This window comes from Saccopteryx bilineata, chromosome 2 (genome assembly GCF_036850765.1).
Source record: "Saccopteryx bilineata isolate mSacBil1 chromosome 2, mSacBil1_pri_phased_curated, whole genome shotgun sequence".
Classification (NCBI taxonomy): Eukaryota; Metazoa; Chordata; class Mammalia; order Chiroptera; family Emballonuridae; genus Saccopteryx; species Saccopteryx bilineata.
Window position 1 is genome coordinate 5,204,644 of NC_089491.1, and position 57,575 is coordinate 5,262,218.

At 56.6% G+C, this 57,575-nt stretch overlaps 2 protein-coding genes and 1 non-coding gene across 7 annotated transcripts; 1 reads left to right on the top strand and 2 right to left on the bottom strand.

Annotated features, from left to right (window-relative positions):
- Nucleotides 1-4,497: 4,497 nt before the first annotated feature.
- On the bottom strand, nt 4,498-4,573 carry TRNAI-GAU (transfer RNA isoleucine (anticodon GAU)). The gene has a single exon. It is a non-coding gene; the product is annotated as a tRNA-Ile (tRNA).
- A 6,631-nt stretch (nt 4,574-11,204) lies between these two features.
- On the bottom strand, nt 11,205-24,693 carry PLPP7 (phospholipid phosphatase 7 (inactive)). The gene is made up of 2 exons (XM_066255924.1): nt 24,045-24,693; nt 11,205-12,462 (listed from the first exon to the last, which is right to left on the bottom strand). Exons 1-2 carry the CDS (start codon nt 24,496-24,498, stop codon nt 12,098-12,100), a joined length of 819 nt encoding a protein of 272 aa, XP_066112021.1. The 5' UTR covers nt 24,499-24,693; the 3' UTR covers nt 11,205-12,097.
- An 8,488-nt stretch (nt 24,694-33,181) lies between these two features.
- FAM78A (family with sequence similarity 78 member A) lies at nt 33,182-51,554 on the top strand. 5 transcript variants are annotated; one of them, XM_066255925.1, is made up of 3 exons: nt 33,182-33,714; nt 34,323-35,412; nt 49,581-51,554. In XM_066255925.1, the coding sequence occupies exons 2-3, from the start codon at nt 35,090-35,092 to the stop codon at nt 50,107-50,109; spliced, it is 852 nt and encodes a 283-aa protein (XP_066112022.1). In that variant the 5' UTR covers nt 33,182-33,714; nt 34,323-35,089; the 3' UTR covers nt 50,110-51,554. The 5 variants fall into 5 exon arrangements, with proteins under 5 accessions (XP_066112022.1, XP_066112024.1, XP_066112026.1 ...); XM_066255927.1 differs by lacking the exon at nt 33,182-33,714 and adding an exon at nt 33,820-33,992; XM_066255929.1 differs by lacking the exon at nt 33,182-33,714 and adding an exon at nt 33,984-33,996.
- The last annotated feature ends 6,021 nt before the right edge of the window (nt 51,555-57,575 follow it).

Below are 57,575 nucleotides of genomic sequence, written 5' to 3' on the forward strand. Positions count from 1 at the left end.
GACACTTTATCCTCTGAGCCACCACAGCGCAGCTACAGTATCATTTTAATAGATGCTAAAGAAATATTTTTAAAAGTGTGACCTAAGTTTATAATAAAAGCTTCTCAACTTCAAAAATGGAGGGGGACTTCCTTGGTATCCCCTGGAGGTTAGAAACAAGAAATGCTGTGCTTACCGTTACCCCTTCCGTTCAACAGTGAGTACTGAAGATCCCACTGAGCAAGAAGATTAGAAAAAAATAAATTGAAAACATAAGGGTAGAAGAAGAAAAAATAAAACATGTTATTTTCAGATATGATTAACTACACAGAAAACCAAAAAAGAGAGTTTAACTAGATATCTATATATAAAAATAGTATTAAAAAAATTGGGCCTGACCAGGTGGTGGCTCAGTGGATAGAGCGTCGGACTGGGATGTGGAAGACCCAGGTTTGAGACCCCGAGGTCGCCAGCTTGAGCGTGGGCTCATCTGGTTTGAGCAAAAATTCACCAGCTTGGACCCAAGGTCACTGGCTCCAGCAAGGGGTTGCTCGGTCTGCTGAAGGCCCACATGAGAAAGAAATCAATGAATAATTAAGGTGTCGCAATGCACAATGAAAAACTAATGATCGATGCTTCTCATCTCTCCGTTCCTGTCTGTCTGACCCTGTCTATCCTCTCTCTGACTCACTCTCTGTCTCTGTAAAAAAAAAAAAAAAAAAAAAATTTGGGATTTGGGTAGGAGCACATGGAAATAGGTGTGTATTGTCAGTGTTGATTTTACTGGGGGTTTCATGAATGTTCATCACTATTACTTTTCTTTTTCTTTAGTGAGAAAAGAGAGAGGGACAGCTAGGGACGAACAGAGTGAAAGGGAGAGAGATGAGAAGCATCAATTCTTCATTGAGATACCTTAGTTCAGTGGTTCTCAAAGTGTACATCGGGCACACTGGTGCACCCTATGGTATTACAGAGAAATATGTGCCTGTTGGGGACCAAAAAACCAACAGGGTTTTTGGAGTTTAGATTTTTGGGGACAGAGATGTGGGGAATTGGCTGTAAGCTGACAGTCTGCCCAACCCCCCACCTCACTTGCCTGATTAGGTTGCAAAAGGCTGTTAAGCTGTGGTGCTGGGTTGTTTATACTACCCCCATGTTCCCTGGAAAGACTGGAGGCAAGTTTCTTCTATCCTTTGTTTGGTGTCAAGTTAAGATGGTATGTATGGTGGGGGTTTTCTGCACTCAACACAAGAGTAAAAAGAGAGGAATTCTTCAATGTATTAATGAGGAAATGAGAGTTTGCCTTTCAAATATATGCCCAACATTGAAGAAATCTCTAGGACACATCAGGCTCATGTTTCTCATAAACACCAGAATGAAAAAACTGAACACATTTGCACTGGGACCTGCCGAATTTACTGAATCTTTCTAAGAATTTATATATATATATATATATATATATATATATATATATATATATATATAACTTTTTTGTCACTTTTTTATATTTTAACCCCTCTTTTTTATGAATTCTAAAATGCATAACTCAAAAAATGTAACATAAAAATGTAATGTCAGAATAAATTTAATTTTGTCGTATTTATTTCATTTAATTACCGTAAAAGCACGCTTGGACTTTATATTTTTTTCTTTAATATTTGACTTAATTTATTATAACATATTTCTCAGAAATTTGTATATAATGTGCCTACAATTATTTGTAGGATTTTAAATGCGCCCGGACTTCAAAAAGTTTGAGAACCACTGCCTTAGTTGTTTATTGATTGCTTTCTCATATGTGCCTTGACTGGGGGGCTACAGCAGAGTGAGAGACACCTTGCTCAACCCAGTGACCTTGGGCTCAAACCAGTAACCATGGGCTTCAAACCAGCGACCATGGGGTCATGTCTACGATCCCACGCTCAACCTGGTGAGCCCGTGCTCAAGCCAGCAACCTCAGGGTTTTGAACCTGGATCCTCTCCATCCCAGGCCTACACTCTATCCACTGTGCCACCACCAATAGTCAGGCGGGTTTTCATTACTACTAAAGATAAATACAGGCCCTGGCCGGTTGGCTCAGTGGTGGAGCGTTGGCCTGGCGTGCAGTAGTCCCGGGTTTGATTCCCGGCCAGGGCACACAGGAGAAGCGCCCATCTGCTTCTCCACCCCTCCCCCTCTCCTTCCTCTCTGTCTCTCTCTTCCCCTCACATACCCAGGGCTCCATTGGAGCAAAGTTGGCCCGGGCGCTGAGGATGGCTCTATGGCCTCTGCCTCAGGCACTGGAATGGCTCTGGTTGCAACAGAGCAACGTCCCAGATGGGCAGAGCATCGCCCCCTGGTGGACGTGCAGGGTGGATCCCGGTCAGGCGCATGCGGGAGTCTGTCTGACTGCCTCCCCGTTTTCAACTTCAGAAAAATACAAAAAAAAAAAAAAAATTTTTTTTTAAATTAAAAAAAATAAAAATAATAAAAAAATAAAGATAAATACATTTTAAATAAATAAGAGCAAACTCCAAAAGCATCAAGTCTCAATAGTGACAGTTGTATGAGCCAAAGATTACAATTAACCCGATTCTGGGCCTCTGAGGTCCATTAACAAAAACGCAGCTCACCCATTTTCCTTTGTGAACTTAGCAAGTAAGGACAATAGTGGCAGATTTCTTGGTTTGGGTCCCTGTTGGCAGTAGGGTACTTGGTGGGCTCTTATCGATGGAAGCTCTTAGTGTCATGTTTGGCATGGAGTGTCCATGACACTCCAGACTTGGAGGCGAGGGGAGGGGGCACTTGGCTTTCCCCTGAGGGTGGGAGGTGGCATTTGGGGGACAGTCTGGTCTCCTGTGAGTGTGCTCAGCCCCACCCGGGTTACAGAACACGTTTCATCCCAGTGACCATTTTCCAAGAGCCTCCCGTCGGAGCACAGCTATGCCAGTGGCGGATAACACAAACCCAGCTCCACCCACTGCAGACACCGTGGACTCTCCAAACCTCTCCACTCTCCCCATTGCAGGGATGCCACAACTGAGGCTCAGTCAAGAGACTGGTGCAACTTTTTGGAGACCCCGACGGGACGTTGGTGTTGCAGCCCAGTCCTGCTGACTCCCAAAGCCGTCTGTGGGTTCATCGGCGGAAGGAAACACTGCTGAATTAGCAGCCCAGCGACTGCGGTCTTACACGCACAGAATAAACGCAAGCCAGTTTCCAGGGGGCAAGCCTTCCCTCCGCCTCACTCCCGTGGGGACGGTAGAGTTAGGCACTGGACCTTCCCGAACCTACCTGGGCAGCGAACCACAGGGGCTCAGGCCTTACCCCAGACGGATGCCATCGGACTCCCCGGCTGAAGGTCCTGGACGTCAGGGCTGGTGGGTCACAATTTGCCTGCACTGGAATCGCCTGGGAGGTTGGAAAAAAATCACTCCATGGAGACCACAGCCAGACCAATTCTATCCAAACTCTGCAAGTAGGACATGGGCTTCCTTATTTTTTAATAATTGGAAACCCCTGCCCTGCCCTGTTTTGCACGCCCTGAGAGAGGCCACCTGCTTCCGGGGACCTTTGCTTCGGTCCAGCAGCGTGGTCTCACCTGGGACATGCTGGGCTGCTGACCAGCACAGGTGAGCGGCTCTCAGCGCAGCTTCGATTCCTTAACTAGGTAGGGAAGGACAAGAACAGGTGTGGGGCCAGGAAACTCACAAGGAACAATTCAGATGACTACCCAGCTCATGAGAGGATGTTCAGGCTCCGTGTGAGTTTGCCAGGGTTGCATCACCAGATGCCACAGACCAGGCAATTTAAACACCTCAAGTTTTATTTTCTTACAGTTCTGGGGGCTGAAAGTCCAAGATCAAGGTGTTGGCGGGTTTGTTTTCTCCTGAGACCTCTCTGCTGGGTTCGCGCACAGCCGCCTGCTCGCTGTGTCCTCGTATGGCCTTGCCTCTGTGTGTCCAAGTGTTCTCCTCTTATGACACCAGTCATGTTGGGTCAGGGCCAACACTGAAGACCTCATTTTAATCTAACCACATGTTTAAGGGCCCTGTCTTCAAATAATACAGTCCCATTCTGAGGTCCTGGGGGTTAGGGCTCCAACATAAGAATTTTAGGGGAGGGATATGATTCATCCTATAACAGTCTTCTTAGCGTGGTAATGGTAAGAGGCAAAAAGAAGACAAGGGACTATAAAGTTTTAAAGTTAGATCGACAGTGGCTATAAAGTTCAAAAATTGCTGTACTTTTTTTTTTTTGTATTTTTCTGAAGTTGGAAACAGGGAGGCAGTCAGACTCCGCATGCGCCCGACCGGGATCCACCTGGCACGCCCACCAAGGGGCGATGCTCTGCCCATCTGGGGCATTGCTCTGTTGTGACCAGAGCCATTCTAGTGCCTGAGGCAGAGGCCACAGAGCCATCCTTAGTGCCCGGGCCATCTTTGCTCCAAAGGAGCCTCGGCTGCGGGAGGGGAAGAGAGAGACAGAGAGGAAGGAGAGGGGGAAGGGTGGAGAAGCAGATGGGCGCTTCTCCTGGGTGCCCTGGCCGGGGATCAAACCCAGGACTCCCGCATATCAGGCCGACGCTCTACCACTGAGCCAACTGGCCAGGGCAAAAATTGCTGTACTTTTATGGTCATTCGCTTATCCTGCTAGAGAAGGGGTAACTTGGTACAACTTCTGTGATGACCTATTTGATAATACTCATCAAAAACCTTTTTCAGCCCTGGCTGGTTGGCTCAGTGGTAGAGCATTATCCTGGCATGTGAAAGTCCTGGATTTGATTCCCAATCAGGGCACACAGGAGAAGAGACCATCTGCATCTCCCCTCTCCACTCCCCCCCTTCTCCTCCCATAGCCAGGGCTTGAATGGTTCGAACAAGTTGGCCCCATGCATTGAGGATGGTACCAAGGCCTCGCCTCAGGCACTAAAATAGCTCAGTTGCTGAGCAATGGAGCAGCAGTCCCAGATGAGCAGAGTATCGCCCGGTAGGGAGCTTGCTGGGTGGATCCCGGTCAGGGTGCATGTGGGAGTCTGTCCCTGCCTCCTCGCCTCTCACTTAATAAAACAAACACACCAAAAAACCCCCACAAAAACCTTTTTTTAAAAAAAATTTCGCACATACTCACACTCACTCCCGGGTCTAGTAATTTCACTGCCAGGAATAATTTAACAATATAAGGCAGCTGTGCAAAAAAAAAAGAAAAGAAAAGAGGTACAGACAAGGGTTATCGCTGCATTCTTCACATTTACAGAAAAACTGGGGGTCTCACTTCAACACCCTTAGTGTGGCTGTAACTAAAAAGGAGGCAAGTGTGGGCACAGATATAGAGGAACCGGAACCATCCCCGCTGCTGTGGGAGGGTAACCTGCTGTGTGGGAGAGTTTGGTGGTTCCCTGGAAAGTTACCCATAGACCTCCGGGTGACTCAGCAGTTCCACTGCTAGGTATGTACCTGGATGAACTGAAAATAGGTGCTCAACAAATACTGGCACATAAATGCTCACAGCAGCATGATTGACAATGGTCAAAAGGCACAGACAACTCAAATGTCCATCACAGGATGAATGGATAAACAAAATGTGGTCCATCCAGTGGAATATTACTCAGCTATAAAAAAAGAAATAATGTGCTGACACCTGCTACGAACGTGGGTGAATCTAAGAAACAGGATGCCGAGAGAAGCCAGACACAAAATACCACATAGTACACGATTCCACATATGTGAAATGTCCAATAGGCAAATCTATAGAGACAGAAAGCAGATTGACTGGTGGTTGCCCACTCGGCATGCCCACCAGGGGGCAATGCTCTGCCCATCTGGGGCATTGCACTGCTGCAACCAGAGCCATTCTAGCACCTGAGGCGGAAGCCATGGAGCTGTCCTCAGTGCCTGGGCCAACTTTGCTTCAATAGAGCCTTGGCTGTGGGAGGGGAAGAGAGAGACAGAGAGGAAGGAGAGGGGGAGGGGTGGAGAAGCAGATGGGCGCTGCTTCTGCGTGCCCTGGCCTGGAATCAAACCTGGGACCTCCACATGCCGGCCGATGCTCTACTGCTGAGCCAACCGGCCAGGGCCAAGGTTTTATATTTTGATGATAAAAATGTTTTTGAAAAAAAAAAGAAAAGAAAAAAAATGTTTTTGAACTAGATAGAGAAGGGGGTAGCACAAACATGTGAATATACTAAATACCACCGAAGCATACTTTAATTTGGTTACTTTTATGTTATGTGAAATTCATCGTAAAAACAAACTAGTAGCAATCTAATTTTTTTTTAAAGGAAAGATGGTCCTTCCACACAAGGGATCACCGTGAGGTTGTATCAGTCGAGATGCAGATGTTTGGACCCTGATGCAGAAAGATGGCCACAATATGTTAGTAAACAAGAAAACCAGCCTGACCTGTGGTGGCGCAGTGGATAAAGCGTCCACCTGGAACACTGAGGTTGCCGGTTCAAAACCCTGGGCTTGCCTGGTCAAGGCACATATGGGAGTTGATGCTTCCTGCTCCTCCCCCTTCTCTCTCTCTCCCCTCTCTCTAAAAATCAATTAAAAAGTCAATAAAAAAAACAAAAAAAAACAAAACAAAAAACCAGTTCACAAGACTATCGCATAGAACAGCTTTATTTTGTCAAAATGCATCTATATTTTTATGAATGCATAGAAAAATATCTGAAAGGAATAACCAAAATATTTTTACTTTTCCTGTATGCACTAATATTTTTTTTAAAGAAAATGCATTCAGAAAAAAAGAAAAGAAAAGAAAATGCATTGTTGTATAACCAAAACACATAAATCAGGGAAATAAATACTTTCTTTAAAAAATTTCACCCTGTTCTTTGGGAGCTCTCAGGAGGCGCGGCACACATCTGCTGGCCCAGGGATCAGGACAGAATTCCTCTCTGCTGAGGGGGTGAGGGAGGCTGCCCTGGTCACACGGGAGGGGCAGGTCTGCGTCTCTCCCACCCCTGCCTCTGAGCTAAGGTCCTCCCTGAACCCTGCTGGCCGGTGTCCCTCTACAGACCCTCTGGTTGAGGATTTAGGCCGAGCAATCAGGATCTGGGGACACCCTTGTCCCCATGTGTCTCCCCCAGCGGGCAGCACCAGATGGAGAGGAGGCCGGGCTGGGCCTCAGGGCCTCCGGTTGCATCTCTGACCCCAGATGGACATTCCTCCTCGAGGCCGGGCCCCAGCTTGCGGGTGGGGCTCCCAGGCTCAGGCTGCTGCCAGACCTCACAGCCGGCTGCTGGCCCGGGTGCTTTCTCAGGGTCCCAGCCAGCCTGGAGCTCTGAGCCCCGGCTGGAAGCCCTCCCCTTTCCCACCCGCCCTGGGGGGGGCGGGGATTGCAGTTGTGGGCCTACTTACCCGATGGAGGGGGCCGGCCTTGGGAACTCTCATTGGGAGACGGCATGTGCAGGGCTGGCCCAGCGACCCTGGCGGCTACACGAGTGTGTGTGAACGCACGTATATGCATACACGTTGGGGTCCTCAGATAAAATCCAAGACACACAGACATTTGAATTTCAGGGAAATGAACGGTTTTTTTAGTATAAGTATATCCCAAATATTGTGTCCTGTGTTTTTATTTGCTAACTCTGGCAAGCTCGACATATGCCAATATGTGCATGCAAATGTGTGTGTGTGTGCTTGTGGAAGAGCACACACATGTATGTGTGTATAAACGTGTATACACATAGGCCTGGATGTGTGTGTGCATCAGATGCAAGTAGAGAGGTTTACTGTGGGTGTGAGCACCATTTAGGGGACCTTTTTATCTATAGGTGTATGTACAAAGGTGCCCATGTGTGAGTGTGAACCTATGTGCATCTACGTGTGTTTGTACCAAAGCACATCAAGTGTTACATGCAGGTGTGTCTGTGCATGTTCATGTTATAAAATCTTACAGCTGGGGGGGACCTCAGCTCTCCTGTGGGTGAATTCACCTGTGGGAAAACCCAGGCCGGCCAGACAGCGAGGCAGGGCGTGTGTGCGTGTACACGTGTGTGCATGAGCTCTACACTCACGCCAGGCACCGTGGTCCAGCATCATGGCGTCCCCAGGACAGCCCCGTTCCCAGGCGGCCCCTTCTGCACGCAGAGCAGTCAGGCGGAGCGTGGCCAGGGCCGCAGCCCCACCGGCCTGCCCGAGCTGCGTGTGCTCACACGTGGGTTACATAAACGCTCGGTCAGAGCGCAGGCCAGATGTTCATTCTCTTCCTGGAGCCAGATGGCAAATGACCTGGGAGTTAGTGCATTTTTTAGCTCCTGCTGTCCCTTTCCCCTGCCCCTTGGAGTTTTTCCTAGGCAGAGAAGGGGCCGGGGACTCGAGGACTTTGTACCAGACTGGTACAAAGCCACTGGGCTGGGTAGTGGCTTCCCCTGGGCAGGGGCTCTGGCCCGAGATGGTGTCTTCGGAGATGCCAGCACCTCCAGGGAACTGCTTGCACAGTGCTCTCCCCATGCCAGCGTGGTGCCCCCAGATGTGCCCCCAAACTCACCTGGTGTGTGTCCCAGTCTTCCCTGAGCCTAGCTCTGCCTGTGGTGACAGGTGACAGCCAGCTGACCTGTAAAACCACTGTCCCCCAGGGCTTCCAGGACAGAATGCCAGTCCTGTGGATTAAACAACAGAAACTTGTTTCCTCCCGGCCCCAGTGGCTAGATGTCCTTGGCTCGTAGACGGCCGTCTTCTTCCTGCATCTTCCCGGGGCCCTTCCTCTGTGTCTGTGTCCAATTTGCTCTTCTTGTGAGGACACCTACCCTGTTGGCTCAGGGCCCACTCTAGTGACCTCATTTTAACTGAATCGCTCCCTTAAAGGCCCTCGTTGCAAATAGAGTCACATTCTGAGGTCCTGGGCACCAGGTGCTTCAATCTATGACTTTGGGGAGGGAGACCCCATTTACCCATAGCACGCACGATGTTGTATTCTGGGAGAGGGCTTCTCTCTCCCAGAGAAGAAGCCGTTTTCCCACCGTTAACAGAACCCAAACTTCCTGCTCTCAATTTTCACAAGTGAGAGCTTGACTGGAGGCCAAAGGGAGACACGATGAAGATCTAAGTGGCTGGACGCCTTTAGCCCCTGGCAGCAGGGAGGGGACACGTGACAACAGCTCAGGGCATGCAGGACGCAGGACTGGACGGATGCCCCCCGGGGGCCTGGAGCCACGGAGCCTGGGGAGGCCGTTCAGGGAAGGCTCCATAGTGCTGAGGCACTTGGGCGGCCCTGCCACCCTCTCTGGGCCTGTGTCCCCGCTTGTGAAAAGAGGCTGCTGGGCGAGATGGTTCTAGATTCCTCGGCTTGGATCGTTGGCATTTGTTCGGGGTGAGGGGCCACGGGGCTCATGTCCACGACAGAGGGTGGGTGGGACTGCGCGATGCCCCTGTGCCAGGGTTCAATCACCGCTGTCACTAATTGCTACAAGCTGAGTGGCTCAAAACAACACCAGTGCATTGTCTTACCTGCTGTCTGGGCTGGAAGTGCCCACCTGTCTCAGCAGGCTGAGGGCAAGTGCAGCAGCTCTCCTTCCTCCCCAGGTCCCAGAGGTACCTGCAGCTCTCGGTTCATGACTCCTTCCTCCATCTTCCAAGCCAGCCGCGCAGACCAAGCCCTTACACTGTGTCACTCCGACCTCTCTCCCTCCTCCTCTGTGGTGATCCTGGGCCCACCTGCCTCCCCCGGCCTCATCTACCTGGTCTACGGTCAGCTGATCAGCAGCCGAACTCCACTGCTATCTTCACTCACCAGTGCCATCTAATGTAAACGCAGTCACAGGTTCTGGGGATGAGGACGTGGCCAGCTCCGGGGGGGGGGGCATTTTTCTGTTGCCCGTTCGTCATCAGTTCCTTCCCACCTGTGGGCAGTGGGACTGTCGTTGTCACCCCTGACTCGCCTGCAGCTCAGCAAGGTTTATACCCCCCCAGTCCAAGGGCCTGGCTCACAGCCCCCCTCACTCCCCACCCCCACCCTCCCTCCCCAGCTCAGACTTCAGGCCCCCGTGGATTCTGGCACTTGGCCCTGGGGCTGTGCTGAACACACTTTGACCTTGAGACAGGCAGGCTAAGCCCATGATGAGACCCCAGGTTCCAGGTAGGATCAGGCCTCTGTTTTCTGCCTCCTCTCTCCTCCCTCCCTGCGGGTGGGGCAGACCATCCAGGAGGCGGGTCAGGAGGGGCCAGGGAAACATCAGCAGTGTGTGTGTGGGGGAAGGGCCCGCCCCCATCTTAACCAGCACAGTTGGGAGAGGCCGTGGGAAGCCAGCACTAGGCCCAGCATGGCATGAGTAGGTGCCTACCTCTGGGAGGCCAGTGGTCTTTCCTGGGGTGGGGCGGGGCGGGGGCGTGTGTGGCCCAAACAGCTCATTCTTTTTCTCACAATCCTTCTGTGTGCCAGGCCCCGAGCTGAGGACCTGTGTCCCTGCTGGGGATGTGGGCCTCACAGGGCAGCAGCCTGGCTCCAACCAGAACTAGAGCTGGACCCACCGTGGGTGACGGAATCCCAAGGGCGGGGGCAAGGGGAGATGGGGACACCCTCACCCCTTCTGTCAGCGTCCTGGAACCGAGATGCCCAGGAGCATCTGTGGGAATGGGCGGAACGTATTGCAAAGACTCTGGGACCAGCCAAGTTCAAGGTCAACGTTGGGGCTTTTAATCATGGTGGTTTGAGCTCCTTCCGGGCAAGGACAAGGTGACACCTCGTGTACCCCTCACTGGGCTGGCACCCTGGAGGCTCCAGAGAGAAGCTGGGGGCCTTGGGTAGAATGGGCCCAGGGTGAGGGCTTGGGTCCTGCCTGCAGGCACATCGCCCCTCAGGGCACCATGACTGTGGCGGGTGTGGGGTCTCTGCAGCTGGTGGGGTAGGCAGTCAGGCCTGTGTCTGCCTGGTCACTAGTCCATTTCCCCAGGGCGGGGACCAAGTGAGCAGGGAGCCAGGTGAAGTCTGGAGACTGGAGAGAGAGGGTCCCGGCCCCCAGGGCAGATCTCCCTCAGCATGGCAGTGGGGGCTGGGCAGGGTGGCCAGTGCAGGGCCTGGGGGGTGGAGGGACCCGCAAAGAGAAGGGACCAGCCAGCCAGGGGAAGTCCAGGAGCCCATGTCCCCTGACCACCTGACACCATGGCTCCTCTGGGAAGGAAGCAATCGGCCCCCCATGTGGACAGAGACTCCGCCCACAGCCTCCCCTCCCCCACCCGTTAACAGAGACTCTCCTGCCTGGAAACTAACGTCACACAAAGAAGAGCCACACAGGAGAAGGTCCGCTTGCATGTCATCTGTATTGTCACATGAAATGCACATCCATAGAGGTTGACTTGGAAACAACCTATTAGGTCACACAGAGTTCGGCCCCTGGGGGCCAAAGTGGCCCCGATGTCCGCGGGCCACGGGCTTCCCACGGGCTTCGGCACCGGGGGGCGGTGGCGCTGGGAGAGGCCAGCTCACACCTCAGGCCGCTCGGCTCCTGGGCAGCGTCCCCCCAGGTGAGCTCGAGGGAACGGCAGCTCCTTAGGGGCTCAGCTGTCCGTGAGAAAAGGGCTCTGTGGTCAAACCGGCTCAGGAAACATGGGGTCACACAGGTTCCACAGGAAGCTTTCCTGCAGGACTTGTCAGAGCCTTTAAGACACTAGCAACCCTTGTGGCTGTCCGACCTGGGGCAGAGTATGCAGCCTTTTCACGTTTATTTGAGGGCAGGACCCTCTTCCTTCCCAGGCTGGCGTCCCGTGGGGCACCCTCTGGGACGCACCACCCTAAGCCATCGTCGACTGTTACCGGCGCCCGTGTTGGGTGGTAGGTGGGGGTATCTGCCAAGCACTGTACTGTGTCACGTGGGGCACAGCCAAGAACTCGACAGTCACGAGGACGAAACGACAAGACAAGACTTGGCCCCTGTCCTGCCGTCTTGGTTCTCACCTGTTACTTCCAGAGCAGAAGCGAAGCAGGCCTGTCCCCACGCTGGGCCCTGGCCTGCCCAGAGAGAGACTAGAAGCCCAAGCAAAGGAGCCGGGGACTGCCGGTCACCAGGTGGGCCCGCCTGAGGTCGCCAGCCTCCAGCCCAGAGAGAGCAGAGGAGCTGGGGCTGCCCAGTTCGCCCTCCCCGCCGGCCCGCCTCTGCCTGCTGCCTGGCCGGGCCACCCTGCCGGGCAGAGAGGCTCACCAGGCCGAGATGAGCATCTGGCACGTGTTGGAGGACATCCAGACCAGCTCCACCAGGCGGAACTGAAGGTAGCCGATGATGAAGCCCGAGATGACGTCCGTGATGTGGTGACGTCCGATCATCACGCGCGACAGGCCCACGCAGAAGGCCCAGAGCACCAGCAGGATGCGCAGGGGCACCGCCAGCACCAGGTGGCTGAGGAAGAACTTGGACACCATGGCCGCGCGGCTGGCGTGCCCGGCGGGGAAGGCGTAGATGTCCATGGTGAGGTAGTCCAGGAGGCCGGGGCTCGTCTCAAAGGGGCCACGCCGCTTGGTGAGCTTCTGCACGCCGGCCACCGTCATGATGTCCAGGAGCAGGGCTGTGGGCGGGAGAGAAGGCTGTCAGTGCCACCTTCCTCCTCCCCTCTCTCCCTCCCCTTCTCTGTTCCAGCCACGTGGCCTCCAGCGTGGTCCCACCGCGGGGCCCTTGCCGGCTGTTACCTCTGCCCGGAATGCCTTCCCTGGGACAGTCACAGCGGTCACGCCCTCGCCCCTTCCAGTGCAGGACATTCCCTGACAACCTGTTTACAAAAGCCCATCACCCTCTATTACCCCCCCCCTTTATTTTTCTTTACAGCGTTTCTCACGGCCCGCCATGCCAGCCCTTTCCCCACGTGTTCCTCTCATCTCTCTTCCCCCCACAGGGCACGCTCGTGAGGGCCAGGACCCCATCTGCTCATGGGTGGGAGGTGTTCAGTAAAGCTGCTGAATGGGAGAGCGAGTGATCGGGTCTCATGGGCCCCCGAGGGCACCTTGGAGGGTCTGAGTTCTGACAATGGGACGCTGGGCTGGTGATGTTTCTGAAAAGAAACATGGAAGCTCCTGCCAATCCCGAGAACAGGACATAAACATCCCCATTTTTTCGAAGTGGAGGTAAAGCCTGACCAGTTGTGGCACAGTAGGTAGAGCATCGACCTGGAATACTGAGGTTCCTGGTTCGAAACCCTGAGGTCACGGGCTTGAGTGCAGGCTCGGCAATGAATGTGGGATCATGGTCACTGGCTTGACCCCATGGTCGCTGGCTTGAGCCCAAAGGTAACTGATTTTTTTTTTTTTTTTGTATTTTTCTGAAGCTGGAAACGGGGAGAGACAGTCAGACAGACTCCCACATGCGCCCGACTGGGATCCACCCAGCACGCCTACCAGGGGCGATGCTCTGCCCACCAGGGGGTGACACTCTGCCCCTCCGGGGCATCGCTCTGCCGTGACCAGAGCCACTCTAGCACCTGGGGCAGAGGCCAAGGAGCCATCCCCAGCACCCGGACCATCTTTGCTCCAATGGAGCCTTGGCTGCGGGAGGGGAAGAGAGAGACAGAGAGGAAGGGGGGGGGGTAGAGAAGCAAATGGGCGTTTCTCCTGTGTGCCCTGGTCGGGAATCGAACCCGGGTCCCCCGCACGCCAGGCCGATGCTCTACCGCTGAGCCAACCGGCCAGGGCCCCAAAGGTAACTGATTTGAAGCCCAAGGTTGCTGACTTGAGCCCAAAGGTCGCTGGCTTATTGAGCAAGGGGTCACTGGCTGTCTGGAGCCCCCCCCCATCAAGGCACATATGAGAAGCAATCAATGAACAATTAAAGTGAAGCAACTACAAGTTGATGCTTCTCATCTCCCGTTCTCTCTCTCTCCTTTCCTCTCTCTAAAATCAATTAAAAAAAAAATAAAGTAGAGGCATGTAACATACAATGAACCATTTTTTAAAAGATTTTATTTATTTATTTATTTATTTATTTATTTATTTATTTAGAGACAGAGAGGGATAGATAGGGACAGACAGGAACGCAGAGAGATGAGAAGCATCAATCATCAGTTTTTCGTTGTGGCACCTTAGTAGTTCATTGATTGCTTTCTCATATGTGCCTTGACCACGGGCCTTCAGCAGACCGAGTAACCCGTTTCTTGAGCCAGCGACCTTGGGTCCAAGCTGGTGAGCTTTGCTCAAACCAGATGAGCCCACGCTCAAGCTGGCGACCTCGGGGTCTCGAACCTGGGTCTTCTGCATCCCAGTTCGACGCTCTATCCACTGCGCCACCGCCTGGTCAGGCTACAATGAACCATTTTTAAGTGCACATGTCAGTGGCATTTAGCACAGGGACAAGGTACAACTGCCACCTCTATCTAGCTCCAAAATACTTCACCACCCCAAAGGGAAACCCTGTATCCATTGTACAGTCATTCCTCCCCACAGCCCCTGGCAACCCCCAACCTGCTTCCTGTCTCTGTAGATTTGCCTATTCTGGACCTTTCCTACAAAGGGAGTTGGTCCTTCCCCTGGGCCCCCAGCCCGGCACACAGGAAGGGCCTGAGAAGGACAATCATTGAGTGACTTCAATGCAGCCTGGCATGGCGCTTCCCTAGAGACTTTGCAGAACATATCAGAACTGCTGACCTGCAACCACTGCCACCAGGAAAAAGAAAACAGACAAACAAACGAACCAAAAACACACAAAGAAACCTGTCGAGCCTGATCAGGAGGTGGCACAGTGGATAGAGCGTCGGACTGGGACACGGAGGACCCAGGTTCGAAACCCCTACGGTGCCGGCTTGAGCGTGGGATCATAGACATGACCCATGGTTGCTGGCTTGGGTCCAAAGGTCGCTGGCTCGAGCAAGGGGTCACTCGTTCTGCTGTAGCCCTCCAGTCAGGGCACATATGAGAAAGCAATCAATGAACAACGAAGGTGCCACAACGAAGAATTGATGCTTCTCATCTCTCTCCATTCCTGTCTGTCTGTCCCTATCTGTCCTTCTCTCTGGCTCTCTGTCTCTGTCACCAAAAAAAAACCCCAACAAAAAAACAAACAAAACCTGCAGAAAATGACATGGTAGGTGCTCACTGTAGAAAATTTACAAACGATTTAAACCCCCCCGTAGCTCTGCCAGCAGAGGTAACCGCCGTTCCAGACCCGTCCGGCCATCTACGGAGCGCAGAGGTAATAAGAGCTGCGAGACACTCTCTGCACACTGTCAGGTAACCTACATCTGAAAGTTGCCATGTTGCAGCCCCCGGAACCCCACAGCCCTAGCGTACGAGGCAGCATGGCTCGTTTACACCTCCGTCACAGCACTGCCCCCAGACAACACTGTGTTCCCCGGGCAGTGCAGGACGTGCCAGCCTTCCTCGCTTTCTGCCTGCCACGGGGCTCCTGTTTGGGATGTGAAGCCCTGGTCTCCCCTGGGCTGGCCTCTCTCATTAGCCACAAGGCTGACTGATGTCCCACTGCCCTGGGGTACGCCTGGCCAGCAAGAGACAGGGGCAGCCTGACCAGGCGGTGGCGCAGTGGATAGAGCATCAGACTGGGATGCAGAGGACCCAGGTTCGAGACCCCGAGGTCACCAACTTGAGTGCGGGCTCATCTGGTTTGAGCAAAAGCCCACCAGCTTGGACCCAAGGTCACTGGCTCAAGCAAGGGGCTACTCGGTCTGCTGAAGGCCCACGGTCAAGGCACATATGAGAAAGCAATCAATGAACAATTAAGGTATTGCAACGCGCAATGAAAAACTAATGATTGATGCTTCTCATCTTTCTGTTCCTATCTGTCTGTCCCTGTCTATCCCTCTGACTGAATCTCTGTCTCTGTAAAAAAAAAAAAAAAAAGAGAGAGAGACAGGGGCAGAAGCAGGAAGCAGAGGAGAGAGGCTGCCTGGCCCAGAGCAGAGGAGCCTAAGGAAGGCAGGGAACCTTGTTCTATAGGTGCTTGCCATGAATTTTCATGGCCACTGGTTTCCAGGAGCCCGGGCCTCCCAGGAGATGGAGGCTTGGGAGGTGTGTGGTCAGCATGCTGCTGACCCAGGTGAGGGCCCGGCCCGGCGGGCAGCCATACGGAGCCCACGGGAGGTCAGCGTTGAGCAGGAGAGAGGGATTCACAAGGCAGCTGGGCGCTGGAGGTCAACAGCTCTGACCCTGGTACTCCGGCCTCACGGAGTAGCTGAGGTTGAAGGCCAGGCCTCTCCAGCCCAGTGAGGCCTTCCCTCACCTGAGTGACAGGCTGTCTCCACCCAGGTTTCTGTTCCTTTGTCATGGGTCCTTGGCCCGGCCCATCCTGTGCCCGGTACATTCAGTCACATGACTTTCAGTGTTGGGGCACTGCCGGTTCTTGGGGATGTCAGGTGTGGGTCAGGCTCGGGGCTGGTGCGCCCCTGGCAGGGTGCCCTGTGGCCGAGGAGGAGCCGGGCAGTAAGCAGCCGCTGTACAGAGTTCCTCCACAGGGCGATGTACCCAGGGCCGCCCTCCCCACGCTGCGGCCATCGCTGTGGACGGCTGGAAGGAGACGCAGTGCGGTGACGTGGGTGATGTGCTCGGAAGGCAGGCCAGCTCTCCAGCAGAGTCAGTGGCCTCCCCAGGGCCACCCCCACCCCCACCGGCCCGGCAGGGGGCCCCTCTCTCTCCCCCAGCACAGGGCCAGCCCTCAGTGTGACTGGGATTCAGACACTGTCAGCACATAATCTGGGGCCCAGAAATAGAAGCAAATGGCGCCATCACTCAAGACTCCGTGAATCCCGCTCACCTGGCCCAGTCGAGTTCTCTGACCTACATTCCCTTCCGGACTCTGAGGGAGGCCAGGCCGCCCCCACAGGAAAGGTCCGCCTAGAGTGGCCGCTACCCGCTGCCTCTGACTTGCTATGTGACAGGGGCTGGTCACCCAACCCCCTGGGCCTCTGCTCCCTGCAGCCAGCCAAGGGAAGGTTCTGCCCGAGCCCCCGAACCAGAGCCTGCTTCCGGGTCGGCTGTGCACGCACGGCATGACCTGGGCACATCCCTGCCTGGGCGTCCTCTTCCTCCCTGGCAAAATGGGGTCATCCCAGAGGCTACTCCAAGGGCCTGCCCAGCGGGCCTCCAAACATGGCGCCTCAGAGACAGGGCTTCCCCCCATCCCCGCCTCTCAGTTCTTCTCACCCAGCTGGGGTCTGAGACGCTGAACCCCCCATGCAGGAAGCACCAGTATTCCCCCGGTCCTGCCGTCCTCACACCTGTCCCTGGAGAGGCAGTGAAGTTGGGGCTCCCTGCTGGCTGGCGAGGGGGCAAGGTTGTGGGCTATGACTCTCCCTGGCTGGGGCCGGGGGCTGACCGGGCCTCTAGCCTCCCCCGATGGCTCCTCGGGGAGGTGGGGACCAGCCTGCCATGCCGTGGGGCACGGGAAACCCATGTCAGCCTTCTGAAGGGCACTTGGCCCCAGACTCAGGAAGACGTCTTTGCCATCTGCACGTATGTCCTCAGGAAACCATGAGGGATGTGCACCATGACTCACGGTCAGGGAGGTCCAATGCGGCACTCTTCCCAACAGCTAGAGACGTGCACCAGCCCAACGCCCTTGGGTAGGAGACGGACGGGACACTCTACGGCCAAGTCTAGACAACGGAGCACCCTGGACCACAGCGAAGGATGAAGCAGGTATGTATTTATAGTCACGGCAGGAGAGCTAGAGGGGGTGGTTGAGTGCAAAAGGCCAGTTTCCGGGCAGGATTGACGGTATGATGCCATTTTTGTAAAAATAAGATGCAAATGTGTTTATGGGCAGAGAAAAACGTCTGGGAGGCAGCATGCTAGATGTTAAAAGATTTTTCTTAGCACAAAAACACGTTACTTGCTCACATTGTTGAAAAGTTACGTTTACAAAAGACAACTTGTGTGAGGTGCCCAGAATAAGGAATTCGCAGAGATGAAAGTAGATTGGAGGCCTTCCAGTCTACCTGAATCATTACCAGCTAGAAGCAGCGGTCACTGGGACTTGGACGTGAGCTGCAAAGTATAGAATGGTGACAACCCCAGTGCCATGCGGACTTTTCCTGGATGTGGACTTTTCCTGGACTCCTGCTCCCTGTGACAGCTCCTAACAGTCTGAACTGTGGTTGGGTTGCATTTTTTAGGGATTTGGCATGGTGATTGGGCCAGCTTGGACTTGGTGAACATGTTAAGGACACTACTCTTTTATGGATTCTTGCTGTATTGGCCAAGAGTTTGCTTAAAGGCTTTTAATCACTGTAAAAAAAAATAGAAGGCTGGATAAAGAAGATGGGGCACATATACACCATGGTATACTATTCAGCTAGAAGAAATGAAGACATCGGATCACTTACAGCAGAATGGTGGAGTCTTGGTAGCATTGTGTGGGGTGAAATGGGCGAATCAGAAAAAAACAGGAACTGCAGGATTCCATACATTGGTGGGACATAAAAACGAGACTAAGAGACATGGACAGGAGTGTGGTGGTTACGGGGGGGTGGGGGGAGGGAAGGAGGGAGAGGGGGAGGTACAAAGAAAACTGGATAGAGGGTGACAGAGGACGATCTCTCTTTGGGTGATGGGTATGCAACAGAACTAAATGACAAGATAACCTGGAAATGTTTTCTTTGAATGTATGTACCCTGATTTATTGATGTCACCCCATTAAAATAAAAATTTATTTATAAAAAAAAAAAAAGAAAGTAGATTGGAGGCTACCAGGAGCTGCGGGAGGGGAGGGGAGTGAGTGTTCAAGGGGGCCAGAGCTTCAGCTGGGGAAGGTGAGCAAGTCCTGGAGACCACGGTGGCGATGCTTACATGACAGTGTGAGGGTGCCTACCGCCACTCAGCTGTGTGTTCCAACATGGCTGACAGCCAGTCGGATGTGATATGTATTTAGCATGCACACAAAAAGCTATTTAAAAAAAATCCCGAGCACCGTTCCAGAAAGACACAGCTCCTGGGGAGGCGTGTGAGGAGCGGAGAGGTTGGGGGGGTCCTGAAGGTGAGGGTCTGTCCTGATGTCCCCTAGTTTGAGTGATTCTAAGTGAACACATGATTTCACAGGCCTTGATTTTCTCACTGAAGAATCCAGGTGCGAAAGCTGGGCCTGTCTCTGAAGACGGTCGGGCGCAGAGAGGTGGACAGTGCCGCTGGCTCCCTCAGCAGCGGAGTGCCAGGCTGCTGGGAGTGGCTTCGGAGCAGGAGTGGGGCCTCTGCCACCTGGGAGCCCTCCTGGATGCTCACTCTCGGCTTTCATTTCGGTATGAGCTGCAAGGGCGGCGGCGGCCCCGGTGGTGCGTGAGGGCCCTGGCCCGGTCAGGGCGCCCCAAGGGGCTCCCGTGGGGACACCGATCGCTTTGGGTCACTACGTGCCATGAAGGGGCAGGGGAATGTTCTGCATCTGCAGGGCTGGCAGGAGTCATTCCACAGGAGTCAGCCTACATCGCCATCAATCTGGGGCCGTCTGTGCGAGCCTCGTGGAGGGGCTGTCCCCTGAGCTGTCCCGGGAGCAGGGGCTGCGGGGCGAGGGTGGGGGAGCTCTCGGAACAGTCTCTGTGGAGGGTCTGCCAGCAGAAAGGGGGCGAGGGAGGGGGATGCCGAGAGACAGCTGGGGCTGCGGCAAGGTTGAGGGAGCCGGTTCTGGGTACGGAACCCCTCAGGCATGAAGGGATGCACAGGGCTGAGCCCGTGATGCCACATGGGCGGCCCAGGACCCAGCAGGCCCATCACGGGCCGTGAGAGCATGGACAAGCTGGGCAAAGCAGAGCAGGAGATCATTTGAGAGACGTATGATGTGTTAGCAAGTGCATGGAGGAAAAATGCAGAGGCCCCTGGCCGGATAGCTCGGTTGGTTAGAGCATCGTCCCAAAGCACAGAGGTTGCTAGTTCAATCCTCAGTCAGGGCACATACAGGAACAGATCGATGTTCCTCTCTCTTTCTTTCTTTCTCTGTCTCTGTCTGTCTCTCTCTCCCTCCCTCCCTCCCGGACCCAAACTGCACTGGAGTTCATTCCTGAGGACGGGAGCTAAGGGAGAGGCTCACTGTTCCATGATCTAGCCGCGCAATGTTTGCATTGTCCTGACCATAGGAACGCATGATGAGAAGCTGCTCAACCTCACCACTCATTAAGGAAATGGAAATCAAAACCCCAATACCACTTTCACACCCATCGGGATAGTTATTATCAAAATCAATGGAAAGAAACAGGTGTTGGCGAGGCTGCAGAGAGATCAGGGCCTGCGGGCAGTGCCAGGGGGACGTGAGGTGGGGCGGCTGCCGCGGAAGACAAGGTGGCGGCTCCTCCACCCGTTACAACACAGGATCCCCACCAGCTCCACCTCTGGCTCCGTGCCCACGAGGAGGGAAAGCGTCACTGAAAAGGGTGCTGTCACACCAGCTTCACAGCGGCCCAAAGGCTGGGCAACCCAAGAGCCCATGGACAAACCGTGGATTAAAAAAAACCGAAATGTGGTCCAGCCACACAGTGGAATATTATTCAACCTTAAAAGGAAGGAAATTCTGACCCACAGGAACATGAACTTTGAGGACATGGGGCTGAATGAAAGAAGCCAGTCACAGAAGGACAAATACCGTAGGATTCCACTCATAAGAGGTCTCTAGAGTGGTCAAACTTCTAGAGACAGAAAGTAGATGATGGGGGAGGGGATGGGAGTGAGTGTTTAATGGGGACAGAGTTTCAATTTGGGAAGATGAGGAAAGTTCTGGAGATGGACAATGGCAATGGTTGCGCAACAACGTGAATGCTCTTAATGCACACTAAAAAATGGTTAAAATGGGTCCTGGCTGGTTTGCTTAGGGGTAGAGCGTTGGCCCAGTGTGTGGAAGTCCCAGGTTTGATTCCCGGTCAGAGCACACAGAAGAAGCACCCATCTGCTTCTCCACCCCTCCTCCTTCTCTCTCTCTTTCTTCCTTTCCCACAGCCATGGCTCTCTTGGTTCGAGTGCATCGGCCCTGGGTGCTAAGGATGGTTTTGTGGAGCCTCTGCCTCAGGTGCTAAAAATAGCTCAGTTGCAAGCATGGCCCCAGATGGGGGTTGCCAGGTGAATCCTGGTCAGGGCGCATGCAGGAGTCTGTCTCTATCTCCCTTCCTCTTACTTGTAAAAGAAGAAGAAAAAAAATGGCTAAAATGGCAAGTTTTATATATCTGTTTTATCAATTAAAAAAATGACATAGGAAATAAGTAATGTATAGTTTTCATATTCAGGAAAATGGCAATAAAGATACTTTCACAGATCATGGCAACAATACCCAGAGGCATTTTCCCACCAAGGACAGGCCCACGAGGAAATCAGGATGGACTGGGGTGGGCCTGGGTCACCCGTCCCCTGGCTCCCTTCGGGGCCATCAAGCCAAGTGCTGCAGGTGAGGAACAAGCAGGGATCAGGTTATCTCACAGGTCTAGAGCTTGGGAGGGGCCTACTGGGAGTCTGGACCTGGGACTTCTTTTTATAATGGTGACAGTGGTGATGATGGCAACAAGCACTGCTACACTAGCATGAGGTGGCAACTGTATGTGCTATGCACTTTGTAATTCTTCAGGGATGTGTTCACGCAACCCATTTAACAGAGGAGGAAAATGAGGCTCAGAGAGGCAAAGTCACCTGCCTGAGTTCCCACAGCAGGGCTGGGATTTGCATCCAGGTCTGGCTGACTCTGGAGTCTAACCTCTTGCCTTCTGCTAAGACCTCTTCTCACTTTGAGCATGCCCTGGGGGAGGGCACACAGGCCGCAGTGCAGAAGACTTCCTCCTGGCCCAGCAGGGACTCCTTCTGGCCCCTTGGCTGGAGCCTCGCTTCCCAAGGTTCCTGAGTTTCCTCCAGGGCCAAGGGGAGCCCAGGTCCCAGCTGTCCAGGCAGAGACCTCTGCTCCCAGCCCAGGGATTGGCTCCATGAATCGACGGGGCACCCTAATGGTGGTGTGGGCGACCAGGGCTGGGCAGGGCTCCCTCACCCCTCTGGGCCTTACGGTCCGCACAGCAGTGGCGTTGGCCACCCCTGTGCCAAGCACTTTACCCCCTGAGTCTGCCCCCTCCCTCCAGCCCTGAAGCCCCACGTACAGATCAGGAAGCTCAGGCTCAGAACGTGGAACCAACTTGACCAAGTCCACAGAGTGAGTCTGGTCCAGGCAGGGACCTGGACAGGGCCCCGTCTGACCTCAGAGCCACCCCACCACCAAAGACTAGAGGACAACAGAGCCCTGCGGACCGGTGGCAAGGGGGACGGCAAGGGGTTTGCAGTCTGGAGGACCCGGGTGGGGTCCCCAACCAACCACATACAGCTGTGTGGAGTGGGCAAGTCCCTTAACCCCTCTGAGCCTCAGTTAACTCATCTGTAAAGTGGGTATATTCATAGTTCCCTTATAATCATTAAAAAGATCTTAAAATCATGAAACATGGGACAGTCATGGCATAGAATGAAGCTCAATAAGCCAGTTTTAAAAAACTTAAAATGACTGCCATTCTTACTCCAGAAGGAGTCTTGTCCTTTGACGCAGACACCTCTGTGCCCACCGCAGCTGGCTGCTGGCACGATGCAGAAACTTCCTTCGAACAAGCTAGTTACACCCAGTTCTCCCGGCCCATCACAGACGAGCTGCGTCTCCCTGTGCCTCCGTTTCCTCCTCTTTAAACGGGGAGGAATGACAGCCTCTCCCTCGTGGGACTGTGTTGAGGATAAGAAGCACCGGTGTGGTTTATGGAAAAGCGGGCACACCAAACACCGAATACATGGAGGATTCTACCACCTCCATCGTCATCCGGGGGGAGGGCGTGCAGACGGGGTCCAGGGAGTGGGCTCGAGGACGCACCCCATTCCTACCCTCTGACACCAGGCCACCTAACCCCTAACGCCGCTCCGTGTCAGGCTGCAGTGGGTCCTGGGGGACGCCACGGATAATGAGAGCAGGGTTCTGCCCCCAGAAACCGCTGGCGTGGTGCCTCGGCCCCTTTGCTCTGCCTGTACTCTCCCTCCCACACCCATGGCATAGCCCCTGGGAAGAGCACAGGCCTGAAGGTCTGGTGCCAATTTCCAGCTCTGAAGCCTTGGGCCAGGCTGTTTTATTTATAGGAGCCTCAGTCTCCTAATCTGTAAAGTGGGGAGGATGACAGGGCCAATCACGTTGGACTGTTCACTTGGGATAAATAACAAGTAAAGTAAATAATTTGGTGACAAGAACAAGAACACGCTGACGGTGCCAGACCCAACCACCATCTCCTGCATGGAAACCCGTGACCATTCTTCCCGCATCCCACCCACAAAGCGTCCATCCCTGGACCCTCTGAGACTTGAGCGGGTAGAGACACGTTTTTATTGTAACTTTAGACCACAGTTCCCAGTGGTCCAACCCATATACCCTTTTGGAACTGGGACTCCCTGTCAGTGTTTACGTAGCCTGGGAACCCCATCCACCTGTGCCCCAAATGGTGGCCATGCTAGGGAGCAGGAGGGGTGGGGTGGGCCCAGCGTGGGGGACAGAAGCCGAGATTCCCTGGGCACATTGGGGATCTGGAGGTGCCCGGAGTGTGGCCGGCTGGAGGAAAGGGCGTGCCGTCCACATGGGTCCCACGTGGTACCTGGCACAGAGCAGGCCCTCTCCTCCAGCAACTAACCCAGGGAAGCAGCAGGTATGGATTTCAGGAGGACAGGAGTGTGTGGGAGCCCACACTGAACCCCCAGCACCACTCAGGCCTGTGGGAGCATCCCAGGCAGTTTGCAAGGTCCCTGAACCGGGCAGTGAGGCATGCGGGCAGTTCCAAGTGCTGCCTGTAAGCAGCCCAGAAACACAAGGACCCGGGCTTGCGGATGGGAGTTATGTGGTGAGGCGCCCACGCCAGCACCCCCGACAGGACCCCACAGGCCATCGATCATCAGCCTTGAGGCCACAGCCTCCAGCCTCCCAACCCCCAAGCTGCCCCTGGGGCAGCGGAGCACTTGCCAGGCGCAGGGCCCTTTCTTAGAGGTCCCCGCCGGGTCTCTATGTCCTCAAGGCCCCCTCCTGCAGGAGCCCTCATCTGCGCATCCCTGGCTCCCTCTTCTCCTGGCCGGAAGCTTGCCTGTTTCTGGGGCACCCTTCCTGCCTAACCTCATTCGACCATCCCAGTCTGTTTCCGAGGCCTCACTGGTCCTGATGGGGCGGGCGGCAGGCGGCGGGCACACTCACCCAGAAGCAGGTTCATTAGCACCTCCTGGCCCGCCAGCGTGCTGCTCTTCACCAGGCAGAGGATGGTGCCTCCGATCCAGGGGATGCCGTGGCCTGTGATGCCAATGAGCTTGACCATGGAGCGAGCACTGGCCCAGGAGGCGGCCCGGCTGGCACACACCCCCAGCCGCTTGGACATACAGATGTCAATGGCCAGCAGAGAGTTGAAGGCGATGCCCTTGAAGGAGGGGTTCAGCTGCATGCAGTCCTCCTCGGGCAGCTGCTGAGACTGGCGCCGCTCCCGGGCCCCCTCGCCGGAGGGTGGGGGTTGCACCGAGGGGCCCGAGGCCTTCCTGCCCGAGCTGCTGCGTGGCTCCGGGGCTCCCTTGGGGGGCTGGTTCAGGGAAAGGAACTCGGCCCGGTTGAGGACGTTGTTGCGGTCCCGGGCCCGGGCCCGGTTCTGGGAGGCTGGCATGGCGACGCTGACGCTGTGAGGGCCGGGCCCAGCCGCACTGCAGGGCCTCGCTCTCCCCCAGGCCAGGGCCGCCCCCAGAGCTGCCCCAGCTCCCCGCCTGCCTTTCGGCCTTTTCCGCGGCAGCTGTTAAATATAGAGTGGCCGACTGCACATGGCTGTTTACCTCCGGCCGCCGCCGGGCTCCGAGGGCCGTCAACATCGGCGGGGCAGCCAATCGAGCCCACCCATGCAGGCTGGCGCCAATGGCGCAGCGGGGGAGGCGGGCGAGTGCGCTGCTGCGGCCGCTGCCTCGGCCCTGGGCTATGTCAATCTGCCAGTGGCTCCCTCCCCAGGCTTTGGAGGACTCTGGGAAATGTAGTCCTTTTGCTACCCTGGCCTCGGCTGTGCTCTGGGCCAGAGGTGCTTGTGTGGGCTCCAGACTAAGCCCTGCAAACTACCAGCTTCCCTCTGGGCAGTCCAGGCCTGCCTGCTTGCCTGCCTGCTCCACGGGCCTGGGCAGCTTGGACTCGATCCCATGGGCTCAGATGGAGTGAATGATGTCACGAGAAGCATCATCCTGGGTCTGTGGGGACCAGGTCAAGCCCTTTCCCTCTGTGACAGCATTCCATTAAGCTGGAAGGCTAGCTTTTATTATTATTATTATTATTATTATTATTATTTTTTAAATCGGCCTTGAATTTGGCTTCAGTGCATCCCAGTCCAACGAAATGGCATCTGTAAGGCAGGGATCAGGAACCTATGGCTCACGAGCCAGATGTGGCTCTTAATGCCTAACGTCCACGGGTTGTTGAATCGCTCTCACGGAATTACATTTTAAAATATGTGGCATTCATGGCTGTCTCAGCCGAAAAGGTTCCCAACCCCTGCTGTAAGGTGTGATTTCCATTGGAATGAGGGGTAATTCATGGGTTGGTAACGGACCTGCCCCCTGGAGGTTGCCCCCACTGCCCTGAGTTTTGTGAAGGACAAGAGCTGCGAGCAGCCTCAGGCAGCCCATAAATAGTTTCTGAGCCTGGCACTGAGTTAGGGGCCTGGCGCAAGGCAGCAAAGGAAAGACTCCATTCCTGTCCTGGGAAAGCTCACAGATCGGGGAGGGGCGGGGCTTCAATGAATGACAGGGAAGTGATTGCAAGTGTGCAGACGTGTGGCAGGAATTGACGGAGGCTTCAGGGCTTGGCCTGGTGTCGTGGAGGGCTCGCCGGAGAAGGAAGAGCAGGGCAAGGGAGAGCTTTTCCCGTGCGAGGTCTCGGGAGGCCCACGGGGCTGGGCAGGGAGCCAAGTGGGCAAGAGAGGCTGCAGACCTGGAGAGCGCAGACCAAGAGGCCCAGTCGAAGAGGAGTCAGGGTGTGCGTCAGGTCTCCATGCCCCCACCTGGGCAAATGCGGGCACCCAAAGCCTCCCCGGCCTTTGTTTTAGGGTGATGGGAAGTCAGGAGCGAAGGTCCTGGTCTCACTATTCGTGGCAGCCAAGGCCTGTCTGCTAGGCTGGGACGGAGGCAGGAGTCCATGGCTTGCCCTCCAGTCATGGAGCCTGCCTATGAAACCCAGGCCCCTCCACGGCCTCCCAGGGACCAGGTGCAGAGGATCCCAAGACTCCAGAATCAGGCAGATGAGGAATGACCTGGGCTCCAGCCAGCGGCTAGCGGTGAGACGCTCAGCAGGTTACTTGGTCTCTCTGGGCCTCAGTTTTTCTAAGCCGTAACCTGAGAATAATAGTGTGTTCCTTCCGAGGGCTGTTGTGAGGTCAGTGAGCTCCTGCCACATAGTGAGCCTTTGACACTGTGGGTTAGAAATCAATCTTGTTTAACGAATGGAGCCCAGCTTCTCTCCCTTCCAAGCGCCCCCTCTGTTGGGACCCAGCCCCAAGGTGGGGCTCCAAGAGCCCGCAGGCTGGAGTTCTTTGCAGACTTTTTGGCATTTCTTTTCCAGAGTGTTCCATTTGGATGCAGCCAGGCAGGATGTCCCAGACTATGTCACATACCCCCCTCTTGGGTGTAGCATGAGGACGTGTGCTGCTTTATCCTGGACCCCGGACAGATGCACACGAACACGTGTCCAGAATACACGGATAGCAAGCAGTGTACTGAGCTCTCTCTACGTTTTTGCTTATGGACCATATAACCAACCTTAAAGTTGGGATATCATCCCCATTTTACAGATGAGGAAGCTGAGGCTCGAAGGCTGAAGGCCTCCTAGGGGAAGCCCATAAGAGGGGAGGTCCCACTCCAAAGAAGTCCCGAGGGTGGGACACGAGGGCTTCTGAACTCAGACCCCTCCCACCACAGGGACCTGGGCCTGTTTGCTCTGCTCTCCACCAGGGCACTCACCCCACTCTCCCTGGGCGGGGCCCACGACCTGGGCTCTCGCTTCAGAAGGGGCAGAGGAGTCCAGCCCTGACAGGGGCTATTAATACCCAGAGGCCTGTGTCAGCATCTTGGTCTGGCCAAGCTGCCAGCAGGTTCGGAGGGCCACAGTGGGCTCCGCTCTGGGGAGGGCCATGGAGTCCCACTGGGCTCTGGAGTAGGGCAGGCCGGGTTCCAACTCTGACTCAGCAACTTTTGGCTTAGTGACTGGAGGCACGTCCTCCGAGCCCTTTCTGTCCTCCGAGCCCTTTCCGCTCTGTTTCCCCCTTGGAGGCTGGTGAGAGGATGGTGTGAAGGGCTCCCTCACACCCTGAGACCCGCCCCTCTCTCTGTCACGAGGTGACACTGTTTACATTCTCAGGTAGCAGAAAGGCAGGCGCCATCCTTTTACGAACACCTACCACAGGCCACACAGTCTCCCACTTTCCAAGAGTCTTAGAATTCATTCATTCATGGAATCGATACTTTCATTGATCTCTTCCTGCAGTCTAGTTGAGAAGACAGGATACATGCTGGCTGTAATACATTCAATAAATACAGATAATATAAGTGTAATCCAACTGCCCCTCCGGTACCTCTGCTAACAGGAGGGGGTCAGGTTATAAAGGGACTCTCACTTATCTCAGTTCCAATGATTGAAATAGTTTACAGCCACCAAATATGACTCTAATAACCAGAAATAATACATGAAACTGTATACACACACACACTTAAAAATATGAGTGTACTGTATTATATGTCCTTAAAAAAAATGACCTACCATTTTCACTTAACAAATATCAAGCTGGCCATGTTTCCATGACAACCCTTCATTTTTCAATGGCTGTCTGTCATTTTGCCATGCGGAGGGGCCATAGTTTATGTAAGCAATCCTCTGTCATTGGACATGAAGATTGTTTCCGTTTTGTGACTATTCAAAACTATTCTGTGTGGCCGCCCTCATGCATGCATCCCTGTGCACCACAGCAGAATAAAAATAGTGGTTCAAGTGGCAAGTGCGAAATCAAACAGCATGCTCAGATGCAGTCCCGTGCTCTCCAAGAGCCGGCCTGAGCTACCCACTGCCATGCCCAGACCTGGGGCAACACGGCAACTCCAACCACACTTCTCCCATGGTGACGATGACAAAGAGCAGGCTAGGGTGGTGACAGGACCCGTGAGGCCGCACAGCTGGTGAAGGTCAGAGGGACGTGGGCTGGCTGGTCTCGGTAACTCTGAGCCTGTGGGCTGTCTTCCTGGCCACGTGTCCCACAGCTTCTCCATTCCCCGGCTGCTTGTCACTCATCTGTTACTCACTCGCTCACTCAGGGGACACTTTCTGAGGCTTGCTGTGCATCATGCCCTGTGCAAGCACCAGTGAGAAGTGCAAAGATGACTAAGGTGGCACTATGCCTACAGACCACCTGCCCCCACCCCGCCGAACCGTTGCCCCACCGGGCCCCAGCTCACATCGCCTTCCCGTTCTAGCATAGCCCATCGCTAGAAAGGGGTGCCGTGGGCAGTAATGAAGTGATTTGCCAGGTAAGAGACAGACCAGGAGCCAGGCTCCAGTCTCAGCCTAAAGCCCCCGTCCCTGCTCACTTGGAAGACTGCCTCTTACTGGAGAGCAAGAGAGGCTTTCTGGCAGCTTCTGGGATCCAGGCCTGTTTGTCCATTGTAGACACTTGTTGTCTTTAAATGTGTAAGATAGATTCACTGCCACTGCTGAGCGTGTTGACCATTCTCTAGTACTTAGCACTTGCTCTGTGCCAGACCTAGAGCTGGGTGCTGTCCCTTCACCATCTCCGCAACCTCACAGACCGGCTTTCAGTCCCCGCTGCACAAATTTGAACACAGAGCTCCAAGGCAAAGGGATTCTACCTGGGCCACTGAGTGAGCCAGTGGGGTACCCCAGGACTCAGACCTCACCCCAATATCCCTTATCCTCTTCTGTTCTTTTCCTTGGCCTGCATCCATTCTAACACGTTTTACATTCATCTACTGTGTGTTCACGACTCTTCCTAGCAAAGTGTCAGCCAACGGGGTAGAGAGCGCTGTGGATTTGTTCGCTTACGGGCCCAGGGGCCCAGGCATGCCTGGCACCCAGGAGGCGCTCCACAAACATTCAGTGAATGCATGGCTGTCTGATTCCGGAGTCTGGGCTCTAATCTACTACAAACCTCGACGTACAAGACCCATGGCCAGGAGGAGACTGGTTATTTGGAGCAATGACCCCGGAAGGGGAGCGGAGAGGGTGAGACACTCCACTCTGGGCAGACAGCCTGGGGAGATGCACAGCTGCAGGGACAGTAGGGAGGTGCAGCGCAGGGGCCCCTGCCAGGCTGGGGAGGGAGCCCTGTGGAAAGCCTGTTTTCAGCACTGCCTGTCCAGCCCAGGCGCTCCCGCCCCGACTCAGATCACTTTCTCAGTTCGCATTTCCAAGCCTGCTCTTGGGTTATTTCGGTCCGGAAACCTGATCCCGCGCGGGGTTTATTTTAGCACCTTGGAGAACTCCCAGTGCCGCACCCGATCCTGGCCGCACCCAGACGCAGATTCGCCTCCGTCCCTCTGTCCGGCCCCAGCGGCGACCCTGTCCTCTCTGTCACCTGCACGTGGATCCTCACCTCCGAGATGCTGGGTGGTGGGAGGCATGCAGGGGCGGCCCCGAGAACGGCCCCATCGGCGCACACTTCAGGCTGTGGCTGCCCAGCCTTGGGGCGCCTCCTCTGGGGGCACCGCTGTTCACTGTCTGTAGTCCCGGAGGCTCTGATGGGGAAGCCTGGCCAGAGGGCACTGGGTCCTGCGGGCACCAGGGAAATGTTCCCAGGTAGGGGCCCCCCTGTGAGCCAGGCTGGGGCAAGCTGCCCCTTACCAGCTCCCACTGACCTGATGTGGCCGTAGGAATTTCCACCCAGCAGGCACCTTCATGTCCCCCTAGTCCCAAAGTGACACCAACCCACCTCCATGCACCATCACAGACCTGCACACTCTCACACACACACCCATATATTACACGTACTCACACCCACATGTGTGCTCAGCCACACCCACCATCACACACACATCCACACAGTTGCACGGACACAAACTCACCCTTACCCACAGACACACACTGTCACGCACACTCATATGCATACCCACACACTCATACAACCACATAACCAGAGCACACTCTGACACATCCTATGCATTCACATACACTCAGACCTGCATACATTGTACACACTGTCATACACAATATGCACACATTCACTCATCTACACTCCCACAAGACCCACATACAAATGCTCTCATGGCACAGACACTAACCTAGACACACTCTAGCCTCATACAACTTCACACATCCCCTCACACACACACTCACACTGTCACCCACACTCACGCCGTCATTCATTTACACATATACATTCACTCTAACCTCCTCTAATACGCTTACACACAACACCCCCCACCCACCCCTGGAACATGCATCTGTCAGCCGCCTCTCCCCAAGCTTAATACTGGACACAAGCACATCAAAACGGCTGACTCATACATGTCCTGATTTGTAGCGATCGATACTTACTCATAACCATTTTGAGTATGAATTTGTACCTATTTATTATTTATGCTAATTAATACCTCTATTCATTATTCCCAGAGTTATGCCTTGATGTCTCTCTGGCCCACAGGGCCGCGAGTGCTGTGGGAGCCACGTCTGTCATCTGTCCTGGCCCTGGCTGTGTTCCCTGGTGTCTTCTGAGCGCCTAGCACAGAACAGGTGCCCAGTCAGCACTGGGGAAAAGGCCGGATTGAGGGTCCTGTGCTCCCACTGACGACACTTTGAGCTCCCAAAGTTGCCACACTGAGGAGTCCACCATCTCTGGGTGTGGGCTGGGGCTGTGTGTCCTGACCGCTCCTCTCTCCCACTCACTGGTGATGTCACAGCAGAGAGTCTGGGGAGACCGCGGTCTGGGGCAAGGGAAGGGTCCAGGGTACACTGTGACACTGTGAGTGTCCCAGTGGTATTGGGCACCTCTCAAAGGTCTCCTTCCTCTGTTCTGCAGACGCCAGCACTTCGTCCTCATGTGGATGCACCCTGGGCCTCCGCATGTGCTGAGACAGCCGCGGGTCTGAGCCCAGCACCCACAGAGCTCCAGAAAATGCTGAGCAGAAAGAAGGGCACGGCTGGGAGGACGGAGGGCCAGGGAGGGTGGGGGTTGAGAGCTGGGGACACAGCCAGAGCCTTGGAGGGCCTGTCAGGAGCTGGCCCGGGAATGCGTCCATGTGCAGAGACCTTTCAGACCCTCCGTCTGTCAGGGCTGGCCCTGGAAGCTGGGCCTTAGCTCACAGGCGCACGGACACAGACTGGGCCATGTCCCTGCAGAGCTCACCCTCAAACTAGCCTGAGACAGGGTATCACATCAGGGGTAATGAGACAGGGGAGCAGCTCTGGGGCCAAGGTTGAGAGAGAGGGGTCTTCAATTTTGCAAGAGCTTTCGCTCTCTTCTCGCACAACTTTCCAGAGACAGGACTTTCAAGTATGAGCTTCTTCTGGGCTAAGAGGGGCTGGGGTGGCACCCCGGGAGGTTCGGCCAGGTTTGGGTAGGGATTCAGACTTGAGAAAGCCGCTGTACCCGGACGGCCCCTGGGTTTCTCTGTCTGTACAGCTCACCTCCTGGGGTCAAGGTGAAGACTGAAGGAGACAATGCTCACTTGGGCAGCGTCGAACACACAGTGGGGACTTTATCATTATCATCACAAGCCCAGGGCTGGTGGGCATCCAGGGGACCCGTTCCCAGGACAGGACATCCTCTTCAGGGAACTGGCCACTTAATGAGCAGGTTAGGGCCCTGGCCTCTGTCCTTTTCATGTCAAATGAGAAAGATGTGCAGCTCAGCCCATGTTCATGGAGCACTCACGTCCTTGTCACCAGGACTGTGTCCTTGCCATCAGGGGGGGGCATCCTGATTAAAGAGGTCTGCTCTGTTCCAGGCACTGGGGGCGATGGTGTTGGGAGATGAGGAGGGCATTCCGAAAGGTAATATCTCGCCTCTAGCGTAGTAATCATCTGATGCCAAAGGAGGTGTTAGAGCATCCCGGGGGTTAGACCGTGCGGTGGAGGCTGTGAGTGCCTGGCAGGGAAGAAGCTGCGCTGGGCCAGGCAGCCAGGGAAAGCTTCCTCCTTGAAACGGAAACTCACACGAGTCCTTAGGAGACCTATGCTGTCTGGGTTTCTATCGTCCGGCAGTCAACAGGCCAGGAGAAACACCCTGCCCTGGTCTCAGTCTGTGGAACTAGGAGTACGCTTCCCACTCGCTGAACTGGAGAGGGACGACCCTTTCACTGGGCTGGATGAGGGGCCATGGCAGTGAGCAGGGGGAGGGCAGGGGTGTGGCTGGGTTTAACGAGACACCTCCTGTGGCCTGGGCTGGTGCTGGTATTTGATGGGTTACTCAGCCTGGCCAATCATTCATCAAAGCAGAGACCTCAGCGTGGCCAGAACCCCCGCTTCCCTGGTCTCTGCCCTCACGGGCACTCACTGGGAAGAGCCCCAGAACCACCGGCCCTGTGCCCAGCTCTGGGCACCTTTGCAAGTCAGAGTCACGGAGGAGAACATGGCTTTAATGTGGCCGGAAGGTTTTCTGATGTCACCCGGCCTTCTCCTAGAGATGGTTGCACAGTGAGGGTGAGGCCGATGGCTTGAGGGTGCTGGGGGAGGCCCACAGCTATCCCTCCACCACATCCAGGTTCAAATCCCCTGGGAACCTCTGTGCTCAGGCCACCGGGTCCCAGTCTCAGCTGGACACATGCCAGGGCAGGTCTCCCAGGTTAGGATGGCTGCTCTGTGAAACGCACAATATAAGTCTCCCACAGCGGTGGCTGATGGTGGCAGAGATGAAGCTGACAGCACGTGTCACAGTTGGAGCCCAAAAGGCCTGACCACCTGTCGTCGTGCCCAGAGGCCCATAACAGAGGGAGCAACACAGGGACCCTTTCCCCAAACTTACCACCCTGACTTCCCAGCCCTGTTGCCTCCCAGAGCCCCGACACTGCCTCCAACCAGCCACGGCCCCATCAGGGCCAGGAATATCAGGGCAGCGCGACTCTTCTCCTGCCCTAAGCCCCAGAAAGCCTTCGAGTTCAAATGGCATCGAGAGCAGCCCACCTGGACCAGAGGCACAAGCCGAACTACACTTCCCAGAATCCGCCGGGCTTGCCAAAAAGGAAATGTCGTTTGTGCATGGAGAGACTCAGCTCTCCCAGCAGCTGCAGATAGAGAAGGAGCGAGAGGGGGGAAAGGGGGGCGGGTGACCAGGGGGAGGGCGGGCGGTGTGCGGGGGAGCGAGGGTGGAGAGCAGGGCGGGTGAGCAGGAGGAGGAGGCGGCGCTCGCCGCCGCGGCCGCCGCCTGCGGACCTGCATCCCCGCGGGGCTGGCGAGCGGGCGGCGGTGCCTGCTAGCGCTGCCCTCCGGCCGGCGGCTGCGGGCGGACGCGGGGCCAGGCGGGCGCAGGGGCTGAGTTTCTGCAAAGTTTGACCTGGTTGCCTTTCCGATGCTGCAGCAGAGCGAGGCAGCGCGGGGCACGCCAGGCGGCTGCGGCGCGGCGGCGGGGCTGAGCGGCGACAGCACGCTTACAATGATCATAAAATAAAGGAGGCTCGCGGGGTGGGGGCGAGAGAGCCACAAGCCTCAGCCCTCCGCCCCCGGCCACCCCCCTGCAGCCCCAGGCTAGGAGGACGTGGGGGCCGGGGGAGCCCACGCCGGCCCCAGACCCCAGTAGACCCAAAAGACTGCCCGGGGAAGGGGGTTGGGGCACTCGGAGGACGCACCCGCGGCGGGGTCAGGGGCGGCCGGAGGGCGGCGACCGGGGCACGCGGATTGGCCCGAGGGGCAGGTGAGTCTCCGGTGCCGCCCGGGTGGGGGCGTGCGCGCCAAAGTTCCCCCGCGGCTGCGAGTGCGCCCGGCGCGCGGGGACCCTGGGCCGCTAAAGGCTGGCGAGGGGGGACAGAAGCGCCTGATCCGGCGGGGCTAGGACACTGCGCCCTCCGAGGATCTGCGGGGTCCCGGCCCGGGAAGGGGTGCATGCTGGATCAGACCGGCCTGCGGGGGTGGCATTGCGACCCCAGGGTGCCGGAGGGACCCGACCGGGGAAGGGGCACCGGCGGCGAGGCGGTAGGTGCGGTGCCAGGGCCAGTAAGTCCACGCGGCCCTCTGCAGTGCCAGCCTGTCGCCCCCCTCCCCCGCCCCCGGGCCGGGAGGGTGTCAGCGGAGATGTCACGGGCGGCGATTATTCGTTGGTACGTGCGGTCGCGCGGCTGCCACTGACGGGGCGGGCGGGGGGTGGGGGCGCGCCGCCTCCGGGGAGACCGCCCAGAGCTGTGCTGTCAGCTCCGCAGTCCGCGCCCGGCGCACACGCTTCGCTGTTCCGCGCGCCCCCCGCGGCAAAGTTAGGCTCAACTTTGAGGCGGGCCTTGACGTCCTGTCCTTTCCATCTCTCATCAGGTCCTCGGCGGTCGCGGCGAACTAGGCGGCGGCTCGAGCGCAGACCCGGAGCCCCGTACAGCGGGCGGCGACAGCGACGAGCGGACGCGGTGCATTCGCGTGAGGGCGTCGGCCCGCGCCCGCCAGTGGGCACCGACCGGGACCCTTGCTGCACCGCGCTCCTTGGAAACCTCGCGGACGGCGGGAGCCGAGCGCTCGCCTCCAGGAAGCCGCGGGTCGGCGCTCGCCTTCGAGGGAACCGGGACCTCTGCCGACTGAACAGAAACTGCCCTTCCATTGATTCTGCCGGGTTGGTTGAGAGGCCGGGCGCGTGTGCCCCGAGCGCGTGCGGAAGGCAGGAGGGCAGGAAGTTGGTCTTCTGCAGTGAGGGTGGCGGCGGCGCCGCGCCGGGACAGAGCCTTCCTTATTTATGTGTCTGCCGGCATTCGCCTTCTTCCCCGAAGACTTCAGGGAGCGTCCCCGAGCCGCGTTCCCCGCCTGCGAGGCACGGAAGGGCTGGATATCTGAACATGATTATCTATTAACATCCAAACTTTTCTTTTTTTAACCCAAAGAATATCGGTGATTTTTGTTCACTACTAGCAGAAGAAGAGAGAACTCAGGGCCCTTGAAATGCAGCAAAATCCTTATTTATAAACAGGCCTGAGGTTGTGATATGCAAACGCCCCCCTACTCAGTGAATGTTCTATCCTATGGATATCTGTCTTGAGATTTGAAATCGGAGAGCAACCCAGTGTGCCCTGGGTCCAGCAACCTCCATCCTTTCAATGCCCAGTTTTCTCTGGGACTGCTGGCCTTCCCTGGAGATCAGAGCACTACTGCGTGCCATGGGCTGTATTCAGAGCATCGGGGACAAAGCCAGAGTCTTCCGGGAAGGTATCGCGGTGATTGATGTGAAAGCCTCTATCGACCCCATTCCCACCAGCATCGATGAGTCCTCCAGTGTGGTGCTCCGCTACCGGACACCCCATTTTCGTGCCTCGGCCCAGGTGGTCATGCCGCCCATCCCCAAGAAGGAGACCTGGATAGTTGGCTGGATCCAGGCATGCAGCCACATGGAGTTCTACAACCAGTACGGGGAGCAGGGCATGTGAGTACTGCTCAGAGGCACGCTCTGGGGGGCTGTCAGGGTGGGGAGACCCGAGACTTCGGGCTGGGCTCAGGGCCTCACTGGGGGCAGAGGGAAGCTTTATACTTGTACAGAAGTGGCTTCGGAGTCCTTCTTGGCCATGTGATCTCCTAGAAGGCTGGCACATTGGGGCCGTGGCTCTGGGACCTTCCTTCCCACTGAGCTCTTCCCTGCAGGATGCTGAGAAAGCAGGGGAATATTCTGCCAGGTGCCTCTTTGACAAAACAAGCATGGCTGTCTGGGTCACCCGAGAGGCCGAGGCTTGGTCGCCAGGCCCAGGCCTCCGTGAGCCCGTGCGGCGGATATTTGGGGAAGTGATGGGGAGCTCTGAAGCCTCCTGAGTTGTTTGCACAGTGCTGTGTGGTTGGGTCTGAACTTGTCTTTGGTGTTTTCAGATGCACATCAGGACCTGGGGGAGTGCTTTTCTGTTGTTACCAGTGCTGTTCTGTTTGGAAGAACAGCTGCTTTTAGAAACCGGGGTTGCTCCGTGGGATGGTGTTCTTTGTCTCCAGGGCAGGAGGCCACTTAGCTAGGCATTAGTTTAAGTGTCCAGAGGGCTCCAGCAGAGCCCTAACAGCTGAGAGGAGCCCACTGGCTTCTTCTCTCCAGTCTGGTCTCCAAAATGTTCCCAGGATCATGTAAATGCAGGACGTTGGGACCCTGGGACTCTTCTGGCCTGTCCCCGGCTCTCAGAGATGGTGACCCCGGGTGTGGAAAGAACAGTGGTAGACGTAACTCGAAGGGCCACCCTGAGCCAGGGCAGTGACCAGCGCTGTTTCTGGGGCACCAGGACCTTTCTGAGAGAGCTGGCCGTGGCCACTCTCCCGCAGTGTCCCTCCTGGGCAGCCGCCCGGGTCTGCACGGAAGGAACAGAGAGCATTTCCCCGAGTAGGAACCTTTCACCCATGTAGGAACATCCCGGGCCATCTGAAATTAGAGAGGGGTAAGGAGGGGAAGAGAGGTTGGGGGGGGGGGACACACACACCAAATCTTACGGCTTCTCCACTTAATAACTGAAGTTACAAGGGAAAGGGGAGGATCACGGGAAAACTTAAAACGCGGGTGTACCCGTGACCCCCCCGAAGAGGTGTGCGCGCCGCCTAACCCTCATCGGCTCCTCCGTCGGCCTGCTTTCTGCACCCAAGCCCTTTAATTCCCCAAAGCAGCTTTTAATCCAGGACAGGGGCCGACTTCCTATTCCAAAAGGGAAACGTGAGTCTTAGCCATTTGGTGTGGACCTTTCCTCAGAAGCCTTAAGCTCGGAGCCTTCTCGGGCTTTTGCAAGGCTTCTGGGACAACTGGCAAGACACTGAGGTTTTGCTCGGGGGCTTCAGGCTAGGTCTCTTTTCTCCCCCCTAGAAGTTCTGGGGTAAGGTAGGCAGAGGGTCCTTCCGAACTTGGGAAGAGAGGGGCGCCCGGGGGAAGAAGGCCGCGGAGGGCGGAAGGGGCTGCGTTCTGATGGGATGGACGTGGCGCGTGGTGGGGAGGGGACAGGCCTGGCGCGCTGCCTCGGCCTTCCCCTTTGCACACGGGGTTTCCAGCCTTCAAGGCCTTACGCTCCACGTGGCGGCTCTGGGTAGGTCCAGGCACTCTTGCTGGAGGCTGGTCCGAGGCAGGAGACCCGAGACAACCTTTTTCTTTCTGTGCCAGTCCTTGGTTCCTGGGTAGAGGAACCCCGGGCGCATCTAGACTGCAGTCAAGCGGACTTGGGCGGGAGTCCAGGCTCTGCCACTGTCCAGGCCGTGACCTGAGCCACTCTGACCCTTGGTGTCCTCCTCTGCAAATTGGGGCATACTAGTCCTTGCGCCACGGTTTATTGTGAGAAGGACGGGAGACGGCACGATGCCAGGCCCACAGTGTAAAACACTTAGTAAGGCAGGCGGCTTTCGCCTTGAGCGTTATTCGGCCTGTGATGATGACCCTCTGCCGGGGAGCGAACGGTGGGCAGATCATGGCCGCAACTAAAGAGTTCCGATGGACGTAAATCACCCTTGTACTGGGTTTTCTCCCCGGCCCGGACTTCCTCTTTTGCACAGGGCCACTTCCTGACTTTAAAACGTGTTGAAATAGTGTAAGTCGTGAACGCTTGGAGTTCTCAAGGGTCCGAGGCCGCTTTCCTTGCTCTCTGCCTGCTCCCCTTGGTCCCCTCCCCTTCTTGGGGCACCTCTGTTGCCACAGGACCCTTTATGTCCGCATCCCATTCCTTTGGGTTTATAATCCCACGTGGGAGGGGACCAGCTTCAGAGAAAGGGCCAAGTTTGAGGCTCCCTAGGAGGGTCAGTGTCCTTACTGGACTCAGGCCACAGGGTCAGACTGACTGACCAGTGCTGGCTCTGGGGCCTTGGAAAGCCACCCCGCGGAGCTTCGGTTCTGTCATTGGTCAGAACTCCCCCCAGGCCGCTGGGAGGGTCCGGTGAGGACAGGTGTAGGGGCGACCCTGTGGCTGAGATGCTGCATTTGCAGCTGCTCAGCTTACTGTGAATCAACAGGAGCATGTTTAAGAATTACGGAACAGCACGGCTCCTCGCGCGGGGCCTCCCGTCCGTGGGCAGAGCACGCTCATCACCCAGGGCCCCCTGGAAGTGAGAAAGGCTGGTTTAGAAAAAGCCTGGATGTAAGTGGATGTGACCTCAAAAAACCCTTCTCATCTTCCTTACCCCAAACTACTCTTTTTCATATTTTTAAGCCCCGTGACATGAAAGAAAGGGAGCAGTGATGAGCCGGGGGACTGACCAGAGACCTCCAGCTGCCTAGCACTGTCCCCTCGCTCTGCTCGGACCGGAGGCTGTCCCGCGCACTGTGGGCTGTTGAGTAGCCTCCCTGGTCTGTACCCACTCAATGCCAACAGCCCCCCAACTCCCTGCTGTGACAACCAAAAGTGTTTGCAGACATTGCCCGTTGTCTCTGGGAGGGGTGTGAAGCCACTCCTGGTTGAGAACCAGTGGAATAGACCCCGGCAATACGAATCATTAAAACAAAACCCACATTCTGGGCTTCAGTGGCCCAGGGCGGGTAGAGCCAAGGTGGCAAAGGTTAGGGCTTCTGTCCGTTACAAACGGGCTTGCATTCAAAATATTAATTCTAAATACTTAACTGAGAGCCATAATACCCCCCAAATGTTATCCCTGCTGGAGATTAATCTCTAATCCAGAACTTTTTGGAATGACATTCTGGGTTTGAAATGATCTGGAATGGAACAATAATATGACTCTTACAGACAGCTATAAAATGGTGAATTTCTCCACACCAGCTTGAGAGGATTCTATATGGTTTTGGGTCCAACCCACATTGTTTTAAAAGCCACCCCCCTCCCCCGAAAACTGTTGGAGACACCTGCCTCGACAGCCCCGTCCCCCGCAATTCCTCAACTGCCACCTGTCAGCTGGCACAGTCTTCTAAGTGACAAGTCACAATTTCTCACCTGTGTGGGAGACACTTCACATTGTCCCTAGCTTGCCCTTCTCTGGAGCCCCCAAGGGAATCTGGCCCCAGGCCCAGGCCCAGGCTCAGGTCTGTTTCTGGCTCAGGGTTCTACCAAAGGGCAGACTTGGGGGTGAGGGGAAGAGAGCAGCTCAAGGGGAGAGGGTCTCTCGGGGTTCACAGTGCCACCTCCCCTTGCCCTTGCCCGGCAGGGTGTGGACCCCAGCTCCGCCCTTCAGTGGTGCTTGACTGTGGGCCCAGTCTCAACCTTCCTGAACCTCCCTGTTCCCATCTGTGAAGTGGGGAGAACAGTCCTTCCCTCGTGCAGGGGTGAGGATTACGTGAGGAGAGCACCGGGGGAACCTAGCACAGTGCCTGGTGCCTCCTAAGGCTCAGTCGGTGGGAGCTGTCGACGCCATAGCTACCGATAATCCGGTGATGACGCAGCGCCCGGCAGACCCAGCGTAAGGACTGCTCTGGTGTGGTTGTTGCTGAATTGGGTTTCGCGTACTCATCTTACGGGGTGAGAGCCTTGGGCGGTGAGACTTCTGAGGGTCTTTGCAGCCACAGGGTTGGGTGACATCTGCTGTCACAGGAGGATGAGGCTGGCGGGACAGGGCTAGGGGTGGGGAGGGACCTGAGGCCTTGGGGACACGCTGGAGCTGGGCCGATACTCAGAGATGCCCAGCTCCTTCCTCCTCCGCCCTGTTATTTCACAAGAACATCATCTGATGTGAGGAGGAAACGTCCCTGAGGCCTGAAGCCACTTGCCCAAGGCAGCTTGCTCTGCGCAGTGGGTTTGGGGACAGGCTGGGAGGACTGGCCCTGGTGACCACGTGGCTTCCTCCTGCAGCCCTGGCTGGAGCCACGGGCGCTGCACAGAACAATCGAGGATGCTGCTTCCTCTCTTCACCCGGAAGGCGGCCTCCCCCAGCTGCTGGGTCCTGGCAGAGGCGTGGGTGGGAGAGGGAAGTCCTCACTTCCAGGCTTTGGGGTGGGAGGAAGTGGCAGGGGACTGCCCGGCCCGAAGAGAACTCCCCCTGGACCGGGCCGGCCAAGTCATCACCCCAACCCTTACCTTCCGAGCGCCCAAAACAAAAGCTGGCTGTTCCTGGAGACGTGCGAGGAGGCACCCGGCAGCCACTGTGATCAGGGGAAGAATTCAATACAGAGACCCCTGTGTTTGCCGACTGGATTGGGGTAAAACGTAAAAGGCCAGTGGCTCCCACGAGGGAAGACCATCAGATGGTAGACCATTCTTTTTATTTAAATAAAAGCTGTAAAACATATAGGGTAGGAACCCATTTTTGTGATACAGTCATCACGGAAAGTGGGAACAGGCACTGTGTGGATGAGAGGGAAAGGTCTAGAGAGATGTTTACCGGACTGTAGAGTGGAGCGTAACCTCAGGGAGGGGCGGGCCCGCCCGGAGAGATGGCTTTCATTTCTTATTCATACACTTCTCTCTGGCCGGCAAAAACAAACAAAACAAAAACACAGCATCTATAATGGAAAACTGAAATGGAACGGGCCCCACCGGGCTGGCCCCTCTGGCTGGGCCCGGGGCCGGGGCAAAGAGGGGTGCAGGCCTGGCCTCAGTGCAGCTTGTGTGGGGAGGAGGGGGACACCAGAACCCCTCCCTCGGAGAGCAGGGGCCTGGTGGGAGAGGGCTTCTGGGCCTGTTTCTGGACAGAATTTGAACTTCTTGCAAACGGTACAGATGGTTTCATCGGGGACCAGGCGGGATAATCCCCAAGTGCCCGTCTGCCTGAGCAAGGGCGCGGGCACCTGTGCCAGGCAGCCCTGGGTGGGGAACCTCAAGTCCTCCTCTGTGAAGCTCTTAGTGTGCCCAGCAGGTGCCGTGGGACGTGAAATACTGTTCGGGTGGACTTAGTTCAGTGTTACTTCAATTTAAAGCAACAAATGTAACATATTACGAAAATGAATATATACTGCTCACAAACATTAGGGGATATTTCAAAATGAATATGGAGTGATAAGAAAAAGAAGCATTTGATTTTCTTTTTTTTATTAAACAAGAACATCAGAAAAGCAAAGGACAAGTAAAAAAAAGTTGTTTATGCAAATGAGATGCAAAACCAACTTTTATTTCATTGGTGAAGATGCACTAGACTGGAGGCTGGAAGTCCTGGAGTACCTGCATGTCCCCTGGCCCCCTAATTTCTGTGAGCCGTGTATATTAGGAAAATGAATATATATATACCTAGCGTATTTGACCTGTTATTTCTAAGGTGTTTCTTAGGAAAAGCTAAATTTAGTTGAGTTTTTTTTTTTAAGTGATTGATTTTAAGGAAAACAATACAGGAGATATATAGATGGGACCTAAGTGTAGAAAGAGACAGGAAGTTTGGTCACTGCTCCAAGACCTGGTGGGCTGGGCGGACGGTCCGGCTCTGGGGTCCAGAGCTCCCGGGGTAGTCAGGGCTCTCTGGAGCAGGGAGAGTGTGCTTCCCTCGGCCCAGGGCTGTGGAGGGGCCTCCCATGGACACCTCTGCGCCTCCCTGGTTTCCTTCACTCTCTCCTGAGAGGCCTTCGCACTGGGCCAGCCTGGACTGGAGGCTGGGCCTGGAGCCACAGAGTGGCCATCCCCAGCCCTGTGGTGGCCCTCAGCACAGCCTCAACCCTTCTCCAGCCTCTAGGGAAGGCCTTTCAGTAACCCTTCTGACTCATTCTCAGCCAGGCGTGCTGCTCAGAGCCTGTGTGTGTGTGTGTGTGTGTGTGTGTGTGTGTGCATGTGAGTGTGTGTGCATTGGGTGAGGGTCTGTTGGAGGCTGGTAGGTAAGAGCCTCTGTGTATGTCTGTGTGTGTGTGTGCATGCATGTGTGTGCGTGTGTGTGCATGCGTGTGTGTTGGGCAGAGGCCTGCAGAGGCCAGTGGGTAAGAGCTTGCTCAGGCTGTGGGTCCTGGCCTGGCGGCTTCCTGGTGATGTGATCTTGGGCCGGACCTCTGACGTCTCCGAGTCTCCTCTATAAACGGCACCCCCACCCCGGACCTGGCACCCCGGTACCCCGGCCCCAGCCCAGGGTCGGTGAGGGGAAGCTTGGGGCTGAGGTGGGTTCATAGGGCGCCCGGCCAGCCGATGTGCTCAGGGACCATGACCACTGTCACTGTGGGGACGGCCCAGGTGGGAGTGGCCCTGCCGCTGCAGCTGCTCCAGGTGAGAGGGCGCACCCACAGCCACGGCTCTGGGTGAGGGTCCCCTGAGCAAAGCTGGACTTGTCACTGAGACAGCCCCCCCACCCCCGGCTCTGGCCCCACCCACCGTGTAAATCCTGGAGGCCTGGCTCCTGCTCTCCCGGGATCATCAACAATGATCATATAATTATTTAATCACCCCTTGGCTGTGCCAGAAAACAGCAGGACGAGGACCAAGTGGCATCTAGGATGCCGGGCACTTGGCCTTGGGGGCAGGGTTAGGGCGGGCTTGGGGGGGCGGGGGGGTTCTCCAGAGCTCAGCCAGGAGCACCACTGCGGAGGACAGGAGGGGGAGGGGCGCAGCTCCTGGCGGAAGGCCCCGTGGTGGGGTGGGGTGCTGGGGCATGGCCCCTTAGAGGAACTGAGATTGGCCGTGGGGTCTGCAGCCTGGGGAGGGTGAGTGCGCGCGCGCACGCGCGCGTGTGTGTGTGTGTGTGTGTGTGTGTGCGCGCGCGCGCGCATGCGCCCGTGTCTGGGACCCGAGCTTCAGCTACATTTGGCTTTAAGGTCCATGGGGAGTCATGGCAGGTTTAGCGGGATTGGAGGGAGGTACGGTGCGATCAGGAGTGTTTTTATTTATTTATTTATATTTATTTACTTATTTATTTTTGTATTTTTCTTAAGTTGGAAATGGGGAGGCAGTCAGACAGACTCCCGCATGCGCCCGACCGGGATCCACCCGGCATGCCCACCAGGGGGCAATGATCTGCCCATCTGGGGCCTCGCTCTGCTGCAATCAGAGCCATTCTAGCGCCTGAGGCAGAGGCCACAGAGCCATCCCCAGCACCCGGGCCATCTTTGCTCCAATGGAGCCTTGGCTGCGGGAGGGGAAGAGAGAGACATAGGAAGGAGGGGGAGGGGTGGAGAAGCAGATGGGCACTTCTCCTGTGTGCCCTGGCCGGGAATCAAACCTGGGACTCCCACACGCCAGGCGGACGCTCTACCACTGAGCTAACTGGCCAGGGCCTCAGGAGTGTTTTTAAAGGATCGTTCAAGGCCCCGGCCGGGTAGCTCAGTTGGTTAGAGTATTGTCCCGGTAGGCCAGAGGTAGGGAACCTTTTTGGCTGAGAGAGCCATGAACGCCACATATTTAAAAATGTAATTCCATGAGAGCCATACAACCACCTGTGTACGTTAAGCATTATCCAGTAAAAATTTGGTGTTGTCCCGGAGAACAGCTGTGATTGGCTCCAGCCACCCGCAACCATGAACATGAGCGGTAGGAAATGAATGGATTGTAATACAAGAGAATGTTTTATATTTTTAACGTTATTATTATTATTATTAAAGCTTTGTCTGTGAGCCAGATGCAGCCATCAAAAGAGCCACATCTGGCTCGCGAGCCATAGGTTCCGACCCCTGCAATAGGCCAAGGTTGCAGGTTCGATCCCCAATCAGGGCACATATGGGAATCAGCTAACGAATACATAAATAAATGCAACAAACGGATTGTTTCGCGCGCTCTCTCTCTCTCTCTCTCTCTCCCCCTCTTCTTCTCTCTCCAACATTAATTTAAAAAAAATAAAAAATAAAAAGATTGCTCAGGCTTCTGGGAGGACAGCCACTGCAGGGGGCAGGCAGGGAGATCTGCAAGGGGTGAGGGGTCCTGACCGGGGGGGGGGGGGAGTCAGGGGTGGCGGGCGTACCTGGAGGGTACCGGGCCCTCCACCACCTCTGCTGACCCGGGCGGCACCTCCCTGCACTTCTCTCGTGGCTCTGTGGCCGGCTTTGGCGACAGGTGCTCGGCGAGCTCCTGTGGCGGGGGTGACGGTTGGGGACCACAGGAGGCACTGGGGGTCGAGGGACGCTGAAGGGTCCGTGTCCGACAGGACACGAGGGGGCCTTCTGATGTCCGGCTTCCAACCTGGACTTGCCTGCTGTCCTTGGGGTTCCCTGCCTGCGAGGCCCAGGGTCTGGAGAGGAGGCGGCTGAGCCGGTGGGACCAGAACCCGTGAGCTGGGGCCGGGACGGGCGTGTCTGCCTTTACCCCGAGTCCCCCACCTCCAAGCAGAGCCACCGGCTGAGCCCTTGTGCGCGGGCTCGGGTGCGGGGGTCCTTGCCCACTTACCCGTTTGGACAAGGAGGGTGCCCAGTGTGCAGGGCTGGGGGCTGAGCTTGCCCGCCACTCCGTGGAGCAGAGACTGAAGCCCAAGGCCATTGCAGAACAAACAGGCGATCTTAAGAGGAGGCGAGACGGCAGGAAACCCACTCCTTTCAGAGTCTGAAACCATAAGTAAGTCCAAGGAGGTGTCCGGTCAGCTCAGTGCCGGCCAGTCCTAACTGCTGACACCTCCCTCAAGTGGTTCCAGAAACTTCCACACATTGCTGTTTACTGTGAACCAGGTAGCATACGTCAGCCAGTGGTGAGATTCAGCCGGTTCGTACTGGTTTGGCAAAACCAATACCTAATTTTTCGTTAGTTTGGTGAACCAGTTTTTTTGTGTTTTTTTTCCCTTTTGTGGCAGAGACAGAGTCAGAGAGAGGGACAGACAGGAAGGGAGGGGGATGAGAAACACCAATTCTTCATTGTGGTTCCTTAGTTTTCATTGATTTCTTTCTCATATGTGCCTTGACCGGGGGGCTTACAGCAGACTGAGTGACCCCTAGCTCAAGCCAGCGACCTTGGGCTCAAGCTGGTGAGCCTTGCTCAAATCAGATGAGCCCGCACTCAAGCTGGCGACCTCGGAGTCTCGAACCTGGGTCTTCCACATCCCAGTCCGAGGCTCTATCCACTGTGCCACATCCTGGTCAGGCAGCGAACCAGTTGTTAAAATGGCACTTGTCATCAGGGTTCTCTCTAAGGTGGGTGCCTGGGCAGCCGCCCAATGTGGAAATCATAAATTTACATTTCTTACTCTTTTTGAACATTCACCAACATTCATCTGTGCAACAGCGTTTTCTAAGCGCCCGTAGTCATGTTCGTTCCGTCCACAGATAAAAATAATCTGACAGAACTATGCTTGTAATATTTATTTATTCATTTCATAAAACTCATTACACCTTTAATGAAATACTACATTTTAATTTCCTTGCATTTGTTACTTCAGTAAACAAATATGTAACGTAAAGAGAAAAAGTGCCAGACAGCCAGACAGTGACAAGCTGTCACTGGAAATACCTTAAATAACTGTTTTATTGTTTTCTGTCACGTATTATTTAATATTCTTTCATTAATATTTTAAAACTCTTGTAACATAATCTAGTTTTGTGTACCTCTTTTATTGCTCTTAGTTAAGTATTAAATGCATGAAATAATGAAATACCTTTTGGTATATCATTTTTTTATACTTAAAACGGTCATTAGGATGGAGAACCGGCTGTTAAAATGATTTGAATCCCATCGCTGACATCAGCACATTTAACCCCTCAAACTTTGCAAGGTGGGAAGGGTTAGCTCCAGTTCACTGAGGAGGAAATAGAGGCTCAAAGATTTGTGACTTGGTCAGAGCTAGGAGCCAGAGGGAGACTGGGTCCCCACTGGGGGGGTCTGTGTCCCCCAGAAGCTGTGCCCTTAACCACGCTCCCTCCCACCTCCTCGATGGGAACACGGCCCATGGGGACCAGTCAGCCTGTGCTGGCTGTGTAAAATAAACAGACGCCCTGAGCCTTGGTTCTGAGTAATGCCCCACACGAGACCCGGCTGCCTGCCAGTTCGGGAGGGTGGTCACCTGTCTGTGACTGAGCTGGGGCGGAAAGGAACCACGGAGCTTGGGGTTCAGAGGCTGAGAGGGAGCGAGACAGAGAGGCCAATCTCCACACCAGCTCACAGGAAGTGGAAGGGGGCCACGGAAGAACACAGTTCCTTTCGCAAGTTTGCGTTCTGACGTTTAGAAAGCTCTGGCAAGCGAGTGTAACCACTGTGAGCAGATGGTTCAGGTTCAGGCGGCCGGCACGGGCTTCTGCTGCTGGTGGCGGGTGGGGGGGTCTGCCAGAGCCCCGCGATCTTGGGGACCCGCGGGCTTTTGGAGACGTGAGGCCCCTGGGGCTGCCTGCTGCCCACGCTCCCTCTGAGTGTGATGAGCCCACGGCCCTGGGCAGGAGGTGGCCTACTAGGCGGGCGTTCTCCTCATTTGCGACCTTTTCAAGAAAATAAAACAGATGACAGAGATGAAATAAACAAAAATTGGCCAAGTTGTGTTCATAATCATTCCTCCTATGGTGGCCCCAGTCCTGCCACCTGCTAACATTTGAGTGACGCGTCCCGGTAGAGGAATGCAGAGAGAGAGAGAGAGAGAGAGAGAGAGAGAGAGAGAGAGTGTGTGTGTGTGTGTGTGTGTAAAGATAAACACGAACTTTACCATTCTGACCACATTTACGTTCAGTGACATGAAATCCATCCACCAGGCTGTGCGTCGTCTCCAGCACTTTTCATTGCAAACGGAAACTCGGTCCCCATTAAACAGCCCTCACCCCTCCGGCCCCTGGAACCATCATCTTCCTTTCTATCTCTATGAATGTGACCGCTCTAGGGACCTCACACAAGTGGAATCACATAGTATCTGTCCTTCTGTGACTGGCTGATTTTGCTCAGCGTGATGTGCTCCGGGTCCCTCTGGGTTGTGACATGTGTTGGAATGATGTCCTTCCTGTTTAAGGCTGAGTCCTAATCCCGGTGTGGATGGACCCCGTGTCGTTCATCCATCCCCCATCGGCGGACGCCCGGGTTGCTTCCAGCCGTGGGCTGTGGGGAGCGGTGCCGCAGTGCGCAGGGACGCACCTGTGAGGGCGCAGAGCCCACCGTGCAGGTCCGGCGTGGGCAGGCGTGCAGCGCTCTGCGTGCCGAGCGTCCTCCGCGTTGGTATCGAAGGGCCCCGGGGAACCAGCGCTAGACCCAGCCAGGCTGCCCGGGCCCCTGGCCCCACTGCTCGGCCAGATCACCTCGGAAAACCCTGACTGCCGCCGCCTTCGCGCCACCTAGCTGTCCAGTAGGGTGCACGTGACTGTTGACGAGCCTCTGAGGGGTGGCTCCCCAGCTGCTGCTGCGGGGTCCTCAGGGCAGCTCTGACAGGCTGGCGTCCTCTTCCGTCTGACCGCTATTCTTATAGCAACAACAGCGACGACGATGGTGTTAGCGGCTTCCGACTACTGGCATTTATTTACTTTGGGCCCGGCCCTGGGCTGGCACATTCCTGTCCCCCTCCTCCAGTGACCTCAGCAGGGACGTGTGTCCAAGACTGGGAGGCTGAGGGAGGACTGGTTCCTGCATGGGGTCTCAGGCCAGGGAGGGGGAGCTGGGACTTGCAGCAAGGCCTGTGGGGTTCCTGAGCCCAAGCTCTAGGGCAGCCCCGGTGCCTGCTCTGCCCCAGGAAGCCCGGGCCCCTAGGCCCGCAGCAGGTGTGAAAGCCTCGTGGGGGCTCAGCACTGCAGCAGGGCAGGGGGGCAGGGGGGCAGGGGGACACTGCAGAGCTGGGCGCCGACTGCAGCGCTCTGAGACATGGAGGGGGGGGCTGGCTGGGTTCTACCGCCCCAGAGACGGGCCAGCCAGATGGGGGCAGTTCCGGCTGTGTGGTGCTTCCTCTTCTAGGCCAGCATGAGCAGAAAGAAGGGGGAGTAGTGCGGGGGGGGGCTTCTCTTCACCCCTGGAATCCTCAGGTGTGGGCTGAGGCCCCGGGGAGGGCCTGGGGGACAGGCTTCCACATGGTAGAGGAGACACAGAGGTGAGGGCCCACACCCTAAACCAGGGGTCCCCAAACTACGGCCCGCGGGCTGCATGCGGCCCCGAGGCCATTTATCCGGCCCCCACCGCACTTCCGGAAGGGGCACCTCTTTCATTGGTGGTCAATGAGAGGAGCATAGTTCCCATTGAAATATTGGTCAGTTTGTTGATTTAAATTTACTTGTTTTTTATTTTATATATATATATATATATTTTTTTTTTTTTTTCTTTTTCATTTTTCTGAAGCTGGAAACAGGGAGAGACAGTCAGACAGACTCCCGCATGCGCCCGACCGGGATCCACCCGGCACGCCCACCAGGGGCGACGCTCTGCCCACCAGGGGGCGATGCTCTGCCCATCCTGGGTGTCGCCATGTTGCGACCAGAGCCACTCTAGCGCCTGGGGCAGAGGCCACAGAGCCATCCCCAGCGCCCGGGCCATCTTTGCTCCAATGGAGCCTTGGCTGCGGGAGGGGAAGAGAGAGACAGAGAGGAAAGCCCGGCGGAGGGGTGGAGAAGCAAATGGGCGCTTCTCCTGTGTGCCCTGGCCGGGAATCGAACCCGGGTCCTCCGCACGCTAGGCCGACGCTCTACCGCTGAGCCAACCGGCCAGGGCCTATTTTATATATTGTATTTGTTCCCGTTTTGTTTTGTTTTTTACTTTAAAATAAGATATGTGCAGTGTGCATAGGGATTTGTTCATAGTTTTTTTTATAGTCCAGCCCTCCAACGGTCTGAGGGACAGTGAACTGGCTCCCTGTGTAAAAAGTTTGGGGACCCCTGCTCTAAACAGAGGGCTCTGGGGGTGCTGGTGGCTATGACCCAGGCCCCAGTGCTGAGAGGGAAAGGTCGGAAGCACCCCCTTTCACAGGTGAGGGCACTGAAAGTCAGAGGGGGCAGGCATTTGCTCCAGGTCACACACTGGTCAGTGGAGGGACCAGGAACATTCCTGTAGGTGCCTTGACTGGGCGAGCCCAAGGTTTCAAACCAGCGACCTCAGCCTTCAGGGTCGATGCTCTATGCACCGTGCCACCACCGGCCAGGGGAGTCATTCCTGTATGTGCTGACCCCATGGCCGCTGGGCTCTGAAGTCTCCTGTTGGTCTTTAAAACAAGAGAAAGACCTGGGGGCCACGTGTAGGCCAGAGGGCCTGATGCTGTGTGGCTGCAGCCCCTCGGAGCCCGTGGCCTCTGCCTTAACCCTTTGAGTGGTTCGAATGTTCACGTACGTCCCCTCTCAGAGGGTTAACAATAAAATCACTACTCCGAGGGTTTAAACAAGGGCACATGTGGCCGTCCCCCCAGCAGGGGATGTCCCATCTCAGGGGATGTCCCTCCCAGGGGCTCTGGGCACGGCACAGGTCAGGGCTTTCCATTACCGTTCACCACCACCAGACCCGTCCATGTGACGCACCTCCCCAAGGGCACATGTGGCTGTCCCCCCAGCAGGGGATGTCCCATCTCAGGGGATGTACCTCCCAGGGGCTCTGGGCACGGCACACATCAGAGCTCTCCATTACCGTTCACCACCACCAGACCCGTCCGTGTGACGCACCTCCCCAAGGGCAGGCATCTAGGGCTTCCTGAAGCCCAGCCGGGGCCCAGCCCTGTCTGCTGTGTGGTTTGGGGGGGAGGAAGATGGAGTTGAGATGATGCAAGGGGACAGGATGGCCTTTGGGGGGGGGCGATGTCGGGGGAGCCCTGGTTCACCGGCCATGACGGATGTTCGTTTCCTGTCTGGCCCCCTGGGAGGTAATAAGCCCCGTGGACAGAGGGGACGCAGAAAAGCCCTGTGGGTGGTGGGTGGCTACTGAGTCAACGGGCCTTTTCTGTTCCCAGGTCCAGCTGGGAGCTCCCGGACCTCCAGGAGGGCAAGATCGAGGCCATCAGTGACTCGGACGGGGTGAACTACCCCTGGTACGGCAACACCACGGAGACGTGCACCATCGTGGGCCCCACCAAGAGGGACTCCAAGTTCATCATCAGCATGAACGACAACTTCTACCCCAGCGTCACGTGGGCCGTGCCCGTCAGCGAGAACAACGTGGCCCGACTGACCAACATCTACCGGGACCAGAGCTTCACCACGTGGCTGGTGGCCACCAACACCTCGACCAACGACATGGTCATCTTGCAGACGCTGCACTGGCGCATGCAGCTCAGCATCGAGGTGAACCCGAACCGGCCCCTGGGCCAGCGCGCCCGGCTGCGGGAGCCTATCGCCCAGGACCAGCCCAAAATCCTGAGCAAGAACGAGCCCATACCGCCCAGCGCCCTGGTCAAGCCCAATGCCAACGACGCTCAGGTCCTCATGTGGCGGCCCAAGTACGGGCAGCCGCTGGTGGTGATCCCGCCCAAGCACCGGTAACCCCCGGGGCGCGCCCGCTCGCTTCCACGCCAGCGATGACATCGCTCAAACAGCAGGCTCGTGGACGCCCCTCATCCAGCATAATACAACCATTCTACCTTGTCCAGTGGGGGGCGGGGGGGTGTCTCACTGTGCGCATGCCCCAGGACAGCCTCCCGCCCTCCAGATGGAACCGGCTTCCTCGCAGGGGGCGGGGGAGACCTAGCCAGGACAGACCAACCCCATGAGCGCCCACCCTTCAGTGTGACCTGGGGTCTCTCCTTCTCTCTCCTTTTTCTCACAATTTTAGTCATTCACTTGCAACAGATTCCCCAACACAACTGCTTTTCAGTCTTTTTTTTTTTTTTTTTTAAACAGCCTCTTGACGAGGTTCAGGGGCAGGAGGGGGAGGAGCCACTGTGTGACAGGCCCCCTCTTGCTGACCTGTGAGTGCCGGCCCTCCCATGGTGGCTCCCCCTTGTCCCCCTTCACGCGGCCTTATGTAGACTTGCTTTGCCAAACTTTTGCCTTAAGCTGAATTTAAAGGAAAAGAAACAAACACACAAAAAACCAAACCCGAAACCAAGAGAGAAAGCAGGATCTCTTTTTCTATTGGACTTTCCATCTTCTGCCCGAGGTGAGGGTGAGGGAGGGGGTTGGATCAGGGACGAGAGGGAGACGCCCTGAGCCCCTCCTCCCCAGGGGTCTTGGGGGACACAGGCAGAAGCACAGATTCCGACCTAAAACCAGCTGCTCGCTCTCGTGTCGCAGCAGAAAGGAGACCCCAGACAGAGGCTGTCTGAAGAGCCCCAGGTAGACACCCCAGCCCCCACACCTGCAGAGCAGGGCTGTGAGCCATGGCCTGGCCCGTCCACCCCGGGTCCATCCGCCGGGGCAGCCTTAACGTGCCCTGGGGGGGTCTTGGAGAGAAGGGGGGTCCTGTGAGTTATCGGCCATCTGTCCTCTGCACCCATCCACAGAGGGTCCGCCCTCACAGCCCAGGGCGGGCGGCTTCTCCTTCCGGACCACACTGCCCCCCAATGCCTGGAGGGCCAGCCACTCAGCCGGGTTTCGGATCAGAGGTCAGAAGAAAGGCACGCCTTTCCCTCCAGGCTCCTTCTCAGGGGACGTCCCTCCCAGGGGCTCTGGGGAGGGCTGCCCACAGGCCCTGAGCCCCCCAGGGCTGGGGGTGGGGGTAGCCACGGAGGAAGCACCCACAGAAGGCTTTCCTGGACTGGGGGGGGCAGCTGGTGGCCACGCCCCTGCTGTCCGGGCTCAGGCTGTGGGACTCCATGGGCCCCGGGGGGAGAGGCTGGTCTTTGAGGACCAGCCCCCCCCCAATCCTGAGCGACACCAAGCTTTCTTAGCCACATCTGCCTTCAAGGCTTCTCGCAGGAGTGGTGGGGGACACCCCACTGGAGCCCCCTCCCTCCAAGCTTGCCAAACCCACAGCTGCTTCCCTTGGGCCCCACATCCAAAATAATAATAATCAAGCACAGAAAACCGTCAGGGAAGGAAAACGATCCATTTCTGCTGCACATGAGCCACTCGTAGGAGTCCCAGTGACAACACGGGAGGGCGTCATCACCCAACCCAACCCCAGCTCTGCCCGGTTACCCATGTGACATCGTATCTACCACTCCAGGGGTGCTTAACATCTGGTCCCTCGCCCAAGCCCACTCCGGACTGACGGAGCCATCCCAGGACAAACGACTGTGACAGCTTTGTGCTGCTGGCTGTCGGCCTGGTGCTTGGGGACCATGTCGGGCCCGGGACCTTCCCCCCTAGAAGCTGCCGGTTCTCCTCGGTGTGTACGGAGCCCTGCCACCCAGGGAAGGTGTAGCCTGGAGGGGAGGGTACAGTGGATCCCAGCTCCCCCTTGGGGGTGGGCGGGGAGGGGGAGGGAGGGCTGGGGATGTGTCCGGCTGCCCAGGGACAGGACCCGGCCTCCTGACGGAGCAGCCCTCCTCACACTCAGGTCTTTCTGGTACTACACAGAAGAGGGGGCCGAGAAGCTGGGTCCAAGCGGGGGGGCTTCCTGCTGGGGTTGAGGGTGGGTACGGGAGAGAAGAGCAGGACCAGTCCTGAGCTGTTTGGGGGGCAGAGGTCCCCCCCACTCAGACTTAGTGTGAGCAAGGCTCTCAGCAGGGGTCAGCGCTGTGTGCCCACTCAGGAGGGGAAGGACACAGCTCCAGCGGCCTCCGCCCCCAGATCACCCCCACCCCCTACCCTGGGCCCCTCTCTGCCCACCTGGCCTTTCTGAAGACCCCAGAGAGGCTGCAGGTCTAGCGAAGGACGCTGGATTCAGCGTGGGGCTGGTCCTTTGGCCTCCTCCCTCATGTCAGGAGCACAGAGCCTGGGTCCCCGATCCCTCGTGTGTCCCCCCCCTGTGTGGACACACCCCTCCAGCAATAAGAGCCATCCACGGTCACGGAGAGTACTGTGAAAACAAACCACTGCACTTACCAGGAGGCACAAGACTCTTGAAGAAAATGTAAAATGAACCTTAAAACAAATATTCACAAGGAGAAATAAAATGTCATTTTAAAGTAGGCCTGGCCAGGGTCTGATGTTTCTGACGCGGCGGTTCATTTCGGGGCTGCTCTGTATTTATGGCCAAGGGAGAGAATGGCTTTGGGGGCCGGGGTTTCTGAGGGACCAGGGAGACCCTGGGGGAGTCCCCACCCCAGGTGCCCCTGGCTGGTGGCCTGCGGGGAGAGCAGAGCTGGTGGCAGGCCGGGGGTGGAGCCAGGACTGCGGGGACCGCCTGGGTGTTTGGGCAAACAGTGGGACCCCGTCCTAAGGGGGTTGAGCTCATAGACCGGGCCCTCGCCTGCAGACCTGCAAGCCTGTCTGGGTCAGGAGAGAGCTGCTCGGACAGTGTCCATCTCGACTGTGGTTCTGCCCGGCCCAGCCCTTAGCCAGCAGCTGGTGACGGGCCACGTGGGCTCAGAGCCCGGACAGCGAAGGCTGCCTTGAATCACTCTCTTATGACAGGGTGGGGCTGGGGGGGCCCCGGAGGTCCTGGAGTGGGTGGGGCTCTGAGGGCGGGCCATGGACTCAGGGCCACTGGTGTGAGTTTGGGGGAGACGCCGAGCCGTGCTGAGCCCCGCTTACCTCAAACAGGAAACCGGGGCTCTCCGAGGATGCGGTGAGAACATACCCTTCTCAGCTCCCAGGTGTTAACTCACTGAACCCTCACAACCTGTCACCAGGACCCCCATTTCACAGAGGAGGCTGAGGGAGAGAAGCTGAGAGGCCACCCAAGGCTGTGCACCAGGAAGGGGCGGGGCCAGGACGGAAAGCTGGGTGCCAGAGCCCTGACACCGCGGAGCTCGTGTGGGGCGCTCAGCGCCAAGCAGACAGTCACTGCACAGCCCCGTGCCTTGGGCTCCCTCCATCCCGGGCTCCCTCCATCCCGGGCTCCCGGGCAGGAAACACCGGCTCCCCCACCCCACTGCCGGAAGTGTGCAGTTTGTGTGTGGTCACTTCTCCTTGCCCGCCCACAGCGAGCTGGGCTCAGCCCCTTTGCAGAGGGGCTGCCTGGTCAGGTCAGCTGCGGATCACAGGGTCACATGCTGGGCGGGCGGTGACCTCCCAGCCTTGCCACGGAGGACAGGTGGCCCCGTTCACGCTGTGGCACAGGGGACGACTGGGCTTCTTCCCCGGGCTTCCCCGTTGCAGGAGCCCCACGGCGCTCTGCCTCCCGCCTCCCGGGCCCAAGACAGCCCCGCAGGAAGTTGCATAACAGGCTCCACAGGCCGCCCTCCACCCGGATGGCTCATGGGTGGTGCGGCTCGCTGTCACGGCCTGGCTTTCGGTTGTGGAGTCGGCTCCCGAGTTCTGCCCGCGAGACTGTGGGTTGTGTGTGTGCGCATGCGTGCACAGGCCCGCGTGTGATTGGAGGACAGGCGCGGGCCCGGCTGCAGGCAGGACGGTGGCGCTGGCTCGCGCAGGACGAGCCGGAGCTGCTCCGGTGTGCGAACCTCCGTGCAGCCAGGCGGCTGAGCGAGGACACGAGGGCAGCAGCCTGCACGCTGGGGTGACATTGGGAAGGGCCATGTGCGGGGGGGGGGGGGGGGGGGGAGGTTGCGAGTAAAGTGGATTCTGAGTGGCGTTTAGTCACAGTGGAAGCCCTCCAGCCTCTCGGGCTGATAGCAGGTTAAATTTAGAAGTCCCAGACGGGGATGAAACTGCGACACTGGACTCGAGCCAGCTGTCACAGGGGCCTGGGCCTGGGAGAGCCTGCTGCTGTCGGGGCAGGGCCAGCCCACCTGCCCCGAGACGTCCAGGAGAAGCCGGTGCCCCACGGGCCCAGCCACAGCCTCCCTCCTACCTCAGAGGGCACTCGGGGAGGAGCCGAGCTGCTGCTCCGACGCAGAGTCCCTGTGGGTTACACCCGGGCCACAGGGAAGCCCCTTCTGGTCCAGGAAGGAAGCGGGTTGTTGGGAAGTGCAGAAAGGTGATGCTGGTGGCAGTCTCGGGCCCTTGCACATTCCCAGCATCCCGGGTGCTCTTTCTGTCGCCTTTGGCTTGATTGGGACCTTGGTCACCAATCACCTCTCTCCTGCCTGGGTGGCCCCACAGAAACTGTTTCCCGCCTGGCTGGGGTCTGGGGTCGGAGCCTTCGGTGAAGGCAGACACTGCAGGCGGCGACAGGCCGCTGTGCACGCACACAGTTCAGAAAGGGATCATCAGAACACGGCTAAGTCCCGCTAAGGCACACATCCAACTAGTGTGCGCCAGGCGGTGACGCGGCCCTTTTTTGTCACCACTGGTCACCACCCTCTTTCACGGATGAGCACACAGACCCTCCGAAAGGCTCTGAAGGACTGGCTAAAGGTCACTCAGCTAGGAAGCCACAGGGCAGGGCCACCTTGTGACCCCGCTCTGTCCCTGCTTTCCCGGCAACACCAACAAGCCCTTCCACACCCCAGTTCTCCCAGACTGCCTTTGGCTGTCCTTTAGCTAACAGCGGGGCGGGAGGCCTCTAGCGTGACACTGAGTACAGCCGTCAGCAGCCCCGCGGGCACAGGCCGACGGAAATGATTAAATGCAAGAAAAGGCATCTGAGCAAATAAGCTCCAACCCCATGCCTGTGCCCAGAGAGGTAAACCCACGCAAATGGTATCGGTTCCGGCACCTGCCAGCCGGGCTCCCGACCAGGCAGGGCCACCCCCCTGGTCCCCACAGAAGGAGACGCGGACACAGGGTCGGTCAGTCCCTCCACTGGCCTGAGCCCAACCTAGGTTTACGTACCACGGCCCCGATTCATTGTTTATGGTCCCTTTTAAATCAGACAGATGAAGGGCGGTGCGGCTGGGTGTCCAGAGAAAGGGAGACGCAGGCAGAGGTCCTGGGCTATCCTTGGCTGGCACTTGACCTGCTGAATGAGGCCAGGCTGGCCGCCGGACCTCGCATGCTGGAGGTTCCTCATCTGCAGGCCAGGACACATGCCCCGGGCCCGTCCGCCTGTCACACCCCGGGAAGCGCGGTGGCTGTGCTCGCCGTTGGGCACGCACGTGGGGCTGCCCGGGCGTTGAGGACACTGGGTCGGGTCGGAGTTTGTATTACTAGAGACCCTTCTCCCTTTCAGTAAGGCTCAGGGCTGCTGTGACATCCAGGTGACAGGACTTGGCTATCTAGCACTCTCAGCATCGGCAAATACACACAGAGCCCAGCCAGCCAAGCAGACAACCGAACTTACTTCACACAGCTTTACTGAGATCCAGTTCACACACCAGACGGCTCACCCACGTAGGCGCGCAATCATTCCATGCTTTTTAGTCCCTTCACAGAGCTGGGCAGCCATCACCACAGTCAACCTGGGGATATTCGCATGCCCTCAGAAAGAACCCCCTGTCCCAAAACCACTGTACCCCGTTAGCTGTCGCCACCCCCCTGCCACCCCCAAGCCCCGAGCAACCACCGTGTGCCGTCTGTCTCTCGGAGGTCCCTATTCTGAACGGTTTGTGAATGGTCACAGCCGCGGTCTGGTTCTGGCTTCCTCCGCTTAGCACGAGCTCCCGGGTACACACCGGGTGGCCACAGGCCTCGGGGCTCCCTTTCCTTTACAAGTGCAGTTTTGCTCCTCTCCTGTGCACGAGGTGCTGTCAGCTGTCGGAGAAGCAACCGCTCAGAGCACGCACTCCCAAGACTAATGGAATGTCACAAAGAACTGACGCCCTGGTGACGTCTGCAGGGGCCGTGAAGGGGAACGCAAGGGAATGGAGGGTGGGGAAGGGTTCCCAGAGGAGGCCTCTCAGCGGACACCCGGAGAACGGACCCGAGTGGCTCGTCCTCAGGAGACAGTGAAGAGGAAGCAGAGCCCGCTAGGACAGTCTCCAGGGCCAGAGAACCCTGGTGGCCGGAGAACTCATAGGAGAGACAGCACCCAGGTGCAGAGACGGGTCTGGTGTTTAAAGAGCAACAGGGCTGCCGGGCTCTGTGCCGGCTCCGGAGAGCCACCGGGGCGGGGGTGTGTGTGTGTGTGTGACATGGCGGTGCCCCAGCTAGGGGCTCTCGCCGCCCCGCCGTGGGAGAGGGCACCTGTGGCAGCAGCTCTCTCAGAGGCCCCACTGCTTCTGAACCGTTAAGACAAGATTCTGTGGAGAGAGCGAGAGTTCACGTACCGACGTCACTGCATGGCTGGAGGGGGGTTGCCGGCCTCCCTGACATTTCACGTTGGCTCTGCTACGGCCGGCTGGACGCAGGAGGGTCGTGGGAAGACCAGCGGGCTCTGCGAGCCTGCGCCACCCCTCCCTGACTGTGTGGCCTGAGCCTTACCCTCAGCGCTCAGGGCTCGGGGTTCTCAGACGTGAAACCAGGATAAGCGTGGCTGCTCACCTCACAGGATGTGGTCGGCGTGTCAACTGCTACGAAGCCATCAAAGCACATATGAGAAAGCGATCAATGAACTAAGGTGCTGCAATTATGAGTTGATGCTTCTCACCTCTCCTCCCTTCCTGTCTTTCTCTAGTTAAATAAAATAAAATAATATATATTCTAATTCTTAAAATCTTTGAATCATGAGTTATATAGGAATGTGTTATTTAGCTTCCAAATACTTGAGGATTGTCCGGGGATCTTCCCATTGTGGTCAAAGAGCGTATTTCGTCCGACTTGATTTTTTCAAATTTATTGAGACTTGCTTTACAACTGAGAATACGGCCTCTTCTGGTGCCTGTGTACACTTGAGAAGAGATGCATCCTACCGGTTGGGTGGACAATTCTATACACGTCAAGTCCACACTGAGTACTGTTCTGGTCAACTATAATCTTACTGATTTTCTGCGTATCACTTCTATCAATTAGTGTTACGGCACGGCTGAATATGTGAAGATAAAATATTTACCACAAGTTTGACAGGGTGTTGTTCTTACACCAGTGAACACTTACTGCACCAGCTGACCCGCAAGCGCTTTCCTTTTTAAGCTGTACGACTCCGAGGAAGGTTCTGTCTCTGGGCAGCCATCTCATTTGTTCTG

Excerpts from the sequence above, each read along its gene's own strand:
- PLPP7 (XM_066255924.1), bottom strand. The coding sequence starts at position 24,498 with ATGCCAGCCTCCCAGAACCGGGCCCGGGCCCGGGACCGCAACAACGTC. Across the intron at positions 12,463-24,044 it reads GCTAATGAACCTGCTTCTGG|CCCTGCTCCTGGACATCATG; the intron begins GTGAGTGTGCCC and ends TCCCGCCCACAG.
- FAM78A (XM_066255925.1), top strand. The coding sequence starts at position 35,090 with ATGCCCAGTTTTCTCTGGGACTGCTGGCCTTCCCTGGAGATCAGAGCA. Across the intron at positions 35,413-49,580 it reads CAGTACGGGGAGCAGGGCAT|GTCCAGCTGGGAGCTCCCGG; the intron begins GTGAGTACTGCT and ends TTCTGTTCCCAG.